At 30.1% G+C, this 71,773-nt stretch overlaps 8 protein-coding genes, 1 long non-coding RNA gene and 1 pseudogene across 16 annotated transcripts in view; 5 read left to right on the forward strand and 5 right to left on the reverse strand.

Moving 5' to 3' along the window:
• Positions 1–308: 308 nt before the first annotated feature.
• Positions 309–7,334, reverse strand: LOC112706348 (uncharacterized). 4 transcript variants are annotated; one of them, XR_011864604.1, is made up of 12 exons: positions 6,834–7,334; positions 5,107–5,281; positions 4,861–4,944; positions 4,369–4,610; positions 3,995–4,238; positions 3,805–3,884; positions 3,523–3,607; positions 2,939–3,070; positions 2,738–2,851; positions 2,131–2,178; positions 1,126–1,408; positions 309–1,031 (listed from the first exon to the last, which is right to left on the reverse strand). XR_011864604.1 is itself a non-coding variant. In XM_025757613.3 (12 exons), the coding sequence occupies exons 1-12, from the start codon at positions 6,974–6,976 to the stop codon at positions 940–942; spliced, it is 1,527 nt and encodes a 508-aa protein (XP_025613398.1). In that variant the 5' UTR covers positions 6,977–7,334; the 3' UTR covers positions 309–939. The 4 variants fall into 4 exon arrangements, 2 of the variants coding, with proteins under 2 accessions (XP_025613398.1, XP_025613397.1); XR_003811374.2 differs by having other exon boundaries at positions 1,108–1,408; XM_025757613.3 differs by having other exon boundaries at positions 1,321–1,408.
• A 1,133-nt stretch (positions 7,335–8,467) lies between these two features.
• LOC112705075 (3-ketoacyl-CoA synthase 11-like) lies at positions 8,468–8,806 on the reverse strand. Its single transcript, XM_025755935.3, has one exon. The coding sequence runs from the start codon at positions 8,804–8,806 to the stop codon at positions 8,468–8,470; it is 339 nt and encodes a 112-aa protein (XP_025611720.3).
• Positions 8,807–8,944: 138 nt separating this feature from the next.
• LOC140174671 (isoflavone reductase homolog) lies at positions 8,945–17,496 on the reverse strand (annotated as a pseudogene).
• A 3,701-nt stretch (positions 17,497–21,197) lies between these two features.
• LOC112706350 (protein WHI3) lies at positions 21,198–23,532 on the forward strand. Of its 2 annotated transcripts, none has more exons than XM_025757614.2 (6): positions 21,198–21,407; positions 21,480–21,598; positions 21,662–21,935; positions 22,142–22,203; positions 22,609–22,690; positions 22,989–23,532. In XM_025757614.2, the coding sequence occupies exons 1-6, from the start codon at positions 21,371–21,373 to the stop codon at positions 23,081–23,083; spliced, it is 669 nt and encodes a 222-aa protein (XP_025613399.1). In that variant the 5' UTR covers positions 21,198–21,370; the 3' UTR covers positions 23,084–23,532. The 2 variants fall into 2 exon arrangements, with proteins under 2 accessions (XP_025613399.1, XP_025613400.1); XM_025757615.2 differs by having other exon boundaries at positions 21,208–21,407; positions 23,059–23,532.
• A 3,551-nt stretch (positions 23,533–27,083) lies between these two features.
• On the reverse strand, positions 27,084–28,786 carry LOC112706351 (protein ALP1-like). The gene has a single exon (XM_025757616.3). The coding sequence runs from the start codon at positions 28,610–28,612 to the stop codon at positions 27,395–27,397; it is 1,218 nt and encodes a 405-aa protein (XP_025613401.1). The 5' UTR covers positions 28,613–28,786; the 3' UTR covers positions 27,084–27,394.
• A 6,150-nt stretch (positions 28,787–34,936) lies between these two features.
• Positions 34,937–39,819, forward strand: LOC112706352 (U-box domain-containing protein 52-like). Of its 3 annotated transcripts, XR_011864606.1 has the most exons (10): positions 34,937–35,247; positions 35,339–35,430; positions 35,791–35,915; positions 36,010–36,279; positions 36,604–36,796; positions 36,884–36,985; positions 37,066–37,494; positions 37,592–38,285; positions 38,443–38,690; positions 38,943–39,819. XR_011864606.1 is itself a non-coding variant. In XM_025757618.3 (9 exons), the coding sequence occupies exons 1-8, from the start codon at positions 35,079–35,081 to the stop codon at positions 38,276–38,278; spliced, it is 2,067 nt and encodes a 688-aa protein (XP_025613403.1). In that variant the 5' UTR covers positions 34,937–35,078; the 3' UTR covers positions 38,279–38,285; positions 38,443–38,762. The 3 variants fall into 3 exon arrangements, 2 of the variants coding, with proteins under 2 accessions (XP_025613403.1, XP_025613404.1); XM_025757618.3 differs by lacking the exon at positions 38,943–39,819 and having other exon boundaries at positions 38,443–38,762; XM_025757619.3 differs by lacking the exon at positions 38,943–39,819 and having other exon boundaries at positions 35,075–35,251; positions 38,443–38,762.
• A 2,738-nt stretch (positions 39,820–42,557) lies between these two features.
• Positions 42,558–44,971, reverse strand: LOC140174808 (uncharacterized). Its single transcript, XR_011864607.1, has 2 exons — positions 44,605–44,971; positions 42,558–44,432 (listed from the first exon to the last, which is right to left on the reverse strand). It is a non-coding gene; the product is annotated as an uncharacterized lncRNA (long non-coding RNA).
• Positions 44,972–61,457: 16,486 nt separating this feature from the next.
• On the forward strand, positions 61,458–64,468 carry LOC112706353 (eukaryotic initiation factor 4A-10). The gene is made up of 5 exons (XM_025757620.3): positions 61,458–61,736; positions 62,174–62,250; positions 62,393–62,499; positions 62,622–63,052; positions 63,522–64,468. Exons 2-5 carry the CDS (start codon positions 62,183–62,185, stop codon positions 64,155–64,157), a joined length of 1,242 nt encoding a protein of 413 aa, XP_025613405.1. The 5' UTR covers positions 61,458–61,736; positions 62,174–62,182; the 3' UTR covers positions 64,158–64,468.
• A 1,762-nt stretch (positions 64,469–66,230) lies between these two features.
• LOC112706354 (uncharacterized) lies at positions 66,231–66,575 on the forward strand. Its single transcript, XM_025757621.3, has one exon. The coding sequence runs from the start codon at positions 66,231–66,233 to the stop codon at positions 66,573–66,575; it is 345 nt and encodes a 114-aa protein (XP_025613406.1).
• Positions 66,576–71,666: 5,091 nt separating this feature from the next.
• LOC112706355 (probable magnesium transporter NIPA9) overlaps positions 71,667–71,773 on the forward strand; it is a 3,889-nt gene continuing 3,782 nt past the window's right edge. For both annotated transcript variants that reach the window (XR_011864610.1, XM_025757622.3), the window contains exon 1: positions 71,667–71,773. This exon is cut by the window's right edge and continues 97 nt beyond it. Coding sequence is in view for 1 of the 2 variants with exons in the window: in XM_025757622.3 (XP_025613407.1) it covers positions 71,760–71,773 (14 nt within the window). In the remaining variant the exon portion in view is untranslated.

Consider the following 71,773-nt stretch of genomic DNA (forward strand, 5'->3'; position numbering starts at 1 on the left):
AATTTAATAGAATATTATCATCATATTCTCTATTTTAACAAAATATTTTCAGTATATTTTGAGAATATTCTGTTAAATCAACATTTTTTGACCGGCGGAGACTAAATTACAAAATTTAATTCTCTTTAGAAACCCAATTACAAACTTTTAAAGTGTAAGAACCAATTTGCAATTTCACTGAAAATGTAAAGACCAACCGTGTAATTTAACTTTTTAAATATATATAGGAAAAAATAACAGTGGATAAATAAACCGCAAAATGAATGGCTATCTAAAAGTCGATGTAAGGGGAGAATAAACAAAAAAGATGCTTGTAAATTGTAATTGTATTCATATAAGCATTAGTCACTCACCAAGGCACAATCATGTTAACATCACTAAAATAGCACATTTGCAACATAAAATAGATACTAGTACAACAATGTGAAGGGTATTAGGGCAAGATAGCTGAACAGCTAAAAGACAACGTTCATAATCCCATACCACAAGCATAGTGTTCCATTTTTGTAGTTAAAAATGCCTGCTATCTTCCAATAAATGTACACATCACATGGAATAATTTTTTTTATCAGGATGCTTTCTTCTTGGTCATGGTTCCTTAGTAATATGTCCATAACTAAAGATTTTAACCAGCAACTGCCACTAGAGAAGGCAATAATTCTTCCACAGCCAACCTGGGCAGCCAGGATAGGGAGCACTCAGTTGCACAACTCTTCCTAATTTTCAGAATTCAAATTCACACACACAAAGAGGATGTTGCCCTACAAGCTTTGACAAAGCTGTTCAACTACTTGCTGTACAGTGTACACAACATTCCTGCTAATGGCATGGGAATCCAGTACTAAGAAAGGGATGCTCTTGGCCAAATATTTAGAGCCAAAGCAGGTGCACAAAAACTCAGTAAGATTGGCTTCAACTTGAATGTTGTGAAATTCTGAGTTAAGGTAGCATAGGATCTCCTGTTGTTGCCAGCATTTGCAAACCTGTTTCCTCGGCTGCCCGTTTAGAAGCATAATCTTGCATGGAATCACCTGCAAAATGTTAGATCATTAATATATAATTCAACTTTGATAACTGTTGCCTTTGTCTGTCTCTTCTTTAACTTACATTCAGATTGATACATGCCTGTAATTATAATCCAGCAGTAGAATTTTGACCCCAATGTCAGTTTATTATTCGTGAACAATAAAACCAGTTTGAAGAACCAAGGTCAAGACTAACTTGAGTCTAATACAAAAGTGATATGCCTATGTTCTTTGAAAGAATACAAGCAAGTCATCTTGCAAGAAAACACCTTAGGAGTTGAGTTAGATTACATACTAAGAGACTGCCTAAGCCCTTCTTTTACAGCATCAAAGTTCTTGTAAGTATACCCAACAAAGTTTAGATCTTTGGGAGTCAAAAGCATCTGCAGGATAAAAGTTGGAATATCAAACTATGCCATTTTTCTGGGTAATATATAAAAAAATAATAAATTGAACGATTAATAGTATAAATACATGTCAACCAAAAAGATGTGCAGATAAAAAGCTAATGAATGAGAATCAATAATTTGCTATTTATTTTTCCCACCTTAATTCAAAATACAAATTAGACAGTTTACTGCAAATGAGGCCTTAATATAAACAACATAATTAGCCTTTTCAAAATCCAAAATACAATTTGTTTGGTGCCACCATACAAGCAACAAAGTTTGTTGGAAAGGACCTAAGAAAATTTTGCTATGTAACAACCAAATTATTCATTTAACCATCATACACACAAATCAAAGTAAATGTATCTCAAGAAAGCCAAGGTGGAAGCTTGGTAAACAGCATATCCCATTTTTTTCCTGTTGATATATATATAATAAACAAATTTTAAATTTTTTTTCAGTTATGAGAAACTATGTGCTGAAATTTATCTTGAAAAAATCAAATTAACCATAAACTATCAAATACGGTGCCTTTCATCTCATATTACTGACTCTTAAAAAAAGTGTTGCAACCTAGGAACAAGCATCATTGATACTAGAGTTATAAATTTTCAGCTTTTTACTTTGTTTCCTACTTAATTTGATAATTATATCACACTTTCTGATACAAATGAAGAAAATGATAATGACAAGCAAACCAATATAAGGAAGTGTACCTTCCGGGAGGATCCAGATCCAGTTCTTGCTCCTGTTGGTGGATCTACCTAATAATCCAATAAAGAAAACAATTAGAAAGTCTTGTCGGTTAGGTTGAACGGCCCATCAATGTGAAATCGTAGATTTTGTACTAAATAAAGAATATATAATGTCATTAAAGAAGTAGAAAGATTAATGTGTTTTCACCCAATAAAGCAAAGATACAAGTTTTTAACACCTATATTTACACCTGATATTACAAAAGCATAAAATCGATAGTAAAAGGTTTCTCACAAGCTATGCTACATACCATAAAACATAACTTTTACCATTATCAAAACAAAACCCTAGGGTAAAATCACTTTTCATCATTCAAAATTCCAGTGCCCAATAAAAAGCATTGAAAGTTGAAAATACTATAACCCAGCCAAGCCTAAATTTGATAATAGTAAATTGATGTCAAGTGTTATCATAATCCAGCGGACATTAAAGATACTCTTGTCAAATGATTATGGGCAAAATCAGATATTTACAGCTCCAAGAGTTGGTAGCAGTTCCACAATAAGATTTTATAAAAGTAGGGAGGAAGAGTAGGGATAGCAAAAAAAAGATGATCTTCATGCTAACCTCATCAAACTTCATGAAGTTTTGGGTATCCAGCTCCCCATTGACTTGAGGTTTGAATGCTGCCTCCATTTGGTATAGTTTATCCCACTCCACGTTCTTGAACCAAGGATGAACCTGGTATACATAGAAATATATGATCAATGGCAACAAGGAGGGTAAAAAAAGTTGAACAGACATACTCTAAGAAAACAAACACATTACCTTGATTTCCTGTGCCCCTTGAGTACCTAACCTATGATCAACATCACACAGCAGCCTGCAGATTAAGTCTTTGGCTTCAAGTGTCAAGCGTGCATCTTCTGGAAATCGTAAATGATTTCTCCAATGAACAATCTATCAGCAATTGATGAATGTTACAACAATTAATGAATGCAGCCTCAATGAAAAAGACTATACAAACACAGACTCGGGGAGTCGGGGTAACATAAATAAAAGGGCTTTTAAATATTACAGTCATGAATAAAAGTATTAGCAGTAGAGAGTAGTCATAACTCAGTTATACCAAAAGAGTTTTGACTTTTGAACGATGCTATGGTAATGAATATCATTTTAAGTATCCAAAAGAACCTATACAGCAACGATAGGAAATGTAGTCAAGTCAGCAGCAGCTTAAACTACCATCTCTCTCTCACTCACTAGGAGATAGCAAAAGAACTTGGAATTTTAGAATCTCCAAAATAAGCAGAAAATAGTGCTAACTCATGCATCAGCTTAAACTGCAAATGGGATGCAGGAATAGTTAATGAATTATTCTTGATAATTAAATTTTGCCAATTAGGATGTACCTTTCTGCATGTAGTTATTGGGTCATCAGCATAAAATGGAGGATAACCAACTAGCATTTCATACATTATTGCTCCTAATGACCACCTGATAAACATGAAAATTGAAAACCAATTAATAAAGAAAGATAGTAGACTTTTACAACTTATAATGCTAATTGAAAATTATACAAATTTATTTACAGATAAAATACAATTTCAAGATATTATCCAAAAAAGAAACTAACGGAATCACAGCTCTTAAAAATTAGATAAAAAGATATAAAGCATAAGGTAAAACCTAACCAGTCACATTCCATTCCATATCCTTTCTTCAAAAGTACTTCAGGAGCAATGTAATCAGGTGTCCCCACTGTTGAAAATGCCTAGTAGGAAGAAACAGGATGACTATGAGAAACACAATGCAAGATATTTCTGATACATATTACATATTACATATTGACAGCAATACATCAGTTAAAATTTTAGAGCTTACCAACTTCCTCCTGTTCATCTGCCAATGCTGAAGCTGTTCACGTGGGCTTCTCCAGCTGCTCCGATTGTCCGCATCAGGAAAACATCCATCAATATCCATGGGCTCTGCCACATTTTCATCATCCATAGTTTGATTTTCATGCAGTGTAGACAGGGTAGTACAATCAAGAGGCTTACAGAGGCCAAAATCTGAGAGCTTCATGTGTCCATTTTTATCCAGGAGAAGGTTATCTGGTTTAATATCCCTGATAAAATGAATTAGGAAACTGATAAGACAGTTTAGCATGTAAAAATGTTCCATTCACCACCCAATAAACCATCATCACTGACTTAACAAATTAAGCCAACAACTTTATCAGCACATCCAAATCGAACCTGTGAATGTAATTGTGTTTATGAATAGACTCTATGGCTAGAACACTCTGTGCAATGTAAAATCTGGCAACATCTTCACTTAACGTGTCTTCCCTCATCAATAGTGTCATCACATCACCCCCGGGAAGGTACTCCATAATTAAATACAAGTAATCGGCATCCTGAAATGAGTAGTAAAGTTTCACAATGCAATGACTAGCAACTTCAGCTAGTAAGTTCCTCTCAGCTCTAACATGTTCCACCTGTAGAAAAAAAGATCTCTTGTAAGTAAAGTAACAGCTAAGCATACATCCAATGACTTGGTGATCCTTCTAACGGGAGATAGTATGACCTATTAATGGGTTTATAATCTCTAGACTAAAACATCTAAGCAACAATCATGAAATGCAAATGTAGAGTAATAAATCAAATGTCAAGTCTGTTATTTTCATCCAGATTATGCACCTCTTTTTCAAAAATCTCGTTCCACTCAATTTGTTACATATATCTTACCTGGCCTCTCTTCAGCATTTCAGATTTCTTCAGCTTTTTCATGGCATAAATGTTTCCAGATTTCTTCTCCCGACACAGTCTAACCTGTAATTGGACAATTTAGGAGAAAATAGTAACAGAAATAAAGGTAAAAACTGAAAGCACTGGAAAAATTTTCTATTTCTAAACAGAACTGATTAATGATCTATTGCATATCCTACAAGAATTCTTTCATGCACAAATAAGTATGCCAAGGACAAATCTGACCTCTCCAAAGGCCCCCCTTCCAATGATGGTCAAATGCTCAAAATCGTCAACACAAATCTTGTGCCTTTTCAATCGCATATATTCAGTCTCCTTCCTCTCTAAATCTTTGATTAAGTTAACACGTTCCTCATTTGGCACATCTGAAGAAGCTAATTGTCTTTCTAAAACCCAACGCCTAGAATTAAAAAAAAAATGTGTCAGGATCATTCAAAACAGAAGCTGAACAAAGGAACTTCATCAGAATTGAGACTTTGAGACTATTTTACGTAACACTTAAGCATGATTACTAATAGAGATGCCAATATAAATCTTAACGTCTTTAACTTCCTTTATTTTTCCCTTTTTTTCCAAGATGAAGCTCAGACATGAAAGAATGTGTGTTATGTTGTTTCACCCCAATCAGTTTAGACCAAAGCTTAATGTATATAACAAGAAGCTGAGACCTCTTACAAAGTTACAATCAAGTCAATAAATATTATGATCTCATTTATTAATGGCCAGAAAAGTATCCGTCTTATGATACTATCCAATGCAAAAACATTAAAAGAACGTCACTTTTCTCCTTCACTTCATTGTGCACAGATATTTCCAAAGCAATAAATTCAAGAATTAAGTGTTCAATCCATAGCATAAGCACATCTTGTCTCTACTCAGGACCCTTAATGGCCTGCTTCAGATCCTCAGTGGACTTAGACAAATGTTAGTCCCTATTTAGTAGTGATGTTCTCTTATTGCATCAGTGTTCCCATTTAATTTTAGTTCCAACTCATTTTGGTCCTGGATGTCAAATTATCACATCAGGTGCTTGTATAGCTGTTAGCCATGCTTATCAAGCCGCATGGAAATGGGAAGCCAAAGAAAGATATTGAAAGGATTTAAGAAAACATAGGAAAAAGTGTGAAATTTTTGTTAAACTATAGGGGTTATTTAATTATACTTGAACCTTTTTAAGTAAAGCAATTTTAAACTAGCCAAGTTGAATCAATTCTATAAATCTTACTTGGCCTCTATTGATAAATGCAGGTAGATTGGGACCACTTCATGGCAAAAAGTAGGTCTAACCATAAAAAAGAGGAGGTAATTAATTTATTTGCTAATTACACCTTAAGAAAAATTATTCGACCAAAACATGGACGGGGTAAGGACTGTGTGAAACATGATGCTAGAAGACATGCTAAAGCTTCTCCACACTGATCAACTTTACAAAAGAAACAGATTATAGATGCTGCAGCATATTGAAGCATGAATCAAGAAAATAACTGAATGAGAAAAAGGATTATAACTTAAGAAAAACAGGATCAGACACGAGCATTACACTGTAGAACAAGAGATACGAAGGGTCACACTGTAAGAACCAGGTTAATCACTATATCTCAAATCTTCTGCATTTTCAATTCAACATAAGAACCAGAGTCTCCAAACAAAACAAATGGATCATAGACTAGTTGAAAAATCTCATTAATCAACCCTAACAGATTAATTCTAGGATCAGTTTCAAGCTCGAAATTATCACTCAACTAGTGATTTGCAACTAAGATTACTTCAGCTACAAAAGGCATGTCAACTTGGCAAGTTTAGAAAGCTAATTAAATAAATAACAAGATCTATCACATCAATTTGCATTGTGCTCGACTTAGCAAAAGCTTCAACTCTCAACACACCAGAGTTCAAAAATTCCATAGCAAATCACAACAAAGCAGATAAGAAACACTTTCATATACAAGTACCTCTCCTTCCTCTCTTGGATGTTCTTCATCTGAGCCCTATAGTGATTCTCTATGAACTTCTTAGCTGCAGCTACCTTCTCCATCGTCAAGCTCGAACCTAACACCTCCTCTCCTCCCTTCTCTTCTTCCACGAGATCCTCCATCTCTCTCTTCTCTCTCCTCTCTCTCAGAGTGAGGACCGTGAGTGAGAGAAGAGAATAATAATAATAATAATAATAATAATAATAATAATAATAATAATAATAATAATAATAATGTGTTAAATCCAACTCACTGTATTTATTCTTTTTTATTTATTTATGCAAATAGCATAATAATCTCACCTATCTATCTGGATTCTGAAGCTTTTTTTTTTTTTTCCTCTCTCTACTCCAACGCAGACACACACTGTACAACTTTCTCCCTCTAAAAAAAAAACACTCTGGAACGTTTTTATTTATTGCAACAACGAGGAGAGATGATGCATTAAAGAACAGGGGCTGAGGGACTCGAATCCGAGGCAACACCAGTAGCGTTATCCAATGCACTATACAGTCATGCCTCATGCTTGAATGCCATGTCACCGGCGTCCCTTTCGTGAATTCGCTCTCGGCTTACGTGGCGTGATCCGGGTGTGAGTGTTCAGGAGAGGCACGTGGGAAGTGGCGCAGGGAAATGCGCCCGGAAGCAGGAGGGGAGGGGCGTGACGCGCTAGTGGAGGAAGGTGTGGAACACGTTGGGCGATGATAAAGTAGGAGAAAGTGTCGCTGTCACCATCATAAATGAAATGAGCGCATTTTTAGTACATGAAAACAACGAGGAAAGGGTCCCACTCTTGTTTAGCTTTCTGATTGGGTCGTGTCATTCACTCTCCATGCCAGGAACCTTTTTCTTTATTTTTTTTTGTTTGTGAAATTTGATTTATCTGCAACCTCATTGGCCGTATCTGACTCGTGTTATGTTGTGATTATGGGTATGGCTACCGGTGCATCGTGCTTGTTTTTCTCGGTATGTTATCGCCCTTTTATGTATCTGCATCTTCTTCACTGGATCTGAGTTGTACTAGTCTTTTTATTATTATTATTATCTTTTAAAGTTTTAATAGATAAATTTATTAACTAAAGAGTAAAAATTTAATTCGATCTTCTACTTGCCCCCACAAAAGTTTATAAGAGTATTAATAAAGTTATAACTAACTTTTAAATAAGTAAAAAAGTGGAGTTAAACTCTAAAATGATTCTTGAAATTTACAGACTGTATTAATTTAGTCTTTGACCAATTATATTGTTTATATTCCCAACTTTATTAAAAATGCATTATATTAGTCCTTTTCCAAATCTCCGGCCAGTTTACCTGTCGCCGGTAGTGACATGGCGCTAACATGCCATGCTGACATATATAACGGCTAGCTGAGGTGGCAATTAGAACTATTTGACCCATTGTAGTCTTTTTACCTATTTTCAACCTTAATTTCAGCATTTCATCTCTATCGCTCTTCATCTTCTTCTCTTTCATCAAGAACGTTCTTCTCCTACTTTTTTGTTGTTATTCTTTGAAACTGAAAGCAAAATCATGATTAGATGTGCGAATCAAGGTCAAAAAATGATATGTGAAATTGCATTATTTAGAATTAGAATGATGAAACCCTTGAAATCTCAATTGGAATTGAAGCTATATGAGATACTAATGCTAATTGCTTTTTGCCATACTCTATCACCCTTCTTGACCCGTCCGTTAGCTTCTGTGTAAGCCAATTCATACCATGGAGATAGTTGCAAGTTCTTATTCAACTCATCTAAAACAGCCCTGTCTCCTGCGTGAATGCAAAAATGTTCGAATGCAAGCTTGAAATCTAAAATATATGCTTTGACTTTCATCTTTAAAAGTGTCTTGGCAACCAATATTGCAAAGAATAGCAACTGCTCAGATGTTGGAAGTACAAGAGCGCTTAATGTGGTGATGTTGGTTTTCAAAGTATCCCCTGCAATCGTCATAAGGTATTTTCTCTTTCGATAATGTGACACCAACTTTTTCATTGGCATCATCTTCTTGTTTAACGCAGCTAAAGCTCTTGTCTTCACTGACCTTGTTCGTTCGACCAGTGTGAAATAATTGGTATTTCGACCGTCTCCTTACGAGAAAATGTTGCCGAGAGGCCTGAGGTAGAGAGTCTTGTTAAGGGTGTGGGGTCATCGATGGTCTTTATGTGTAGGTGGCGACATCGTCTTCATCGACGAAAACGGTTTTGACTGTGCCATCTCCAAAGGTAGACCTTTTCCTTGGGAGGCACAAAAGATCCCATATGAGACAGGCTACCCGCAAAGTAGCCCACAAATAGGTTGGCGAAGATGTACATGAAAGGAATGTTTACTTCTTCTATCACCTTCCTCACAACCATTTTGTCCTCAAATGTCACCCTTCTTGGCTCTAACGCTTCCCCCATCCTCGGTGGGTCTAGTCCAAACTCCAACGGCAAGAAGCACTACGAACATATAAGACTAGACTATTAATTGATTGATGATGAAATTAGAAACTAAAATGAATTAAATGAAACTTTGAGGTTGTCGGCTTCCTTGATGGCATTAATGAGGTTGAGCTGCTAGCCAATGCTGTGACTTCTGATATGGACACCGGAGATGGCACTGATGACAACATCCACCTTCTTGACGGCATCCACAAGGCTCTGGTGGTCGGAGAAGGATGCCTCTATGAGGTGGGCAATATCCAATCATGATTTTACTTTTTGTTTCAAAGAGTAACAACAAAGAAGCAGGAGAAGAACGTTCGAAGAAGATGAAGAACGATAGAAATGGGATGCTGAAATTAGGGTTGAAAATAGGTAGAAGAACCACAATAGGTCAAATAGTTTCAATTGCCACGTCAGCTAGCCGTTATATACGCCAGCATGGCATGTCATTACCGGTAGCAAGTAAATTGGCCGGAGATATAAAGAAGGATCAACGTGGTGCATTTTTAATAAAGTTGGGGACATAAATAGTGCAATTAATAAGTTAGATACTAAATCGGTGCAATCCATGAATATCAGAGATCACTTTGGAGTTTAACTCTAAAAAGGTGTATCAAAAAATTCAATCCCATTCAAATTCTTTTCGTAAAAACAAAAAAAAAACAAAACTTAATACTTTTTACATTTTTCTTGTGGATTAAATGAAAAATGTTGACTGTAATTGAATTATGGAGGATTAATTATGTTTAGAATATAAATTAATAGTAATACTAGATAGACAAAAATTCATCAGAATTTATTTTATTTAATATTTATTAATTATTATAATAATTAATAAATATTAAATAAGACAAATTTTAGTTGTTTTTAGTTAATTTATTTTAGTTATTAAATATTTTTGAAATTAAATTGGTTTAGTTATTAGTTCATTATTATGCTTAAATAAGCGTCGATAGTTCGTATCTCACATATGCATATAGCTTAGGGATAAATTTTTAAATAAAACTCAAATCCGTAACGAATAATTTTTGGCCTGCTGAACTTGGAGATATAGTAAAAAAAATGATGACCAAAATATGAGAAGGGTGATTGAGACGTGCTTCAAATATTCGTAATATGAAGAGATTAAATATTATTTAAAAGTTATTAGTTTATTTTGATGTACTTTTATTTTTGTTTATTTAGTTATTACTTATTAGACTGGACTTTATGTTTATGGGCATTAGGTTTATCTTTGTTTTAATCTAATAAGATGTTATAAATACCTCCTTAGCTATTGTAGTCGTAGTACTGAGTGATTAGAGATGTCAAAATACCTTTTGGTTTTGCGATGAAATCATAGTGTGGCTAAGTGAGGTTGAGTGAATTCCTCTCTTGTTCACAAAAAATTGAGTAGAAAGTTGAGGAGTCTTTTCGATTCAATTCTTAAACTATGGTGTGAACAAATTAGGTTGAGAAGTCATTTTTTATTGTATTAAGAAATTGAATAAAAAATAGAATAATTCTCTTTATATTTAATTTTAACCTATTTTTTTGTTTTTATTTTAATTTTAATTTATCTTTTTTATTTAAATTCAATTCAATTCGTATCTTGTTTATCTTTATTTTCTTTATTAGTGATTATTGAAATAAATTCTTCAACTACATTGAAATAAACACTTTCAGGGTATATATGAACTAGGGACAGGAGCATTCAGCTTTTACGCACATGTATTTAGGAATGGACATACGGAGAACGAGTGAAGGCTTCGATCCCTCAGTTTTTTTAAAATAAAATTAATAGTAATAATTTATTAAATATGATTTAATTTTTAAAAAATTTATTTAATATTTAGTCTATTATAAATAAAAGTTCAGTTCAATCTAAATATTAATAATTTTTAATATTTAAAAAGTCGGTAATAATATTTAAAAAAACTGAAAAAGATATTATTGCTAATATTTTTTAATTAAATAAAAATTTTCAAAACTCATAAAGTGGATTCTTTTTCTTTTTGTAACCGTCTTTTTTTATTTATTTGGTATTAATTCTCTCTGTAACGGTTACAATTGAAATATCTTTTTCAGTTATAAATATTGTGAAGAATGACTTAGAAATAAAATAAAAAATAAATTTCTTACTAATTATCTTTTAATTATATTAAAAAAATTGCTGAAAAATTTGACATCGATTCTATTATCGATAAATTTTATGATACGAAGAATCGATCACTTTGTTAATAAAAGGTACACACATATTTTTTACGTTTTAAAATATATTCTCTATCGGTATATTTTTATAATACATCTTATATTATATAATTTTTACATAATTTTTTAATATCATATATTATTAATCCACATAATAATATTTCTAGATCCACGCTGCCCTGCATGTATTGAAAAGACTGTAGTTGTAAAAATAGTGTGGCTAAACGAAGAGTATCTACTAAAATTATCTATTTAGTTTATTTTCTATAAGCGTATTGCACAATTGAATATAAAAATAAGAGGAAAAGAAGAATATTTGAACTAAATTGAAATGGCAAATACACAATCAACTAAGAAAAACTCCCAAACATCATCCCATAACAAAACACAAATGTGAACTAAATTTGTCAAGCTGGTTCATTTAATCTCATGCCAAAATAGCAATAACAATATAAATTGAATATATCTTTCTTCCCGAAATACGCTGCAAGTGTACCATAGATCTCAGCCTGCTAATATCTTTTGATTCTTCCGCAAAATAGATGGATCGATTAAATGTTCTAAAACTTAGTAATATATTATACGTAGAAGAAAACAAAATGAGATAGAAAAAGCTGCTAGCATGGTTTTTGATTTATTACTACTGATTTGAAATCTTAACTTTAACTCAATATCGTTATTAGATTAATCGGCCAAATTTTATTGTCGGTATTAATCATAGTAACACAAAAATGACACCAATGGTAGGAGTGAGATAATGACATCAACATTAGAAGGGAGAAACCTTGTTATCTTTGCCTTCTGGTCCCAGATTTTGGTTTCTTTTTACTGTAACCGATATCTCTATTCGCATAATTCTCCATGATCCAGTGAAGTAGTGATGAAAGAAACTTCGACCAGAAAACAAATGGTTCTACTTATAGATGGAATCAAGTAATAATCAACAATAAGCTACTTTGGCACTTTATAAAATAGTTATGTAAATATTTGAGAGTAAAAAAAAATTACATATAACTTTTTGAACGTTTGATTGTGCTTAAATTATCGACTATATGCTAGAAAATCAGTACATTTTTTTACATTTGCAGTATGTAAGATTAAGCGCCGTTAGATTAAAATGCTCTTTTAAGATTTTTTTATTCTGTTAGATTTTTTGTGATAGTCTTAAGTGCCGACGAGTCAACGTCTACTCTTGGTTAGAAATAGAAGAATTCTCCACTACTTTAAGCAATCACGTATCATCTGCATGGCTGATATAAGAAGAGGAGAAATAGAACGAAACAATGAGAGTGACAATGATGATGACAACCTGATCTAATTAGAAGAAGGTAATTTTAGCGATGGCCTCAAGGCATGCTCAATAACTTAGTTGGCCGACTGTATGCAGACAAAACTCTCTCTGTTGGAACATTGGAGGGAGCATTTCAGATAATTTAAGGTAGATCTGACGGTTTCAAAGTAAGTAAGATTGGTCATAATTATTTTCAATTTATCTTTGATAATGAAATAGATACTATGTGAATAGAAAAGCGGTCACCATGGTTGTTCAAGGACTTTGACCTCCATACACATAGATGGACAGCTGATACAACTGTTAACAGTCAGAAAATTCACAAGTACCCAGTTTGAATTCAATTCTGGAGACTCCCAGAGTATCTCAAGACAATGGAGGTGGCAAAGAAGCTGGGCGCAAGAGTTGGCACAGTTTTGGAGGTTGGAATGTTTAATGTCAAACAGAAAAAAACATAGATTGTGAAGGCTAAAGTAGAGCTAGATGCTGAGAAGAGAATCAAAGACCGTATGAAAGTAATCAAGCCAGACAATTCCATGGCAGATGTGGTTCTGCAATATGAGTGTGTTGGGGTGGTATGCATGTATTGCACAAAGATTGAACATGACCACAGAGCTTATAGGATGCTAATGGAGGATACCCGCAACAATAAGGAAGGCTAAAATAAAATTGGAGAATGGATAAAAGTAAATCAAACAGAAAAAAAGTTGGAACAAGAAGAAGAGTTTAAGGGGTCAAGCTGTCAGGAATCACAAACAAGTGATGGTATAAAGAAAAAGAAGCCCATGCCGAAATGCCTTGATGAATGCTTTTCGGGTCTCAGTGTTAAGAAAAACAACATAAACAAGGAGAAAAGCACACTGCAAGATAATTTAATCAACATCCAGAATAGTGAGAAGACTACGGGGCAACAATTTGGAAGAATGAGAAAATTCAATAACCTAACAAAAAACAATGGTGTGAACTGATAGGTGTGATAAGAGAAAAGAGGGGAGCTAGGGTGGATACTGAAATGGAAAGTCTAAAGAGGAGGTGTTTTGACAAAGACGAAGGTTATGCTGAGATGGTGGTGGGTGCTAGCCATTCAATGGCACCCAAGTCACCATGAGAATAATAACGTGGAACTGTCAGAATTTAGGGAGAACCCTAACAGTCCATTCCCTTAAAGGGATGTCAATCCCACTCCCCGAGGTTGTTTTTTATGTGAAATGGTGGTGGATTTCACAATCTACAACTGAATCGGCAAGTGTACCGGGTCGTACCAAGTAATACCTCAGATGAATAAAAGTCGATCCCATGAGAATTGATGGACTGAGCAATAATGGTCGAATGACTCCTTAGTCAGGCAAGAAGAAAGTGGTATTTTGAGAGTCAAAAGCATTAAAGTACTAACGCAGATAGTAAGAAAGCAAACAGTACAATTTGTGTGAAATATATGTGAGAAAACAGTTAAGGTTTAGAGTTATTTATTCTTCCAGATTAATTTGTCTTATCAACTATTTTAATCATGCAAGATTCATTTTATGACAAAATGTAATTGACTAAATCCTAATTCCTTAGTGATTTAGTCTCCTCTAACCTAATCAACCGCCAATGTCTTGGTCACTTAATATGGAGTATAGGGTTAGGTTCAATTCTAGTTTATTAGCCACAAAAACCCTAATTACCCAAATATAAGAGGATTATATGTCACGTATCCTGTTAAGTCCAAGTAATTAGCAATTTGGGATGAATGTACTTTCAAACTAGTGTTCACGTGAGATAACTCTTCCAGGAATCACAAGAACGCATATAGAATAAGGCTTATTCTTCCGATTTACCCAGATTCATAAGATGAAGACCGAAAATAATCCTTAAAACTGAATCAATACATTAATTAAAATAGAACAATAATAGTCTTAATCCATAGAAATAAATAGAGCTTCTAACCTTAACCAAGGAGGTTTATTGGGTCATGACTTCGAGAGAAAACTAGGGTTCCGAAAATGTGAAAGTGCCAAAGTCAAAAGATCCTTCAGGGTTGAATCTTTTCCTTTTTATATCTAACCTAATTTGATTTGAAACTAAAATAAAATAATAAATTCTAAACCTAAAAGATTTTGTTTGTACTTAAAAATAACTAAAATAAAATAAAATATAATAATTAAAAGCTGAATCCAACTAAAGATACTTCATAAATGAGAATATGATCCAGATCATTGGCGTTAAACGCCATATCCAACGTTTAGTGTCCTTGTGGACAGAAAGCTCTCTTTCGTCTCTGGCTTGTTGGTGCTAAACGCCAAGGTTGGCGTTTAGCGCCCTAGTGGGCAGAAAGTTCCCTTCCGCTACTGAATTGCTGGTGCTAAATGCCCAAGTCTGCGTTTAGCGCCAGCTTGGTAGATTTGAATTCTTCTCTTTTCTTGCACACAAACTCTGCCAAACTAATTCGAACTTCACCTGAAATAATTAAAACACCAAAGCAACTCAAAGTATCATCCAAAGAGGTTTCAAACACCAAAATAAGATTAAAACTCATTAAATGCTTACTTAAAATAAATAGAAAATACGAAAAAGATGCTCACGCATCATGAAACAAAGAATCAATCTTGCTTGGTGGAAAAAAAAGCTTAGATCATGTGATTTTAATTATTGGAGACTCATTAATCCGGTTGGTTTATCTGGAGGCATGACTTTAGCATGGAAAGAGAGTGTTGAAGTGCAGATTATCTAGCATCATTTTTTTTCTGACAGCACGAGTGAAGGATGGTACTAAGGGACAAGAATAGGGATTGATTGGAATTCACTTTAGCACAAACGAAACTACTAGAGAGACACAATTTCAATATATTATGAAACTACAACGATTTAGGCAACTTTGTGATATTTGGGGACTTCAATGCAATTAAGTACTAAAGTAAGGAATATGGAGGTAGTGCAAAATTCCCTAGTTCTATGGAAAACTTTAATAGATTTATTGATGATAATGCCTTGATTGATTTAGGAATGATTGGCCAACCTTTCACATGGACCAATAGACAAAAGGAAGATACCCTAATCAAGGAGGGATTGGATAGAGTGATGGCGGGAGCGCAGCGGAAGGAGATATATAATGCAGCGGTGATTAAAGACTTGTTGAAAATAGTTCATATCACATTCTACTACTTCTTGACACCGAACCACCAAGGTAGCCGAGCAAGAGACGCTTCAAATTTCAAGAACATTGGTGCAAAAGAAGTGAGGTTAAGCAAATTATTGAAGACGCTTGGAAGATAGAGGTGGAAGGATCTCCGGTGTATATTTTGGCACAAAAACTTAAAAAATGCAGACACAAATTGTTCCATTAACAAAGACAAAATAAGATCAATTCTAAACAAGAAATTGATGATATTTTGATGAAACTAGAAGAATTGAGAGGCGCAGGAACTCATGGGAGAAGGGATATTAATGAACTAGAAGCCCAACTAGAAGTGGCGTATGAGAGGGAAGAAAGTTATTAAAGAAAGAAGTCGAGGTGCAAATGGCTAAAAGAGGGGGATCGCAACACAAATATTTTTCACCAGAAATTTCATGCTAGAAATTGGAAAAATAAAGTCTGGGGACTAGCAAGGGATGATGGTGCGATTGTTTCCATCCCAGAGGGCATTCCAAAAGTAGTAGAAGAATACTTCAGGGACATCTTCTCTTCTACAAATCAAGCTGGCCTTAATGAGTTTATAGGAGAATTTCAACCTAAGATTACAGCTTCAATAAACTGTAGATTGTTGAGATTTATATCTATAGAGGAAACTAAGAAAGCGACTTTCAATGTTTGTCCTACCAGTGCCCTAGGAGATGATGGTTTCACGACGAAGTTATTTCAATACTATTGGAAAGTGGTTGGTTACAATGTGTACAAGGCTGTCCAAAGTTTTTTTTTTGGAAGCGGTAGAATTCTTAAGAACTTTAACCACATGCAAATTTGCTTAATTCCAAAAGTCTCTGATGCAAAAGACATGATACAGGTGAGACCTATAAATCTATCTTTGGTGTTTTATAAAATTATCTCTAAAATTATGGTTCATAGAATGCAAGTTATGATGAATAATATTGTGAGCTTGAATCAAAGTACTTTTTTAAAAGGTAGATTAATTTCAGATAATATCTTAATTGCCATGAATGTATGCACTATATGAAAAATAAAAAAAGACGTTAGAGTTTGACATGGCGATAAAGTTTGACATGAGTAATGCATTGATAGAGTCAAATGGAATTTTTTATGGTTTATGATGAAAAACATGAGTTTTGATGGGAAATGAATTTCTAGGATTAGGGAATCTATCTCTATTGTTTTTTATTCTATTCTTGTAGAAGGTCAACCGTATGAATTTTTTAGGCCATCTAGGAGAATTCAACAAGATGACCCCTTATCACCGTATCTCTTTCTAATTGTGCAGAAGGTCTTTCCTGTTTGCTACACATGGCAGAACAAAACAGTACAATTCAAGGAATTCAAATACATAAAAATAGTCCATCAGTTAATCACTTACTTTCTGCCGATGACTCTATACTTTTCAACAAGGCTTTCTCAGAGTCGTGCAACAATATCTTAACCCTCCTCTTGCAATATGAAAGTATCAGTGGACGAAAAATCAATCTCAACGAATCAGCAATTTTTTTAGTAATAATACACCACCTCAGTTAAGAGAAGAACTAGCTGCACAATTACAAATTAATCACATAAGAATACAAGATAAATATCTGAGCTTACCCTCCATTGTCCAGCGTTCTAAGAAGGCCAAATTTGGAATTATCAAGAAAAAAAATACAGAAAAGAGTACAAGCATGGAAAAGAAGCTTTCTATCAACTGGGAGAAGGCAAATTTTCATAAAAGCAATAGGAGAAGCAGTTCCGATATACACCTTGTCCTGTTTTAAATTGCCTGATAACCTGCTAGATGATATCCATAGAATTCTCAATCAGTTCTAGTGGAGACAGAAAATGATAGAAAGAAAAATGACCTGGATCAGTTGGGAGAAGATGACTAGACCAAAACCAGAAGGAGGCTTTGGATTTAAATATTTAAGATCCCACAATCTAGCTTTATTGGAGAAGCAATTATGGAGTGTGTTACAAAACTAAATAATTTGTTGGATCAACTGTTGAATGGCAAGTATTTCAGGCTCAATCAATACTTTTAGTGGAGAAAAATTTTTAGTCATCTTAGTGGTGGTAGAGTTTACTCGAGGGCAGAAAGGTGGTAGAAAAAGGATTCAGATGGAGTATTGGTACTGGAGACAATGTGAAGATTTTCAATGATCTATAACTTCTCCCGCCTTACCCTTTTGTTATAAACGCCTCTAATGATACCATCTTAGATCCTACAGAGTTAAAAATTTATTGACAGTAGATCGCAATTGGAATTGGCCACTATTTCAGAATCTATTTTTTGTTGAAATTGTGGAAAGGATTAAGGAAGTTTCTTTGAATAGCTCTGGGATTGACAAATTCGTATGGTCTTGGAACAAAAATAGATAGTATGATGTAGCTTCAGAATATAAGATTGCTTATAGATTCTGACCCCCCAATTGAACATTGCCTCCCAATTATGCGAAATAGGGTGTTATGGAATTCAATATGAAAGTTACAAATTTCTTTCAAGATTCAGATTTTCATTTAGAGATTAGTCCATAAGAGATTGTCGGTCCTCAGCAATATTCACCAACGTTTTTCTTCAACCTCTCCTCTTTCCCAAAATGTCAAATAAATTCAGAAACAGCCTTATACTGTTTGGTTACCTCCCTTTTTGCCATGGAAGCTTGGAGAACTTCATTGTTAGAGGAAGCAGACTCAGAGGTTTATATCGTGGATTTTGCTTCTTGGTGGTTACAAATGTTGAGCCTGCTTCTATAAAAAATAGTGGTACTCAAACAGTCAAACTCTCGTAATAGTTGTAGTTTTACTATGAAATTTATTGAAAGTTTGGAACTTACTTAAATTTGTGAAAAAGGATACAAGAATTTCAAGGGTGGTTGATGCAATGGTGAGGCTTTGCAGAGAACTCAGAAAAAATAAAAACAGTAAATCATGACCTAAGACAATTTTCTTTCTTTCAAGTTTAATTATCTTTTCTTTTCGCTTCATAGTAATTTGGGAGACCCCATCTGCTGTTTTATTTTTGTCTTATTGAACTCATATAATCCATTCATTTTGAGAAATGCAATTTTTTTTGACAAAAAAAAATTAATACATTTTTTTAGTTATAATAATTCTTTTAAGAAAAATATTAAAGAGTTAATAAAATTTATTATTTTTTGTCAACAGTTAATTATTAATCTTTAAAAATATAGGTTAAAAGTATACTGATCGATTATAAGACTAAAAGAATTCGATAAATAACTAAAAATACGGTCAAAAAAAATAAATTTTACTAACTTTTGAGTATGTACTTTCTTTTAATTAAATTTTGGTCAAAATTAGTATGAGCTTCCTCAATATTTTTTAAGAAAAATAAAAATATTCATTACTTTTTTATTCTAAATGTGCAATTTTTTCATTTTTAAATAAAAGTGATTACTAAAATGATAAGTGAAAATTCATATGGCTGAAATGTAAAAGACAAACGAGATTTTGATCAAAAGATTTAAAAATATAATAAAAATAATAAAACACATAATTTTTTTTATAAGTAACGAACGATTTCTATATGTGATAATAACCTACACATTTGATTCCTTCTAGTGCTAATAAATCAATAACTTAAAATTTTTTTTAGTCATATTACAACAATTCATTCACACTACACATTAATACATATAAATCTGAAAAAGATTCACATTAGATGTTTAAAATTTGGTTCAACCTAAAATTCCTCTTAACCTGAGCTCACAACATATTTCGTCAGGTTGGGTTAAGGATGGCTTTGGGCTAGCACATGGCAAGTATTTTAATACCAACCTATCCTGTTATCTGCGAGTATTTTATTTATCATCTCAAAGACTAAAATTCATTTTTGTCGAGACGGGTATAAAACAAGTTAAATTATATGCCTCTTAATATGCTATATTCGGTTTAAACTTTAATAACTGCATTAAGTATTGAATATGAATTTTTAAATGTTGTATGAATAAGTATATAATGTGAATGTATTGTAATATCTAAAATTGAAATTGTCTAATCTACTTAATAAAAAAAAAAGACGAGCACAAAACAGGTATAAGCGAGGTGACTATTATCTATATCCACTCCTACCCAAACAATTATTATTAGGTATTATTCTTAATCTAAAACCAGTTAACGATAGAAAAATTCATCGCATTTAAAATGGACGTATTAAGTCAGGTCAAATAGTCTTAAATTGTCGTTAAGTTGACTTCTTCACTTGACGCAATTTTGGTGATTAGGTTTCGTTAATATTTTGGATAGATCTAACTTAATTAGAATCATATTTTATAACAAAAAATATATATTACTATAAAATTAATAACAAAATGTTATATATTTATATTTTAGTTAACATTTTTTATATTATATAGTGTTGTTTTTAATTTTAAAATATTTTTTTGGATATAAATATTATATAAAATTATATATACTAATTATATATTAAGTCGTTCTAAATTAATTCGATTAATTTAGTACTAATTTTAAATTTTTAAAATAGATTTAATAAAATATTTGAGTTAAATTCAAGATTTTAATTCACATAATATTCTAATTTATATTTTTTTATTTTAAATTTTTGTTTAAACAGACTAATAAACTAATAATTAGTTTTCCTTCATACGTCCACAATTTATTTAACCGGTAGTGTGGTCTTTTGAGTAGGGGTGAGTATGGGTAGCGGGTACCCGATACCCGTCTAAATTCGAACCAAACCAATTAAATTGGTTCTGAAACTAATGAGTAATCGGGTTCAATCCGAACCAAATCGATGACTTTTGTTAATGATTGGTTCAAGTATCAATTTTGGTGTGAAATTCGAACCAACCCGCAAACTCGATCATATATTAATCAAATATATATATATATATATATATATATATATATATATATATATATGTGGTTTTTTCATTAGACAATGATTATTATTAATATATTTGGATTTTAATGAGTTTATATTTTAATGTAGTTGGTGGTTAACATGTTTGGATTATTTCTATTGATGTTACATATTTATTGTACTTGTTGAATTTTGAAGATAAAAATTTGGTTTTTTTTATGAATTTTAAAGTCATCGGGTATCTAATTATTCGGACCGAACTAATCCGTTCTTAATCGGTTTGATTTGATTCGGGTACATATACAAAAAATACAAATTCGAACTAAACCAACTAATTATATTTTAATCGATTCGATTTTAATTTTACCATAAATCCAAACCAAACCGACCCATGTTAACCTTACTTTTAAGAGGCACAAGTGGCCTTAGTACAAGCTTCCAGCTACAACTGCTACATAACCTAACTGGGTTTAATTAACATAAAGTGGGGCGAGCCCTTATGCGGTTAGGCCCGATTCATTGTTGAAACCAACATGGCATTACCCGCACCGATTTGGGCCACATCATCAACACCGTAACCAATATAGACTTTCTTTCTATTCACTGTTAATTCTTTAGCATAGCAGAGTGCAGAGTGCAGAGTGCATCTATGGCGGATCCCTATTACCCTTACATTCCTGACGGAGGTACCAATTATATCAATTCTTTTATGCACCTTCTAAACCCTAATCCGCTACTTAATTTTATTCTCTCCGCAGGAATCTCAAGAACTACCTTTCCTGGTTACATTCCAGCCGAGCCACCCGCTTTGGCTTCCCCTCTTCTCTCCAATTCCACCGCCTTGCGTGCTGCTGCATCTGATTACATGCAGAGCGATGTAAATATCTTAATTTATTTATAATATTCGTTTATCGAGTTAATTAATTTGTTGCCATTTCAGGTAAGTTTTTTGCGTATGAGTGCATACGGTGTTGATGATGCTCTGCTGGCTTCTGCGGTTCGTTCCGAATCTGTTTCAATGGCTCCAACAGGGCTTGACATGAAGGCAGCTTATTCAGCTCTTGAAGACCCTACTGATCTTGGCAAAACTCGTGATGCTTCGTTACCTGTTAATCCGGTTGTAAGTAACGACGCTCTCTCGAATTCGCTGCCTGAATCTAATGTTCTGTTTGTTGGTGGACTCCCAAAAGACTGCACCAGAAGGGAAGTTGGTCGTATCCTTTTCGTTGCTTGCATCAATTCATGTGATTAATCAATGTTAATCTGTAGGAAGAGTGTGTGAAATTATATTATTATTATTCAATGTAACATCGTTTTTAGAGTTTATGGAATTGGAAATCTAATTGAAGTGCATGAAATCGCATTCACTATGTTAAGAACAATGCTCCATTGATGTAAATGCCTTGACATATATCTTAAGATCTTTTCCGTCCCTTTATTGGCTACAAGGATATTAGAGTTGTTCACAAGGAGCCTAGACGGGTAAGTTTCTTAATTTAGAGTGATATGTTGATAGTTTAGGTGTGCATTGCTTTAATTTCGGAAGGAGGAATGCTAGAGGGCCATTAGAATTTATTGTTTTTGTCCATCAGTTAGACATCAATGTTTAAAAGTGGAATAAAGTATGTTGTTGGATTATTAGACTAAAGAAATTGAGTTGATGACTAAATGATGGCCAAAAACATTCTGATGGCCCTCTAACATTTTTCTTTCTGATTTGCAGTAAGGACTAAGGCAAAATGTTACATTTTGACATCTATTTATTTTAAAAATGAGGAAAAGAAAAGTTTAAATCCATTAAACAATAGATAATGTTCTAATGTATTTATTTTTGTCTGTTTTTTTTTTTTATATTTAGTAGTTTTTAAATGATTGAGTATGCTGCAGAGTGGAGACAAGGCTTTGACATTGTGTTTTGTGGAATTTGTTGATTCCAAATGTGCTCTCACTGCAATGGAAGCTCTGCAAGGTATTCATTTTGTTTTGGCTGCATAAATTTGAGTCTAATGTCTATTCATAGTGCAGAGAAAAATAATATGTATGATTGGTGTTGACATTATAGTGATTAGGAAGAAGGGAAAATAAAGACCTTGGAATAATGAATCTGAATATGTATGATATACGTGTGTCAAGATACAGGAAACAAACACAACCCTAAACTCTCTGTAATCTTATCAATTTGGAATTCACTTTCATAGATGCTTTATCATCGTATCATAAATGTGTTGGTAATATATCATACACTCTAAGTCTAGTATTTTATGCAGGCTACAAGTTTGATGATAAAAAACCCGAGTCACCAACCTTAAAAATTCAATTTGCACATTTTCCTTTCAGTCTGCCACATGATCATGGTGAGTAGGCAGCACTCAGCAGCATATTAGTCTAACATTCACTGGAACTGCTTCTTTGACCATGAGAATCTGCTTGATGCCAGTTAAGATGAACTATATGTGGTGGATAAATTTGATATTAGGTTCCATAGTTGAGATCACTTACCTGTTGTGAATATGGGAATAAAGAATCAATTCCCGTCAGCAAGCCCATTTTTCATCTTGGATTTTGTTTAGGATTTTCATTATTATTTTTTGGCCTCTATCAAAAGATCAAAACCTTTCTACTCAAAGGGGATAAGGCTGTGTACATTAGATGTATTATTTGCACCTCGGCTTTTATTTTAGTTTGGTCAAGCAGGGAGTTGTAGTAGTAAGAACCTGGAGCCTTTCAACTTGTACTCTGGCATCACTTTGTGCATGATATCATCGTAATGTATAAACCATGATATTCCATATATATCACTTTGGTTTACTATCTCCTTCGATCCAAGGGGAACCGAGGGATTCTTGTGGTGTTGTTCTGAACTTCCGATTAATTTTCTGAATGAGATTGAAAGGGTTTTCCACCAATTTAATCAAATGTGCCTTCTTATGCCCATGTTAAATCACTTAAATGCATAGAGCAAGATTTTTACTTGATTCATGGTGAGATACCGACATACGTGCTTGTACCTTTTTTTATTTGGGCATTAACATTCACACACTCATTCGCTCACACTTTTTTTTTTTTAGTCATTATACTACTCACACACCCACACTTTGAGGTTTTCTTAAACCTTATCCCAGTCTCAGCTGGCAGCTTGATTAAGAGACAATGTGATTGACACTTGGTCTAGGCCTCCGCTGCATTCGCTCACACACTTTGAATGTGGCTATTATGATTTATGAGGCAAACATGTTTTTTTTTTCTTTTGGTCTGGATCAGGCAAACATGTTGGCTGGTACAATGCCTCTGCCACGTGCTTGTACCTTTTTTCTTTTTTTGTACTAGATGCTTGTACCTTTGCACTCTTCTGGTGGCCCATATAACTGTGGAGACAGGCCTAATGGATGGTTATAGTTAGATTTATCCTCGGCCAATGAGAATGAGACTGAATTTTCTCAATTTTTTTTCTTTCAAATGTTTTATCAAGTGTGAGAGGATTCATTCTCGATCCGTAATTATCTACGGGGACTACTATATTTGTTTGTATGTTTGTTTGGGTCAAATTGTGAAATTTTCTTTTGGACTTGAAATTGTGATTCTTATCTTACCAAATCTCCTTGCAACCAATTGAAAGTTCATGAGCCCGTTTTTGGTAACGGGTAAATTACCCTTTCATCCACTAAATTGATTTGGACTGAATCCTTGAGCCTACCGGGTCTCTATACAATTGGATATGTGTGTACTTTTGAAATTGTCAAGTGTAGTCCGAGTTGGTCCCAAAAATCTGAAAGTGGTGGCCAAGTGAAAAAAAAGAATTTGTCTAGCGAAACTAGTGTTGCAGCTGAGGTTTGGCACGAGTGAAAGATTTACAGGCTTCTCATAAAGTTGTACCAGAATTCAAATTTCAGGAGTGGAAAATAAAACTCTTTTTAGTGTGTGTATGTGCGGTGGGTGTGTGTAATATAAGACCAAAAAAAAAAAAACCCAAAACTGGTTAAAAAGATTAAAAAAATTAATCCTTTAGACTTCATAAGATAATTAATAACAAAAAAAAAAAGAAAATTAGAAGATTATTACATTTTTTCCAAGTTACTATTTTATTAGCAAAAGCTAAAACTATGGTTTAGTCATAGCAAAAAAGTCTCATCTAGATATTAATAGGGGACAATGATGGTTAGAAAAGCAAAGGTGCTATTTTTAGTTAAATCAATGTATTTTGTGATTTTGTAGTCTCTCTTCATTTACTATATATAGTGTAAATATAGAAAAAGGTTGGCGCATAAATTTTTTCGTAAAATGTTTTTTTATTATATATATATCTATTATATATAATAAAAATATGAGAAGGAATTGGTATACAATTCTTTTTCTAAGTTGTCCATCATATATAATTTACAAATAAATATTTTATTAACTTCAAGAGTTGAATATATATATATATATATATATATATATATATATATATATATATATATATATATATATATATATATATATATATGTTTGAATTTAATTTTGATGACTATCGTATAAAACAATTTTACACATGCATTCAATTACGTAATGCTACATCATCAAAAATAATTTTTATTTTCATTGATCACGTAAAAAATTATTTAAAAAAATTGATATGATTGAACGATTGTATAAACTATTTTAGACTGTTAGTGCTAAACTCTATTTTTTTAATTTTAGCTATATTTACACAAAAACTAATTTTGTTATCCATATCTAATTTATAACAAAAATATTAGTAGATAATAGAAAATTAATCTAAAACTATTTATTTTATATTTTTTAATTATTTTTTATCTTATTTTATATTCTTTAATTAATAAGATTAAATATAATAAGTATATCATTATAAACGTTAAACAAAATAAAGTAACTTTGATTTATAAAAAGGTAGATTAAGAGATACATTAGTGTCTATATATCAATATTACGATAATTATTATATGCCAAAATGATCCTTCCCTTTGAAAGCGCCGCTTTTTGGAAGCACTCATTTTTTCTGAAAGTTGGGATGTTTTGCAAAATGGATTTTCTTGTAAAATAGTAGCTGAGTAGAACCTGTAGCAATGTGATGTGAGAATGCAAGTGACTTTTTGGTTTATGTACACAACGATCCAAAACCCATCATTTCACCTTTCCATTTAAATATACAAACCATGAAACCAAACGTGTATTCCATGCGCTTATTTTACCCCAATTCTAGGGCTACACACGGATTGGATTGAATTGGATATAATCTAAAATTTTATTTAATTCATACTGCATTCATCAGATCGATACAATATCTGCACTTTTTGGATCGGATCGGTTATCAGGTATATCCGTATAATTAAAAAAATTATTTTAAAATTTTGTTGGGCTGTTTTTACAAAAAAAAATATTTAGAAAGTTTATTTTTTATCTGTTTAAGTCTATTTACTCCTAGAATATTATCAATAATAGTTCTTTTGAATAACAAAAACAAAATAATAACACAAGATTTAAGTTTAATTATTCTAAGTTAAAGTACAACATAAAAAATTAAAAACAAAATATCATAAAATTCATAAAATAACACACTAAAATTTATATCACATTAGAGTTTACTGTCTTAAACTATACTATTTATATGTGATGAGCGGATATGCGGATTTGCAGATCAGATCCGCGGATATCACTGCCGAATCCGCAATCCGATCCGACCATAGTGCGGATCGGATCCGATCCGATGGCTCTGCAGATCGAATAATATCCACAAAATTTGGATCAGATGCGGATAATTACTGCGAATATGCAGATATTATCCGATCCATGTGCAACCCTATCCAATTCATCCATACAAGTTTGTTTTGTTTTGATTTTTTTTTTCATTCACGGCTTCCCGTCGTGAAATGTGCTTGTTCAAGTTGTACTAATGAACTTCACTCTTAACTTAAAAAGGTTTAAGGTAAGTGGTGATAACATGAACACGTTTTTCTCATTGTCTGGTACCACCTAGATAGTGATTTTAGTTTCGGCTTAGTAGCATTAACAACGTGTATCGCTTGCTATGGGAGAAATAAAATAGATCTTGCTCTTCCAAAAATTGCATTTCATACTAGTTTAATCAAGGGATTCTAAAAATACACAAAAGAATATTCCGATTCTGATTTGATTAACTAGTGTTCGATATGGCAATGAAATTAAGATACTGACACTTACAAAAGAATGATATGATATGATCTTATTAAGTAATCTATCTTACACAACTAAAATAAGCTACTAAATTACAACTTGCAAGTCTAGAATATATTATGACAACTACTTTCATAAAGATGCCAAAAACATCTTCTGATGATGATCTTTGTTTAAAAAATATAACTTATTTATTTAGTAACACTTTAAATAAAGGTAACACTTTTACTTCAAATAAAAATTAAGTCCTATAAACTATCATCCAATAATCAAAATGAAATATCTTTACATGATGATAATTCATTGAAATAGTCACCTATATATATGTATATAAATAAAAAAGCCTTAGACCTATGAAGACTACAACAATATATCTATTTGTTGGAGGGGGCAACTATATCTTTTACAAAGCCTTTATCATGAAACAATGATGGAGAATTCTATCATCATCACCATAAATAGAAAGACACAAGAAAAAGAACTAGTTGAATACTACTTTCCCAAATATTCAGTTTTTCACTGTTCAATTGAAGAAAGAAGTCCCTGCTAGTCCATGGTGCAAAAGATTATGAGCAATTGCATCCCTTGCCTTCATGGAAGTCATGGATCTAAGAGCTACCTGAGGCACCATTTCATCATCCACAAGATCAAACTTGAGATCAGGATCCATCTCCTCATCCCTCAGCTCACAAATATTATGCAAAACACAAGAAGCCCCAAGAACAACAGGCAAATCCTGAAGCTTGACCTCAGTCCTCTTCTGCAAGCAGCACCACCTACTCTTCAACCTCTCAAAAGCATCCTTAGCAATCTTCTGAACCTCTCCAATCTTGTCATTGAAAGCATGCTGTGTCCAAGTCAAATTGTGCTGACTATAAGGCACCAAAACCCAATCCATCAAAGGGTACCCTGAACCTCCAACAATCCAAACACCCTTAGGTAAACCCCCATTATTAGCTCTCTGAAAAAGTGCAGACTTTTCCAAAACCTGATCATCATTCATTGAACCAGGCCAACCAATGCAAACATCAGTGAAAACCCCTTTGGGATCAACAACACCCTGAACAGTGATAGAGTAACTAGTCTTCTGGTTCCTCTCAGTGTGCTTCTTGTTGAAATAAGCAGCAACACTGATCTTTGGGGCAATAATGGGAACATGTGATGTGTACATAGATCCCACAACATTGGGAATCCCTGAAACAGATTCAAACTCATTCTTCAGCTTACTCAAAGAATCCTCATTGGGCCACTGCAAATACTTTGGCATAAGAACCGTTTTGATGGCGCTGCAAACCTCAAGAACAAGCTTATGGCAAGTTGAGATTCCCAAACCGAACCTTTTCGAAACGATTCTCAGAGGGTCACCGGTGGCCAGCCTCCACAGGCAAACCGCCACACGCTGCCGTACCGGAATCGCGTTCCTCAAGGTGGTGTCTTCTTTGGCGATCACCGAATTGAGCTCGTCGCAGATCGAATCGAACGTTGCTCTTCCCATTCTGAACGCTTTTCTGAACTCTTGTTCGGGGAATTCGGGGCTGTTGCATTCGTCCCACCACGCTCCGGAACGGTCCTTCACCCACAGCCGCCCTGGCGTGGCACGTGGCTTTTTTCTCCTGGTTGGGTGGGATTGTTCTTCGATGTCGGAGTAGTAATTGTGGCGGTTCTTGGTCTTCTTCTTATTCTTATTCTTGTTCTTCATTTGAAGGAGTGTGGAATGGAGGAAGGTTGTTTGGATTTTCATAGAATGCAATAAAACACAAGTGTCAAAAGTGATGGAACAGAAATATAGCTTAGAGATTATGACTCTTATTATTCGTGTCAAAAGTCAAAACTCAAGAGTATCATTGTGTGAACGCTATCATTCATATCACTAATACAGTAAGAGGAATGTACAATCATAAAAGTGTGGATAATAGAATGGAAAAGTACAAGACGAATGAAATATTTGTATAATATGTATAATAAAAGTTTAGGGAGTATTAGAGATATAATTATTAGTGTTATCTTTTTCTATCAGCTGAAGTTTATGGAATAAGTGGTATTATGACATGGTATCAGAGTGCTAGATCCAAAAGGTCAAGAATTCGATCTTTGGTGAATCTCAAAATCAATTTAAACTTTTGGAAATATGTTTATTATCCCTAGTACTTGAATGGTTATTCTAGATAATATGAAAGATGTTCATTTTGTAATTCAATAGCCCATTGTACTATAAATAGTCCATTGTCTCTCTAGCGAAATCCTAGTAGAATTTATAGTTTTTAGTCGCTAATTTTATATCGATATTTAAAAGGTGTGGATTAAAAATATATTATTAAATTATTAAATTAAAAAAATTAAATTTATTGTTAAAAATAATAATAAAAAATAATTAATTTCAATAGTCTTAAATATTTCTCTTATGATACCCATTGTGATTATAATAAAGCGGGTACTCCTAACTAAAATTTTCAGCCTTTTTTAAAAAAAAAAAAATATATTTGTGTTTAGAAATGACATTATTATTTAAATCTGTGAGTAAAGATAATAATATGTCAAATTAAATCGGGTTTTGTTTTTAACGAATTTACTTTATATTATAAATAAATGGTCTAAATTTAACCATATTGTTTTTTATAGGATTTTTTTTTCAGGTTTGAGTCAAATCTGTTTAAAATTGGACAAGTTAGGAGCTTATTTAAAAAACTTATTTTTTGAATTATAACTCAAAACAATAAATTTAAAATATTTAAATTGATATTAAATACATTCTACAATTTATAATTCATAATTTATAAAGCATAATTCGTTTATACATTCATCATGAGTCACATATCAAAATTATATTTACAATTTATACATTTTTTTAAATAAAAAATTTACAATCTTAACTAGTCTTAATTATTGATTTTTTTTATTTTGTATTTACCATAAGTGAATAGTTAAAAGTCTAAACTAAAAATAATTTATTTTTACAAAAAAAAATATTTTGATGAATCGGCCGAACGAATTTTTAAGACTTTTTAAAGTCTATGTCCTGACCTTTTTAACTAATAGGTTTTTCAAAAAAACCCAAGTCAGACCTAATTAATAAAACGAGACAAACTGAGCTTAAAACGAGCCGAACCACAGTTTATCGTCGAGTAGCCCGATCCACTTTCATCCCTACCTGTTCGGGATAGGTTTTTAGCAGGTCCTTCAGCGGGACGGGACGAAGTCGGATTTAGGTAATATCCGATTCTACCCATCTTAGTATATATATATATATATAAAATAATTAGTAAATTGATTAATAATATTGTATTATTTTTAAGTGTTTACTTTAATTTATGTTATGTATGTGTGATGGTTATATAAATTTTAAAATTTAATTTTATTTATTAAATTTTAATAATTATAAGAGCGTGGTGGATACCTGCGAAAATGAGTGGTTAGGATTCAACTTTTACTATTTATGAGTAAGAGCGAAACAGATTCTATACGAATTATTATAAGATAGGACATAATTAAAGTTAGATATAAGATATAAATTCGTCCATATCCGTCTTATTATCACTCCTATTTGTATGTATGAATTTTAAATAATTTAGTTAAATTTTATGATATAATAATATATAATTAATTATTGATTTTATGCTTGGTTTATAATATCATTCTAAAAATATTATTAAAAAAAACTCTTATCTGTACCAATTTGGAGAAAAGAAAATGGTAGGTAATTTGCATTGATAATGATAACAAAGCTGGGTTAGGGGAGGGAGCAAGTGTGAACAGGATTTAGGGATGAGCATTATTTTCTTCAGAATGGAGTGCCATTGCCATTTGGATTCGGCGCTGTTAGGTACAGGATGATTGGAGATTTAGATATTTTTTTCCAACCTTTTATAAAATTTTTATTTATTTATTTCAAAATTCCCATAAACAGGGGCAGAGGTTAGTGTTAGAAAAGTGGGGTAATAATCCTCCAAATTAAAATTTTTAATATATAAAAATTACTAATTTTTATATTAATCTCCATTTAATTTTAATTTTTTTTTTTTAGAATTATATTTTTATATGAACCCTCTTAAGAATGATTCTAATTCCGTCAAAGAATTGTTCTAATTCCCTCCATGTCTGAATAAACTATATTAGTAGAACTCACCAAATAGTCACTCGATTATTGATAATTATTTTAAAAGAATTACGAAATTTAAAAAAAAATATTTAACCTAATGTTTTATTTTTTTATTGATTAACTTTTGTGCCAAAAAAAATACTCAAAGACTAATTAATTTCATAAAAATAAAATTTATAGACTAAATTAAATATTTTTTTTATAAAAAATTTCGATATATTTCGAAATAATTGTGAAAATTATTTAGAGTTTTTTCTTTTTTTTAGCTAAGTAATGGCACAGGAGACAATACGAGGTGGGGCCTCATGGGTCCTACATTATTGATACCCTAAAGTCAACAATATAAACTACTTTTGACCATTTGTCTTTCCAAACATATAGAGTGGCTAACAAGCAATAACCTACACTTAATTATGGTTGGATTAATGATGCCATGCCATGCCATGCATGCATTGGCTTCAAGAAAAAACCAAAACAAATAAAGAGAATAACCAAGGAAGGGAACTACATACAATATGCATTTAATTTCCTCTACACATTATTCATTGAACTGTTTTACGGATCTGATGAATTGCTTGTCACTCAAACTTGGGTCTTTATACAATTAATTAGGGATGGAGTAAAAACAATATAATAATCATAGAGTATACAGTTGACACATTCAAGCGTTGACATTAACATTATTATTGTATAGTATTATTGTTCACCACTTGAGTCAATAAAATTAAATATCAGGTTTGTTATAATTTTCCTGAGCTTTGTGTTAGATTCACAATTTCACACTTGTACCGGTTTGTTCAATTAGACATCCAGTTCAGCTAATTTTCTTTTTATAGATCCCAGATATGATTACCTACTTGTTAATTACGTAGGGAACTTGGCATATTTAATTGAAAAAGACAAGGGTTTGAAAACAGAAATGAAGGACCCAGCAATCAACACACACGCAAAACAACAAATCATCACAAGTTCACACGCATTTGGCTTTCTTCGATTAGAGAAAATTCAGTTACAGTCAATTTTACGTGAAATTAATAATTGAAAATTATTATATAATTTAAATAATTTAACTAAATTTTTATTTAATAAATTTTAATTATTAATTTCACATAAAATTAACTACACTTAAATTTCTACCTCTACATAAGTTGATAAAATAATTTTGTTCCCGTGGAATAATAAAAGCCAAATAATTTCTTGATACTTAATGCTTATATTATTGATACTAAGTCAACAATTTTATGGATTTCTGTGTGAATGTTGATCCTAATAAAGTGTTAATTATGTATTTATTTTGATATGCTGACTAATTTATACGTATGGGCATGATAAAAAAAAAATAATTTTTTTATATGAATTATACCTTTTTAGTCATCATTCATTATTTATTTTTTTAAAAAAATATTATATCAACATAAATACCAAAATATCTTTATAAATAATTTTAAATAAATATATATTTTTATGATTATTTTGTTAAAAGACTAAATAATTTTTTTCTATTGTTATGACTAAAATATTTTTCTGTAATAAAAAAATTTAAAATTAAATCTTAATTTAATAATCTCAAAAAATAAAACTAAATTTTCAGAAAACAAATTGAAAATCCAGCATCACCATTATCATCATTCATAATAATGAAATTAACCCTATTTTAATCGTTTTTTATGGCAATCCAACAACAAAGCAAAAGTCAAAGTCAAACCCCACCCCCCAATTACAGCACCCCAAATAACCCCACCTTCAAAAAATCCAATTTTTCATACATGTGAAAGAGTAATAATGGTTACAATGGTGTTTGGGATTATGTTAAGAGGGAGATAAGTGACTAAGTGAAAAAGAATTTGGTGCATTTTACTATGTTTCATACATGTGAAAGATATGCGAAGAGAAGATGAACAAGTTTATAATTTATTTTTGAAAAATTGGTTTTATTTTTCATTTTTATCTTTTAAAATTATTAGATTAAGATCTGATTTTAATTTTTTAATTTTAAAAGAATATTCTGATCATATCAATAAAAAGAGTTATTTGGTCTTTAATAAAAATAACCATAACAATATATATGATTATTTAAAATTATTTATAAAGATATTTTGGTATATATATTAATATAATAATTTTAAAAAATAAATAATAACTAAAAAAAATATAATTCATCTGACAATTTTTTACTCGTTTATTTTTCTTATTATATCATTGTACCGAAACAAACATTTTTTTTTGTTTAGATAATGTGACCATAAAAATTATCAATAAATTTTTATAAAAAATATATAATTTTTTTTGTCAGGATTGATATGCTTGACCGGTTTTTTAAGGACTTTAACTAGTCTTTACTATTTTTTTTTTCTATATCTCTCTTATATATCTTGTTTAAAAATATTATTTATACACTAAAATCAGCTATTAAAATTAACCACAAATATATTTGTGTATAAATATATATGTAGTTTAATTTATTTTCAATATGAAAAAATATATAAAACCAAGAGTTACCAGTTAAAAACTAAACAAAACCATATTAATTTATATTAACAATTAATTAATTTTAAATTTTTTAAATTTAAAATTTAAAATTGATTAAGTAAACCTAATTAAAATCTATAAAAATCTTTTTCTTCTCTCTCACATTAACCTACCAACTTTCAATAATCACAGATACAGATACAGACCCTTCTTTTTCATTGTCAGGTCCTTTCCTGAACCAGATGTGACGATGAACATCTCTTGCATCGAGAAGCAGAGGCGTAGAACTGAATCGAATCAGTGCTGATTTCATCCTTTCTTGTAAAGATTCGGATTAATTTAATAAAAAAGTCTGGATTCGGATAGCCTTCTTCTTCAAAGGAGATTGATCGATGCAGGAAAAAGCATAGGCACCGTTAAATAACACACTGATACTGGGGGAGCTTTTTCTTTTATGAATTTATAATTTTATATTTTAACCTGTAATTTATATTGATCAGTGGAGATTGATTTTGATTTCACGTAACATTATTCTTTAAAAGTTAGATTTTTATTGAGAGAGTGTATGTATGTTACTGTGTGTGCGTGTGTGGAAGTTTTATTAATTTGGTTCGTTGGATGATAATTTTGATTTTTTGGAAAAAGATGTTGACAGTTGATTGGTGAAATGATGAATAGTCGCATAGTTTTTTGTGTTTTGGGATATTGGGTACCGTTTTGATAATTAAAGAGGATACAAACTACACACTTGATCTTAGTCAAGAGGATTTCTTGAATAATTACAAAAATATAAAAAAATATTCTAATATTTAATAAAAAAATATTCAGTTATGTCTTAGAAAAAATAATTAAATATCTATAAAATTTAAAAAAAATTATGAAATTTTTTAAAAAATAGAAACATTCATATTTGTAATACAAAAAAATTCGAAAAATATATAAAAGAGCATTCATTTAGTATAAAAAAGAAACATTCTATTATTTAGAAGAAGAAATATACATATATATTAACTTGTAGAGATTTTGCATTCACCTAGAGGTATTAGACTAATTTTTTGCTAATACTTTTTTGGTTTCCTAGCATTGTTCTTTTAATATATATTTATATTCTATAATATATTTTATACTGGCTGATTTTAGTATATACTTAATATAATCCTATCTTGTTTTATAGTATAAAATGTATAATGTCACCTGATAAGAGTATAATGTCACCTGATAAGGTTACTCATTCACCAACCGCTTACAGCAGTTGGCAGTTAGGCTTAACTACCTTAGGCCAGCTAATACAGGTGTACATATGTAATTAAATAAACGGTTTGTAATCTAGTTGGCAGTATAAAATTCATGAAATATAACATAACTTAAAACATCCATATTTTGGAACAAACAAGAAAATATTAGTAAAATTTAGAGCAAAATCTAGTTGCTTATATTCTATTCATTACATGTAAACCCTAAAATTAGACAAAAACAAAGGGTGAAGGATAGATCAAACATTGAAGACATTGTAATGCATTTGATTGAAGTTCCTCTAACCTAATCCTCTCCTTCTTCTCTTCTCTGTTGTCGTCGTCACAGGTGCCACCGGTGGCGGTAGCGGCAAGAGGAGTTGTCCCTAGACATCATCGTTAATAAAAGAATGTCTTCCACGTTCTATGATGGTAAAACACCCTTAGCACCAAACACGACGTTGGTGGCCGTGGACAAAGATAAGAACAGTTCCTACGCATTTCGTTGGGCGGTTAATCATCTCGACAACCCTCTCGTCCTTGCCGTCCATGTCAAACACAAAGACAACATTTGTAGCCGTAGGTACCCTCTTATATTTCTCATCATTATTATTACTTAATACCATAATCATAAACCATTAACGTTCTTCCATTTAATTTCATCATGCAGTTCGTAACGATCTCGTTACTGTTTATGAACCCGATGAAGACGATGTAGCCAATGTGTTCGGCAACTTACGTGGACTTTGTAATCGAAAAGCTGTATGTAATTAATGCAGACACAACATTTTTGTTGCTTTTATTTGTTTTGATAGAACAAAATTTATATTAAACTACTCTTTTACCTTAATTTATGATAATAATAAAGAAGTCTTACGGTTATAAATTCAATTATAATTTTAATCTTTATTATTATTTTATTTTTATTTACTATTTTTATTTTTCATAAGTCAATGTTTTATATATATTTAATTTTACTTTTATAGTTTACAATTTCAATTAATCAACAATCAATAAAATTTTTTCATTTTTTTTATTATTCTTTCACAGTTTTATTATCCTTGTATACTCTTTATGTATTCTTTCGTTTTATTAACTTGGGATTCTTGTTGTAATTATTAGGTGCAAGTAAAAGAAGCCGTAATCCATGAAAGCGATGTTGTGAGAGGAATTGTGGAATTTGCAAGCAAGAATTTCATACACACTATTGTGGTTGGTGCACCAGCCAACAAGGGTGCTTTGTCAAGGTTTATTTATTTGTTTATTTAATTTTCGTGTTCTTTTTTAAATGTTTCTTAGATTTAGGTAATTACTAGTACTTTAATTTGATTTGACGCACAGAATATTGAGAGGGCACCAAACTGATGTGCCAACAGCATTGCTTAAATCAGCTCCAGATTTCAGTTATGTATACGTGATTTCCAAATGGAAAATTGTGTCGGTTCGATCTGCAACACGTGCCATCCAACATACCCTTGCCCCACCCAGAACTCCACCGCGGCTATGGCAATCACCACCCTCTACTCCTACTCCTTCCAGACAACCGCAATCAAAATCACAACCTGTTATGCACCACTATCCACATAGTGAACCAGACATGGGAGGAACAAGGTAATTCTAAGAATAAATGACCATTTCTACCTATAAAAGACGAAAACACTGACATATGTACCCATACTAAATCGAAATTAAACTTGTATGCATGTAAGATCCGCTCCGTATGACAAAAAGTATCTTATTTTTAGAGGGTTGAAGTGCAACGTAAAGTACTTTTGTCACACAGAAACATCTTGCATGGATACAGTTTATGTTGGATCTAGTGTGAGTACATATGTCAGTGTTTTCATCTTAGACATGATTATCAAATTTTTGCATGCTAACTTGGTTTTTGTTATTTATGGATTGGGTAAAAAAAAACTACAAACAATGAAACAGAGGAATCTCGTTCCGTGATAAGCCAATGAGTGCAGGAAATTCTCCATTAATGGGTAATATCTTTGAAGACACACCTCCTCATCTAAGACATTTCTCAATGGATGACTGTAGAGAAATATCAATGGATCACAACCAAACTACTAACTTCAGCTTCTCATCAGAATTCTCATCAACCTCAATCTCTTCTTCTACTGTTAAGTCTCAAAACAACAACATTATTGTTATATCACCAGATTACTCTGTTTTATTTGTTTATCTAACACTTGAGTCTTCAATACAGAGAGATATTGATGCAGAAATTAGAAGATTGAAGCAGGAACTGCAGCAAACTATAGACTTGTACAGCACAGCTTGCAAACAAGCCATCTCAGCCAAGAAAGAGGTTATGCTACTTTTGCAATATCAAGAAAACGATGACATAAATTTCAAACTGTTGCTAACTTGGACATGATTGTAAAACAGGCTGAAATGATGCGGCATTTGAAAATGGAAGGGGAGAGAAGAGTTGAGGCGATTAGGATGTCTCAAGAGGCAGCTCTTGCCATTGCAGAAAGGGAGAAGGCAAGGGCCACGGCAGCCTGGGAGATGGCGGAGGATGCGAAGAAGAGGGCTGAACTGGAAGCACAGAGAAGAAGGGATGCAGAGTTGAAGGCGGCAAAAGAGGCAGAGGAGAAGGAGATGGCACTAACTGCTTTGGCTCACACCGATATGCGATGCAGGAGATACACCATGGAGGAGATTGAAGCAGCTACAGAGAAGTTCAACCCTTCAAGAAAAATTGGAGAAGGTGGATATGGTTCTGTCTATAAAGGTGATCTTGAAAATACCCCTGTTGCAATTAAGGTCTTAAATCCTGAAGCTGCTCAAGGAAGGAAACAGTTCCAACAAGAGGTAATGGATTTATTTCAATAATCTTAGTGATCTATTCTTTTTTTTTTTTTTTCTATAGTTTGTAACATGTTTTGTTTATGCTGTGAAAATTGAAAAGGTTGAGGTACTAAGCTGCATTAGACATCCTAATATGGTTCTGCTCCTTGGTGCTTGTCCTGAATCTGGTTGCTTGGTGTATGAATACATGGACAATGGTACCTTAGAAGATAGATTGTTCCGGAAAGATAATTCACCACCTATGCCATGGAGGCTGCGGTTTAATATAGCTGCTGACATTGCAACTGCTCTCCTTTTCTTACACCAGGCGAAGCCAGAGCCGATTGTTCATCGTGATCTCAAACCAGCTAACATTCTTTTGGACAGGAATTATGTCACCAAAATTGCAGACATCGGTCTGGCAAGATTGGTTCCTCAATCTGTAGTGGACAATGTCACACAATATTACATGACCTCGGCTGCTGGAACATTCTGTTACATTGATCCTGAGTACCAACAAACTGGAATTTTGACCCCAAAATCAGATGTATATTCTTTGGGAGTAGTACTATTGCAAATAATCACAGCCAAACCTGCTATGGGACTTTCTCACCATGTTAGTAGGGCAATTGCAAAGGAAAAATTTGAAGATATGCTTGATCCTATGGTGTTTGATTGGCCAGTTGAGAAGGCTCTAGAATTTGCCAACTTAGCATTGGCCTGTTGTGAGCTCAGAAAGAAGGACAGGCCGAATCTCGCAACCGTTGTGTTGCCGGAACTTAATCGGTTAAGAGAATTTGGAAGATAGGAGCTAGGTTAGTACATTATGATCTAAATTCCTTTTAGAAAAGAAAAGAATACATGCAGATATTTGTGTATTTGTATCTGTTAGGACTTAGGAGCTAGACATTGTGTTTGTATCATAAGCTTTTTTTTTTTTTTATAATAAACTTAAATCTGATATTCTTGCAGCACAGTGATGGTTTGCTTAGCTTCACATTTATACTTTGGTGTATATTACACTCAAGTGAAAAAGGAGGCACAGAATTTCCACTTGCAAAGAAAAGCATAATTAAATAAGCATAAAGTGCATAATACCATGAGGAAAGACTTCACAAACACAAAGATGAATTATATGTTTGGAGATAGATATGAGAAAAGAAAAGGGGAATTGCTAAAGCAGTGTTCCTTTGGATTTTCTTCTCAAGAAATTGCAAAAGGTGCAAAATTTACAATGTCTGAACTCCATTGATATAATGAAAGTTGTAAATAGTAATGGCTTCTTTTCTTTCTTTCTTTCTTTCTTTTCTATTTATTTATCTAGGGATGCCTTAATTTTCTCAATATATTCATCATGATGTAAATATAACAAGATCCAATAAAGGACAAATTATGAATTCACATACTAATAGTTTAATATATAGAAGATTACTATTGATTATGAATACTAATATATAAGTTGTTACTTTCAGAAGGGCACTAGACCCCTGATGAAGCAAAGAAGCATCTAAGATTCTGAACTAAAGCTTTTCCAAAAGGACAGAATTAAAAACCAGAATAGTCCTGATAAAAAATTGAACTAAATTCACAAAATTCACTAGGACCAAAAAACTATACGCATGCCTTCAAGGTATATCTTAGCTCCACCAACTTCAACTCAAATGGATCACAGCAAGAAAATCCAGTTCCCTTATTGGATCTCAAAGGTGTTGCTGATGATTCTGACTTTGTTTGTTAGAGTGGAAGAAGCTGCTTCTACAAATGATCGTTTCTGCATCAGTGACTGTGACACATGTCCATTGATATGTTCACCTCCTCCTCCTACTCCTCTGATATCAATTTCTGCATCATATCCTCCACCATCATCGCCACATTCGCCGCCATCGCCATTGCCGCCTTTGAAGCCTAATTACAAGCCGCCTCTTTCAGGTTCAACAACTGAAGCACAGCCAACAGTAATATCAGGGCCACATGACTATTACTATCCCTATTACTACTTTTACTCATCATGTTCTTCTTCTCTTTCAAATCATCATGCACCCTTTTTCATTTTGTTATTGTTCCTAGTAGGATACTTTTCTTTAGTTGGTAAATGATAATAGGTAAAATTTAATGTTTGTGTTACCATAGTTTTATTCAAAGCTGAAGTAATATGTAATAATTAGCATTAGGATATATATATTTGTTTGTATGTCATATATACTCTTTTTTGTCTCCTCTGGTTTTTGAAATAATCAGTGTGTTTATTTCCAGTAACTATGAAATAAACGGGGTTTTATATATATACTGAGTATGCTCACCGTGATGTAATTTTATTTGGATTATTGGTAAAAGAAATTGCATGTTTAACATATTGACTACTTCTTGAATCTTGCTGAGGAAGTGTTCTTGAACCATAATGTTCCTTCAACCGTGGAGCGCTACATAAATATGGCTAAACTACTTCTATGCTTTATTATCAATCAAAAACTAAAATAGTCAATGTAAATAGATTTTAAGGAATTAAAGTAACATTAGACGAGCCTTCTCTTTTTTTTTTTTTTTTTGATTTCTTGCTTCGTTTCATTTTTTTCCCTTGTTTTGTTTCATAAATATGTTTTTTTTCTTGCTTTGTTTCGTAAATCTAATTGTTTGAAAAGTACTTCTAGATTTTGAAAACAACACAGATGTCTTTTTTTACTTTATATTTCAAAAGATGAAACTGAGCAATTATATGCTGCATTTATCCACTGAAAACTTAGTAGAATTTTCAGGTGAATGTGTAATAATTTTAAGATCTGTGTAGTTATAAAACACATTGAATAAGAATCTTTTAACCAAGATTTTAGATATCTAATATTTTGTTGATTGTTTCAGTTCTTATAACTTAATATTTGACTGATCTTTTTTGAATAAGTTTGATGCTATAATATCTAAAATTCATCTGTGTGTTAAGTTTTATGTATAAGACGACTTTATATGAGAATCGTGAAACTCGGCAATATGAGAACGTCTGCTTTTAATCGAGCTATAGGTGTGCAGATCAATATTATTCACAATTTGGTTAATCTTTTATCATTAGCCAAGTTGGATCCACAAACCGAACTCCAAGACCAACCTACCCAATGAAAAAATTGCAAAAGATTTTTTTGACTAATGATCCAAACAAGTTCACCTATGTGGGTACAGCTCTACATGAACACGAAAAAGATAAATTCGGACAATTCCTTCAACAAAATGTCAATCTATTTGCATGGACTCCCAAAGATATGCTAGGCATCGACCTTTTTGCAATCTCTCACGAGTTGGCACTCAATCCGTCTATAGCCCAAAAAAAATATAACCTTGGCATAGATAAGTGACAAGCTTTCTTAGAGGAAACTAGAAGATTCATTTATGCAAGTTTCATATGTGAAATAAGGTTTACAACTTGACTAGCTAATATTGTCATAGTAAAAAAAATAATAATGGTAAAAGACGCATGTGTTGATTTTACTTATTTGAACAAAACTTGTTTTAATAATGTATATTTTTTGCCTTCAATCGATACTTTGGTTGATAATATCTCTTAATTTAAAATTTTAAACTTTATGGATGCATATTCTGGTTATAATCAGATTCTAATACATTCCTTAGATCAAGATAAACTCATCCATTATTTCTGTTTTTACTTAAATCAACTCAAATGACATTAAAAAATAAAATAGTAACTGTTTTTTATTCATTGAATACACCCTTTGTCTTTTTTAAAATATTTTTGGTAATTTTAATAAAGTATGTTGAATTGGAGTGACGTAAAAATATCTATTAGATCATTAAAAATACTAATTGAAATAGTAAACCTTAGTTATGTTATTATAAATTAATGCCTTTATTTCTGTTAAACGACGGTTAATACTTGTCTCGAATATAAAAAAAATCAAATAAAAAACTAATTTAGATATTACAGAATGAATAATTAATTATTCATATACTAATTTGAGTCTTAAAATATCTTTTACAGGTGTCTATCCTCTATGTTTTTTTGGCACCGAAATCTAACTCATTCCGACCAGAGACGAGGAAATAATCATTAGAGAACGAATTATTACCACAGTGAACCTTCACATAAGTATTTCCCAAAACGATGAAAAATAATTAAACATCTCTAATCCGACGTCAAAAAATAATGCGATGATTAATTCAATTCGTGCATGATTGCATGCTGCGAAAGTGAACAATATATATATTCTCATTCATCACTCTTCTACACCTGTAAGATTAGGCAGGCATATACTCTTCATCAGTGAGATTTTTATTCTTTTACGGACATTAGGGTATGATTTTTTTAGTGTAAAATAAAATCCATACCCAGGTTTCCATTTCTGTGCATTTTTTAATATAATTATTTTTTGGATTAAATCAAATCATGATGCCCTTTCTACAATTTGACACATAAATTATTTGATAGTACGGTACCAAATTTGTTGAACATTATTATTAGGTTTAATTACCAATTAGTCGTTATAATTTTATTAAATTTTTACATTATTCTTATTTTTAAAATTTTTTTTTGCCAAAATTATAAAATTAACGAAATATTCTTTTAAAAAATATGTGATTAAATATTTAATTAAATTTATAAAAAATATTCTATTAATTTTAATATTTTTTATACTGATAAAAATTTTATTACAAAATTAAAAATCATGTAAAATTCTAATTTAAAAAAATTATAAATATTTAATTATAATTTTATAATATTATAAAAACGAACTGAATAATTAAATTTTATTATTACTCGTTGAATATTCATATACTAGTAAGGGCTACTCTTGTAGCTTAATTAGCTTAGCAGTCCACGCTTAATATTATGGGGATATGAGCATATATACCTTTTACTGAGGCTTATAATTATTTTAAGCAGGTGCCCTATATATTGACCTTATACTATATTAAACATTGGCAAAGCTAGGCAGGTGCAAAAAGAGCATTTCAGTTTTTTAATTATTTATCTTTTATTATTATTGGAGCCTAATGTTTCTGAACTTGATGGAGGTGTTACACTGTATTTATCCATTATACTACGTGCACACCAAAATTAATTATCATTATAAAATATATGACGAAATATAAATATATATTAAAAATAAATTAAATTACACGTATATTTTTACATAAATATATTAATATATAATTTATTTTAGTGATTGATTTTGATATACAAATAATATTTTTTTATATATATTTGAGCTGAAAATTGCAAACAAATTATTTATGCTCCTAAATGATTCACTTCCTCAATGATCTCAAATGTCTCAAACATGGACCACCATAGCAATAGACATTTGAAACCAATTTTTGAAATCTTAATAACCTTGCCAAAAGGAGAACCTAGAAAAAAGCCCTAACCTATTTTCTATGAGCAATTCAGCTCATATTATATCTGCATGCCACACACTTTTCCATTCAATTCAATATGTGCAACCACTGCACTCCATCACTTGACTATTTAATTAGTTAATCCTTTCACATCAAAATCTTTATGTATGTGATCTTGTTATAATTTACTTTACTTAGGACTCATCAAAATCCTAAATTACAGCATATAATCACATCATTCATTGCTTAAATCAATGGGGGGAATTGAAATTGAGCAATTTTTGTACAGCAATTTCTGGTTATTACTACTTTCCTTCATATCAAACTAGACACAACTCTAATACATTGTAAATATGGCGTTTCAAAAATTCTTCATATCAATCGTACATCTATGATACACAACCAATAAACATAAACCTTACAACAGTTTGTATCAATATAATGACAATTTAAGTTAGCTATAAGATCGATCTTGTTTTTCACAACCTGAAAGTGTTGAAAAACCAGTGTATATTATTATAGAAAACTATGTAGAATAATATTTCTGTGTAAATAAAGGACTAGTTAGCATTTGGGTACTTTAATTTACACATACCAAATTTAAAGAGCACTAGAAAAATATATAAAGCATCAAGACATACAGCTAATAATATATTATATGAAGCTGAAACATAAAACTAATAAGTTCCTCAATATAACGTCTGATTAATTAGGCGTATGTGTTGACTAATAAAAATATCAATAATAATATAAAATTATTTTATTAAACTCAACTTTTGTAGTTTCATTATTATTACATCTAATATAATGCATTTATTTCAGAGATAATTAATGAAAAAAATATAGATAAATAACTCATAAAAGAGTCAACTTTAAGCAATTAAAATTAATAATCATTAATTTTATATTTTTTAAAATAAAATTTAAAATAATTACTAATTAATGATAATTAATTAGTATGAAATGTAATTTAAAATATATATATATATATATATTTTGCCAAAAATAACGAAATTCGAATTCGTTACCACTAAATGAGTAGAGAAAGATTAAATTATTTGAGATATAGCTCATTAATACTTTAAAAATACTTGTTGTTGGTTATTTATTGGGACTATTAATGAAAATAAAATAAGATAACTTTAGATCGATTTAAACTAATTTAATTATCTTTCAAATATTTTCATAAAAATAATATGTGCACCCAAAATTGATGAGAGATTAAAACTCGGTTCTAATTTACTGATCAATAGTCTTTTGTTTAAGCTGTAAAAAACTCAGCAAAACCCTAAGAATAAGATATATAACTGATGTTTATTCACAGTCAGAATCAAAAGAAAGCTAGGATCTGCCAAAATTATTTATTTAACCTGCAATTCAACGGATTACAGATAGTTGACTAAGTATTAACAGCATTCAAACTTGATCCATCAATTAGAATTACAGATTATTGTAACTCTTTGAAGAAGGATATGCATCTAATTAATCCATATGAGATAACTAAATAGAAATTAAGCACCCATCAACACATACATACATACCTACTGTGATGAAAATGTTATAGGATGATTCCAACCTGCAAGCTAGGGTTATTAATTACTCTTCTTTAGCATTTATAAAGGCTAAAATAACAAAAAGAAATAAACATTATTAGTAAAATTTAAAAAATAAAACACTATAACAAGAGAGATAGCTTGGGGTGACAGGTAGAGAGTGAGCACACATAGTTTCGAGTATTAAACACCATACAAGAAAATACTATGTGTGCTCACTCTCTTCTGTCACCTCCCTTACCCTTTCTGAACTCGATATACATATTATATGTATGGTGGATCGAAATTTATTGAATATTTTGGATGTAACCTTTCATGTTGAACCTGTAGAAGCACTTGGACTAGAAAAACAAACCAATTAGCCCTAAAACTATATATATATGCATGTTCCTTTGTTTTGGAACTTGAGATTTTGTGTGAAGAAATATAAGGGGATGGAAGGGTTTATATAGAGGTGGGAATGGAAGATATCAGAGAAAATTTGATTGCATCACTCAGTATTATTGAAGGAATAAATGTGAGTTATCTTCCACTCACCGTTCTCTAATATTTTAAACATTTTAGAGATAGAAGGAAAAAAGAGAAAGCAGGAACAAATAAAAGAAACTTTATCTTTATACAACTAGGTCTAGTCCAACTTCAAATTAAACTCATTTATTTTCATTGTTGTTACCGAAGCATCTTGTAATTCTAAATCTATTTATTGACCCTCCAATCCTCGCTAGTTGATATTCTCAACTTCTTTCAATACAGTATTATCCTAAAAAGATAAATTCTCTGTTAACTGTTTAAGTGCTTTTGGAGGCTTGGAGACCTAAGCAATGCAAATATCTTATGGGTTTATTTATTATATTAATTTTTTTATTGAAAATACAAAATATTTTCAAATATTTAAGTTTTGAATGTATTTATTTTGTATTTATTAAATAAAAAATTTTAAAATTTTTTATTAATAGTAAATTTATTATGTATTTTTACCGCACATGCATGTTAGCTAAATTTATATCTTATTAATAACACTGAATATGTACTCTATATTTTAATAATGATGATTAAAAATCTTAATTTTAATTGAAAATTTAAATATATATGTTATTTTCCAAAACATTGAAAAGATAAAAAAAATAAAATTTTTTATTTAAAAATTAGGAAGATTAAAATTTTTAATTTTTTTTATATTTTAATGTTATCAGTTATTAATTTTTTATTAATAGTAATCTTAATATACGTCGTATTTAGAATACATAATAGCTAAATTTTTTAATGTTTTATATTTTATATGGATTTACTAACTTTTTTTCAATTGTATTGTTAATAATGTGATCTCCAGAACAAGAGATTTCTCTAACATTGATAGAGTATATATTTATTTTATCATTTTATGGTTATTAAAAGAATATAGGATCTGATTTTTCGTCTAAAATTCCCACCTGTATTTAATGTATGTATGTCTCAGTCCTTCAAAGATTGTCAATAATTATTCCTTGTATTAATTAAAACGGTAAACACAATAAAAAATTAGTTAAAATAGTTAAAATTTATTTTATTTAATTTGAACACTTAAATGATAGGATCATAAGTTTAGGAAGCTAAGGTTTCCATATTTAACATGGTGATGATACATATATAGATAGAGTTTCATATATACATACAAGTAATAATTATATTCCACTGTTTAGATATATATGAATGATTTTGTATTTTGTAGTGATTCTTATTATAGAAGGAGTCCAATGAGAAAGCAGGTTCTTGGTGTGAATTATCATGTCAAAGAAAAACACTAATCGAGTGCAACATTATTGATATGTCTGTCGGAGTTGAAGGGAATATCCTATGGTGGTGGCAGTAATAATTAATAATTAATATTATGCAAATCAAATTGAAGAGCAACACATGGAAATATATATAACTTTTTTTAACAAAATAAAAATAAATTATTATTTGTACCGTAAAAGATACAGATGTTGACAAATGTATCTATATAAGAATAAAACGACAATTATAATCACAGAAAAAAATAATTTTTGTGTGTCAAAAGTACCCAAACGTTAGTTACACAATTAATCCGTTAAGATATTATTAACACACAAAAATTATTATCTTTTGTGAATACAATTATCGTTTTATTCTTCTATAAATATATTTATCAGTATTTATATTTTTTATGGATACAAATAATAATTTATTCAACAAAATAAAGATTAAGAGATAAACGAACGGGGAAAACTAAAGGAATTGGAATTGCATTGGGTGGCCAATTAGTGCTCAATACAGACTAATGAATTGAACCACAAAAAGTCACACCAAGATCTAATGCGCCGCCTAAAGTTGTTTAAACTTTAAAGTCTACATGCTTTATGCTTTATTATTTTACTTCCTAATAACATTATTTTTGCAAACTTAATCATTAACAACGTTAATGCTTCAATTAGCAACCGCGGCACCAGCCAGCAAGTGCATCATTTGGATGAGGGTTTAATTTGGTTACAAAAGTAGTTGTATGGGTGAATTGTTTATAATAATAATTAATATATATTAAAAATTGAAAAACATTATGACTAATAAATTTTATAATTTGTAGTTATTAATTAATTGTTATTAATATTTTTAATAATATAAAATTATTTATTTTTTTATTGATTAAATATTGACCACATTTTAATAAAAATGTTATCTTCTAAACTTTTTTCTTAAAAATTAGTCGTTAAATTAATTATCATATATTTGTGTATTGAATTATATATATTATTTTATATTTTAATATATATTTTATATTAAAAAATATATTTTTGTATATCAAAAAAAATATAATGATTTTTTAAATTAATTTTTTTTATAAATTGTATTTTTTTTTATAAATTATATATAAATTTTAGTTTAATTTTTTATTTATTTTAATGTTTTTTATTATAAAATTATATTTTGACCGTCCCCCTGTAGTAACAATTGTTTTTTAATTTTTATCATCAGTTACTTTGTGCCTTTTGTTGGACGGTAATATTAAAAAAACAAAAAAAATTGATCGTAATTAATATAATAATTAATAAATATTAAATAAAATAAATTCTGATTGACTTTGATTAAATTTAATTTTTTGGTTACTAATAAATATATATTTTCGTTTGTCGAATATGTAATAAACATGCATTAAGCATTAAGAGGCAATATATACTTAAGACCCCTTAATAGGTGTTTCACTGACTCATGATTGTGGGCATGAAGTCCAATTAGCTACTAATAACTAGAAAAGTATTATAATCTTGAGGCCACTGTGGTTAATGATGATATATTTATATATTGGGATCATGGGATGGGCATTGATATGATGTGTGTAACAGTTTCCCAATAAGGAAAGTGCATGTGCAAGCTAAGAGATTTTTTAATCAATAATATTTAAAAAATAATAAAAATTAATCTAAATAATTTTATTTAATATTATTAATTATTATTAAAATAATTGTATAATTTTAAATATGATAAATATATAATTATAAATACTATGTTCAAATAGATAACTTTAAAAATGATCAATCCTAACATTACCGCTTTCTAAATTTACCCTATTTGGATAATGTTGATGATGAGTTAATTGCTGATTGCAACTTGCAAGTGTAAGTTTTAAGAAATTGATCTTTTTCATGTTTTTTAATATTCAAGAGAATAAAATGTGATTTCTTATCTTTAATTTTATAAATAAGATTAAAATTAAATAAAAAAATAAACATAAAAAGTAAAATCTTACATTAAACATTATCCAATTTTTTTTTAACTAGAAAGAATCTATTTCCATATGTTTCATGATTTATATAACAAAAATGTGTATTTGTGGATGCAGAAAGACCACCTGTAAGTATCATGATTCATCAACTGGCATGTTGCATTGGGCAACACATGCATATATGCATATACCTTTCTCCTTAATTATTTCTAGTCGTAACATATAATAATAAGGTAGGAAAGTTGTCATGTGTATTCGAAAATAATCAATGTTTCAGTTATTTTAACCGTTGATTTTAATTAATATATATTATATATTTTTTTTATAATTTAGATCAACAATTAAAATAATTAAAATATTAGTATTCTCGGTATATCTAAAACTCTTCTAATAAGGTAATGTAAGAAAAAAAACTCAAATCTTTAATTTGGTACCACCACCACGTTCTGCAATCTGCATATATATTGATCCTTTCAGATATTTATGAATACTACTTTCGGCCACAACTACAGTGGATCCCGCTACTGATCAAATAAATTAGTCCATTGAAACATGTACTGAGAGAGTGGGAGTCTTATTAACATTATTCAAAATTCTCTTTAACTTGAATTATTGATAAATCTGTTTCAAAAATAATATTTTTAAGTAAAAATTTATGTATAATTATTTTTATGTAAAATTATTAATTAAAGATGATTAGATAATTTAATATGATTTATTAAATTATTATCAGATGACATAATTTTCAATTATTAATTTTAACTGTATATGAATTTTTATCCTATTTTTATTTTTTTATATAATTTTTCTTATAATATAAGATGACAAATTTTTAACTATCCTCCACTTTTTATTAATTATTTTTAATACAAAAAATAAAAGATATATAACAAAAATATAAAAAAAAACAGTAGTGTAGAGCTGTTTATTTTGTCCCAGCAATTTCATGCTACCTCAAACTTGAACTACTGTTGGTTTAATTCTGAGAAACGTTTGAAAGTTAACGCTTTTTATTTATATTAAATCAATATTTTTATTAATATCTTATTTTTATATTATTAAAATTATATTTAAAATTTAAAATTTAGTACCTAAAATTTAGAGTATTTTTAAATATTAGTTAAAAATAATAATATTTTTTTATTATGTAGTATTATGTTTAAAATTTTTGAACAATAACTTGGTGATGGTGAGAATTCACTGTGATAGTGTATAACTTGATAGAAGAGTTTAATTAAACGAAAAAAATATAAACAATTATTTTTTAGTTAACCAGCTTAATTTAGTGTTTAGATTTATAATTTAGAATTTAAAATAAAATTCAAAATAAAAAATAATTTAAAAAAATAAATTATTGTTGGCTAAAAAAAATGAATTACTTAGTATTATTATAATGTTTGAGGTTATAATTTAAAAATCATAAAGAACTATAACTTGTTTTTTTTTAATGCATTTATTTTTTAATTTTATATTCTTTAATTATTATTAAAATAAATAAATAATATTAAATAAAATAAATATATAACTATAAATATTATATATATTAAGTTAAACAGAATAATTTTTTATTTTTTCTGTCATTTTTGAATATATATATATATATATATATATATATATATATATATATATATATATATATATATTCTTGTAATAAGATAGTAGTTATAGCAATGAGAATATCCGGAGCGTGATGGAATAAGAAGAAATTGTGGTTGGGGTTGCATTGCGGGCGGTGAAGTGGGGTTGCGTTGTTCCATTAAGAAGGTGCGTGGGGTTATTACCTGACATTGATTGACTCTCAAGTCTCAACCGATAAACCCTAACGACCCATTCAAAAAGGGCCTATCGCTAACGATTTTTAATTATTAATTTTATGTAAAGTTAATTGTATCTAAATTTTTATTCGAATACTAATATATGATACATGTGAATAAAAAATAAATACTTTTAATTTTTTAATAATTAAAAAATAAAATATAATTTTTAATATTTTAATTTTTAATATTTATTTTATTCTATTTATAAAATCAATAATAAAAAATTAAATTTTACAAGAAAAAAAAATTGAGAGAATCATGTGAATGTGATCACAACAAATTGGAGGCATGTGCCCATTTTGCCATCTTTTTCTTTCTGTCAACCCTGCACGCCAACATTGGTCCACTGTGGCGGTGACTCTATGTATAGTGTTATTAGTGTATATGCATACATTTACACAGTACCCTCTATCTATACTTTCTTACTTTAATGAATTCAATTCCCTTATTTTAGTCTTTATCAAAAGAACAACAACTTTATTCCTTCTCATTCCCTTTCTTTAATTATTATTTGTAGTAAGAGATAACGTGGTTCTAATGTTCTTGTACCAACATGCTTGATTGCTTGATAATATTTTTTAATTAAAAAATATTACTTTAATTTATAATAATATTTTTTAAATTATTATAATTACCGTAATATAATTATACTAAAACTCAACATAATAATAATTATTATCATAATAACTAATTTTATAAATTAGATGTTTCTTGATATATATATTGTTTTTCTATTGATTTGTTTGCAATACACATTTAAAAATTTTAATATGGAAAGAATGAATTTTGTACAAATTCTTTATTTATTTGTATTATATTTTTTTCTATATAAAAACAATTTACACATGATTATGTAGCTATTGACTCTAAAAAAAAATTATTATCAACATATAACCAAACCTTTGAAATTCTTTTCAACGGTTTCAGTTACATAAAAAACACAATAATATTAATAGTAATCTATAAAATTATAACATATTAGTATTTTTATAGTGCATTTAATCTTGTTACTCAATATGGTTTTAGGTTTATTGATTCATTGGTATTCAAAATAAGAGATATCATGCGTTGGAATTAGCGTGTTGACTTTCGTTTGATTATGAGAGATGCAAATACGGTGGTAGATACTATGACAAAGATAGTGATGAAGTTACAACTTTCACATGTGAAATTTCTTTCACCTTAGGAAGAGTTTAAAAATAGTCTTAAACTGGATTGTCCCTCTATTTAAACAGTTTCTTATTTTGTTTGTTTTGTTTTTCTTTGTTTAATTTATTTCAATCAAAAAAAAAATAATAATAATCTTAGTCATTTGAGCAAGTGTCCCATATTCCGTTCAAGCTACTTGACGACCAAGCTAGTCCTTTGGGGCGACCGCATCGGCCAATCTAACTGATTATTATTTATTAATCATGATGAAAAATTAGGTGATAAATAAATGATAAAAATATAAGATAAAATCATTATATCAATCTTTAAATTAAATAAATGCTTGGTTTACATCATTAATTTCAAACACAATAATTCATTTCCATTTCAATTCTCTTCAAATAATCAAATCAAATCCATTCAAAAATTATTTTGTTTCATACAAACCGTACTCTTATTATAACTTGGTTGGAATTAAATTGATTTGGTATGTTAAAAAAAAAAGAAAATGAAAATCAATTTTACCATTTAGGTATTAATATATAAAAGAAAATAGTTTGAAGTAAAGAAAAAGTAATAAATGTTCCGCATGATACATACATACATACATACATTATATATATATATATATATATATATATATATATATATATATATATATATATATTTATATGTTATATAAAAAAATGTGTTAAGGGTGAGTATTGAATCAACTACCTTTTATTCATATAAAAACTCATTAAGTACTAAGTAAAAATTTTCAGTTGAAAATTCAACACTTGTTTATATAGAGGCCAAATCTGTTTAGTGATATATAAATGACAAATTATAACTCTTAGATCTTATTAGATTATTAAATATTACATTTTTTTAATGATTTGCAGGTAGAATTAGATACCGGAAATTGAAGACGGTGAATAGGATTAGAGTTGACATATTATAAACATGCAAGTAGGGTAGGATTGAGTTTTATTTAAAAAATCAACTCGCGAAAAAAAAATTAGGATTGAGTCTAAATCTTACTCTACCCTACCTGTTACTATCCCTAATATCAGCCTAGGCCAATCACCTTAGCACAGCCTACACGACTACACTTGAACACACCTTGGCCAATTATACAGGCCAATCATGGCCGACTACAATTATTGACGGTAACAAAAAATTGTTTGGTGAATAAAGGATGCAAATGTTAAATAAAATCATTATACACTACAATAAATACGTCGAATAATGGCAAAAAATTAGCGATTGTTTTCGAAATCGCCGCAAAAATGGTTGAATTGCGACGATTTAGATTGTGGTCTAACTTCTACTACAAAATTATTATAATAGCGGCGGTTTAGATGTAAGCCGCTACAAATCAATTTGTTTGATATATATATATATATATATAACACAAATGGGAGCAGAGACATGAATCACGCCTTTGCGGTTCTGCGAATTCTTGCCGCCGTGTAGCTCCTCCTGTCAATTTTAGTTGCTACGTCCTTCCCTTTGTTGGTGGGTCCCCTCCTCTCTCTAATACTGGTTCTCCATTCTTAGCTTTGCTCAAGCTTTTTGGTTCAGGTTAATGTTATAAAAAAATTTATCTTTTAATTTAGTTCAGTTTTTTTCTCTATTAAGGATTCTAATTTCATCTCATTTTCTTCTTGAATTAGTTTCAATTTACTACTTTGTTTTGTTTTTGTTCTTGCCAAGAACACAGGACAAAAAGGGTGAAACAAAATCCAGTCCATCATAAAGACGCACCAGTACTGCTGTGTATACTTGCTGTTGCAGTGTGATGCACATGAAGTTGTGGGTCGCTCTTATCTGTTATGTGTATTCTTCGTTCCTTATGTCTTTACTTTTTTAATTTGGGGCATAATCAACTTTTTTTCAATTTTGATTCATTTTAAAGTGTTATTTACTTGTGTCTTCTTCTTCTTCTTCTTGTCTTACATCTGGTTAGTGATCTTGATTATTGTTTTTGAATTTACTTTGATTCTGTCACTATAAGAAAAATGCTGAAAATCGTTGGATTTACTGTCGCTAAGTAGCGGTGGATTTACCGAATGTAACTAAGTCGAATTCGTAAGGTTAAATAATTATTGATGGATTCTATTTTTTGATGGTAGATCCGCCAGTAATGTTTAGAGGAAAAATAAATTAGATTAGTGCGTCATTTATTGTCGGAAAAATTTGACGATAACTCAATTTAGTGAAACAATATGTCCTAATGACCCGCAATAGTTTATCGTCGAAATGCTCTCAAAAAATACAGATAAATTGTCCTAGGGTACTGAACTTTTAAAATCAACGTAAATCTTTCCAGTGTCAATGTGTGATAATTTACACGTTTACACTTAAACGATTTTTATTTTTGTTTTATTGCTCGGTCAATCTATTAGGCTGCATTTTGAAAAGAGTCAGAGACTAAATTAAATCTCTTGTAATATATTTGGCGTAAAGAGTATAAAATTGAGTTATGTCTTAATATCCAATTTATTAAGATAAATATAAAAATAAAATAAAAATATTTATTAAAATATCCTTAAAGCCTTATATTAAAAATATATTATTAAAATTTCAGTCTCTATTTCAAAAAAAATTTTAGTTCCTTGTATTTTTATTTTTTAAAATATTAAAAAATTAAAATTTTATATTTTAAAATTAAAATTTTAGTTCTAATATCTAACTACTATTCTCCGTTTTCAATTTCAATCTCTGCAAAAGACCACTACTTTTTTCTCCTAGATTAAATTATTGGTTGAAAATCGGGTGGTTCTCTAATATTATTGTATAAAAAATACATTTCTACTTCAAATTAAATATTATTGAAAAATAAATAAATAAATTTAATAATATTTATAAATAATTAAATTATAAATAATATTTATAAATCTTTATCTTAATTTTGTTATATGTAATAACAACATAATAAATTTTTTAATATCTCATTTAATTTAAATTTATAAGTTTTATACATTTTGAAAGTTAAATAACCTATAAAATTTTTATATTTATTTTTAAATTTTTATATTCTTAACCTTTTAATTATTTAACAATTTATAAATAAAAAATAAAATTATAAAAATAAATCTCTTCAAAACAATAGAAAGTCTGTTGAACTGCTAGTAAAATATAAAACAATTAACTTTATTATAATTACTATTATTAGTATTATGAGTGTATTGTCTATTTTAAAATTTTTTATTTGTTGATTATTTATTTTAATTATTTATTATAAAATTCATAATCTTATTTGTTATTAGGCATTTTATATATAGTAGTGTGTAATAACATATTTTTAAATGTATTCATTACAAAAAATTCTTTGAATAAATATTATATATTATATGATGAAGATAAAATATTTAAAAAATTATTGTTACTATTTTATCTATTAATTTATTTTGTGAAATGAATTGTTTGAAAGCAGATAATTTCTTCAAAAGTTGGACATCAAATTATAGTATTATTTTTATATATTGTTTGAAGCTGGTTGACCGGTCCATATAAGAAACTTATTGAGATATCGAGCAGTAGTGCTCAATCTATAGTTATACAAAAAAATACAAACTTTAGATGTAAAAATCGAATAAGATAAATAGTACATGTCTTTTGAATTTTCTTTTAAAAATTAATAATGAATACTCAAAAATAAAATAAATCGTGAATATAAAATACCAACTACTTATATTATCATAACGGCTATTATTTGGACCAATTTTATTATCTTGTGGTTCTATTCTGTATTTTTCAAAAGGCAAAATATAGACATCTGTGTTTGGTCATAGAGTTGGCATAGGAGTTGTATCAACTCCCTTGTCAAATCATCTCACGATGATATGCACGTCTTGTAGCGAGGTGATATTACATTTGTTCTTCTGTGATAATGTGATTATTGATTCGTTGAATTCTTCCTTTCTTAATAAATAAATGCACGTCTGAACCAAAAGATAGCAACATGCAAAAAGATGACAACGGTGATGAATATTTGTGAGTGGAATCGTTATTTAATTTCTTCACGCTTGCAATAGTTATTTAACTCTTTGGTGGGTTAGTGACTTTTTTTTAATTGAAAAACAAAAATGTATTATTACTATTTTGTCCATAATTTTAGTTTATAAAATGAATTATTTGAGGACAAATGGTGTCTACAAAAATTGGACACTAAATTCTGGTATTGACTTTATATATTGGTATAGATAATCGAGTCCGCTCACAAGCTAATGAGTTGAGCATATTCAAATTCAAACTTGGCTCATTTGATTTATAAGCGCAATTCTAAGATTGAGCTCAATTACAAGCTCAAACTCACCTCACTAGCTCGCGAGTTCAGCTTATCAAGCTATTAATGAGTTAAACTCAAACTTGCTTATGAGCTGACTTAACTCACTTCTAACCCTAGTTTTAGGTATAAAACATGTACATCATCACACTCTCGAACGATTTACGTTGATTTTAAAAGTTCAATATCTTAAGATGATTTATATGTATTTCTTGAGAACATTTCAAAATATAAATCATCCTAGATTGTAATAATTAACATATAATTTAAAATATACAATTTTGAGATAATTTATATATTATTAAAAATAAAAAATTTATAATTTTAAAATTAATTAAAAGAATCATATAATATTAATAACTTTTTATTTTATTTAAATAAAAAAATCTACTTTTATCATCAATCTGACAAACTCGTTTTTCAATATAATCACAATCTCTTAGTATACATAATACATGAATGAAGTTAAGTTCAAAATGTTTGATGAGACTCTCAGGCATGAAATATACAAAATGGGCTCCGTTCAGAGAATTTGTATGAATCATATTCCCTTTGTTTTGTTGTTATAACTTCAGTTTCTGGGTTTTATAATATTATTATAAACGGTTAATGTTAGAGAAATAAGTTATTGTTAATTAGGTATCTTAAATAAAATAAGAAACAAATAAGTGTTTTGCTTTTAATTTTTTTTCTTTCCTTGTATGCATTATTCTTTTTCTCCTTCACGTTTTTTCTCTTCCTTCTTTTTTTTTATGTTTTTTTTTTCTCTTTTTTTTAAATATTCTTTTTCTTTTTCTATTTTTCTTATTTCATTTTTTTTGTTTCTCTTTACAAGTAACAATAAGTAGAATAAGGTAAGATTTGGAGACAATCTTAACCCTACTTACAAATTGAAATTTTTATATAAATTCAATCATATTCTATCTGTGGATTGAGAATATCTCAACCCTAACCCTACCGTTCTTAACTCGCAGGTAGCCTACCCGCAAGTTATAAAAAAATATAATATTATTATATAACTTGATGATAATTTAAAATAGAACTGATTTTTATGTAAAAAAAATTATTAAATTATCAATTTATGATCTTCTTTTAGTAACTAAGATTTTTTGCAGTTAGTGAGAGATTTTTGGTTTAACATCCACTTGAAACATATATATATAAGGTGCGAGTTGGTCGGATAGGATTGAGTTTCAATCCGCACCCTGCCCTATCCGCTTCGGATCAGATTGACAACCCTATCCGATCGGGTGAGATCAGGTTAGGTACCGTGCGGATAGGGTGCATGTTGCCACCCCTATTTCTCATATTCTTTTTTCTTTATTTCTTCATTTTATTCTCTCTCAACACATTTGTTCCTTCTTTTTCGTGTTCTGTTATTTATAAAAAATTTGTGATTTTATATGAAATTTATATATTTTTCTTTTAAATACTTTTGTATTTTTTAAATTATTTATTAATTATAAAATTTTATATATCTCTGTTAGAGTTTAATTTTGATATACTGATAATATAAAACGTTTATAAAATTGTCAAATTACATTTGTTTTTGAATAGTTATTCATGTAATTAATATAACAGTAGTTATTTTTATTAATATGATGTTATAAAATTAGATATATGTATAAAGTGTAAATTGTCTAGTGCATCAAAGTTATTTTTTTTATTATTTAAAAATTAATAATTAATAACTTTTTGCATACTAAATTAGGACTTTTTCTTGTCAGAAATTAGGACTTAATTCCTGGGCTTGAAAAAAATTACATATTTGTGCTTATAAATGCAGGCTTGATAGGGATACATAAGGGATCACCTTGGTTCACGTGGCCTAAACAAATAATAGATATGTTGAAAATCGAATTTCCATTGTGCTAAGGCCTCCACCACTACAAATCCATTGTCTAAGAATACAGTTGGATAGAAATTAGGTACATTCTGAAAAGCCCAAGGCCCCCCTCCGAGGAATAAAAAAGAAAAGAAAATTGTTGTGAGGTTGTGACACTGTGAAGAGGGACGATTTAGAAATTTTATCGTATTTTTTATTATATTTTTTTATTTCATAAAAAATAATTTAAACATAAAATATAGTTATTAAGTTGGTTTTTTAAAAAATTTATTAATATATATTAAAAAAATTAATTTTTTTTATAATTTTATTTTTAGTATGGCAGCAGTATAAAAAATATAACAATATCAATTATATATTATAAAATTATAAAATATCAATAATTTATGTGTTTAATTAAAAAATTATTATATATCTTTTTTGAAAAAAATAAAAGAGTTCAACATATTAAAGTGGAATAAACAGAATCAAATAACCAAAACAGACAGTAACACCAAGAAAGTAACACAAAAACAAAAGTAAATCCCTATGTCATCTTCGACATAGCCATCAACACACGAGAATCATACAGCTCTCCACTCGTCATAGCTAAGCATGGTCATGTTGATGATTTCTTCTACACTTTTGTTTTTATTGTGAAATATCCTCCTATTTCTTTTCAACCAAATGTTCCAGACGATTACACAGAAGCACTTTAACCACTGCTTTCGATCTTCTTTTCTACGCGGCTCTTCTGTCCAACTTAAAAAATGGTCCTTCATCGACCCAAAAAAGACCATAGTTGGTCATACACAGATATTCACGCACTCCACACCTGCGAAGCAAAATTACAGCCAAAAAACAAGTGATGGACCTACTCAACATCCTTGTTACATAAAACACAACTCTTATCATCCTGACTAATAATTCCGAACCGACTTATCCTTTCCTTAGTATTCACTCTGCCTATCAATACAAACCAAGCAAACAACTCCACTCTTGGTAGAACTAAACCTTTCCATAAGGCCTTAGTGAGTGTAACTGGTTACATCGTTCGGTAGCATCCCTTCCTGTAGCACCTGCACAAAGGAGTTAGTCGAAAAAATGTCAAGTCTATCATATTTTCACACCCACTGACTCTGTCTTATCTATTATTTACTAGTCTCGCAGGTCTCAGAACCTCATGTAACTGACTCAGAAGATCCAACTCCCACTGAAAAAGCTCTCGCCAAAATCCACACTCCCAAATAACCGAACCACATTAGTTTGAAACAGAAAAGAGTCTGGAGAACCGATCTTTCAAGGATCCACACCGTAACCATACATCCTTCCAAAATCGAGTCCGTCGACCATCACCAATCTGCATGGACAAGCCCATAATCATCTTGTCCCTTATATGTTGCTACTTAATTTGAAACTGACATATATCCTTCCATAGACCTCCTCTAATAGGTAGCACTTATATAGACAGTAACTCATTCAGATTCAGATTATTACAGGAACAGACCACCTTCTTCCACAACGGGTACTCTTAAGATCCTTCTGGTCAAAGATATTGCTAAATTCAATCAATTATTTCTAATTTAAATTATAAAATAACCATATTAATCACATTTTTATAAAATATAGTTTTAATTCAATATTAATTATTCAAATTAAAGGATATAACTTTTCATTATTTTTCTATCTCCAAAACTTTAATTTCAATTTATTAAATAACTAATTATAATAAAATTGTACACAAATATTAATTGACTTAAACTTAAAGTATTTATAAATATCAATCTAATCATTTTTAATAAAATAATTTCTAGGAGTCTTTTGCAAAACGCCACCACCACTTAAATAAAAGTGTAGTGTTGCGAACCATAGCATCGCCAACTTCCAACCCACCTAACTTCTTAGGGGCATGCACCAATTCCCATCTCACCAAAATCATACCGTTCCTCCCATCCTCCTTGCTCCATAGAAATCTTTTCTGTAGGGAGATCAATTTCTCAAGAACAGCCTTCAGTACCTTATATAAGCTCAAATAAATAAATAATACACCGGCAAGCTATTTAAGACTAATTTTATAAGCACCAACTTTTCAGCTTTGTTTAGCACCTTAACTTTCCAGATGCTTAGTTTCTCTTCCACCTTGTCGATTATAGGATTCAAGGTCTTTACCAACTTTGGATTAGCTCCTAAGAAGATTCCAAGGTATTTAACTGGGAAGGTACCCTCGTTACAAACAACCCCACAAGCTACACATACGCTGTACCCACTGCTCTTCACAATTGATTGGAATCAAACTTGACTTATCAAAATTAATACTAAGCCCTAACATCAACTCAAACCAGCACAACAGCCGCTTGTAATTCTTCATAGTCTCCTCTTCTGCTGGGCAAAACAGGATAATGTCATCTGCAAACTGAATATGTAACAGCTCCACACTGTCTCGACCAACCACCAGAGGAGAAATAAGACCGTCCGTTCCTGATTGCCTCACCAATCATTCTATGCAGAACACCCACAATCAGCACAAACAAGAAAGGAGAAAGTGAGTCACTTTGTCTAAATCTCCTTTCCATTTTGAACGGTTTAGATGACGAACCATTAATCAAGACCGACATAGAAGCTGTGGACACACACTCCATAACCTACGCCCTCCACCTGCGCCCAAATCCCATCTTTTGCAGTACAATATCCATAAACTCCACTTAACTCTGTCATATGCTTTTTGGAAATCTAGCTTGATTATGACTGCCTCCTTTTTTCTCATTTTAAGCCAATGTACTGTTTCACACGCTATGAAGACCCCATCATGAATTTTTCTACGCTTCACAAAATCACTCTGCATCTCTCCTACTAATCCTGACATCACTGTTCTCATTCTCCTAACTAACACCTTCGAAATAACCTTGTACACACATCCAACCATACTAATAGGTCTCAAGTCTTTAATCTCCTTCGCACTAATGAACTTCGGTGCCAGTGTCACCCAAGTTATATTGGAATTTGCTGATAACCTGGATGTCTGAAAGAATCCCATTACAACTGCTGTGAATTCAGACCCAATCTCATCCCAACATCTCTTAATGAAATTTATGTTGTATTCATCACAACTTGGTGCCTTAGATGACTCACAATTCCACACTGCCTCTCTAATATCCTCAATCGATAGCATCGCCTCCAAAGTCACAGAGTCTTCCTCATCTATCCTGTCCACTAGATCATCTTTGAACTCCAACATAGGAAAAACTTCTTGATGATATAATTCTTTATAAGACCTTTGAATAGTAATTTTTATTCTAACTCGGTTTCTTATCAGTCTACCATTAACTACCAGAATATCAATTCAATTATTCCTCCTTCTTGTTGATACTATATTGTAGAAGTATCGTGTGTTTTTGTCACATATCTTATTAATTAAAATTAATTCTTTTAAATATTTAAAAAAATTTATAAACAAATTATAAATTATTAATTATACAAAAGACAGAATATTTTTATAGAATATTTTTTATAAATTTTTTTAATAACGTAAATTAAAAAAAATGTGTATTTTCACGACTCTCATACAATTTTTCTTCTTGTAGTAGCGTTTCAGATTTTACCAGGGAAGGAGTGGAATATTACACTCAATTACGTATTTAGAAAAAGAAATGATTATATAAACAAATCAATTAAACTTAGACATACTTAGATTTCTTAGTTAATTGTTTATGTTTCATTTTTCTGGTATGATTTCTCTTCAATTTCTGTTGATATTAAAAAATATCTTATTTTAAAATAATATGTAGTTTTGCATCTTGGATTTTAGTTGATTATAATAAAAAAAAAAGAAAAAACTAAATGTATTATTTAATGTTATATAAATAATTTTTTGTTAGAAGATTTTTTTTAAACAATTATATACGTTAAAAATCAATTACTTAATTAACTATTGTACAAAATAATATTTTACACACAAATGTATAATAATTTACTGTTTTTAATATATATTTAATATTTTTAGTTTTTTTTAAGACAATTCTGACTCAGATATTTAATTTTATTACTAAAAAATATTATTTATATGTTAAAATTAATCACAAAATTCAGATACTATATATTTTTATACAATAAATATATAATTTAATTTATTTTTAATATATATTTTATATTTTAATATATATTATATATTTATGATTGATTTTAGTGAGTAATTTTAATATATAATTGGCATAGTTGTTTTTTATATCTCACACTTCACTAAAAAAAAAGGGAAAAAAAAGAAAAATCATTATTCAATTTTGTTTTTTTCAATTTCTTGCCATCCAAGCAACACAAAAAGAGAAAGAGAAATTCAACTTTTACTCTGGCTTTCTTTCTCTCCCTTCCCTCCTCTCTATTTCCTTCCCTCCAAACAACCAAACGCCTCAACTTATTCTGATTTTCTCTCACCGCTCAGCAGCAGCTGCGTTTCTGTGTTCTACGCCGTCGTTTCGTTGCCAATACCACCATCCTTCAAGATAACATCCAACCATTTCTTCAAATCCCAACACACACTCTTTTTCTTCACTAGTTGCTATTTCACTATCCGAACCTCCATCTTCACCCTCAAAAGGTTTCAACTTTGAACTTAATTATGATTTATTGCAATTTAAAAGCTGCATCTCACTGCTGCTACACTTCACATCTCATCAATTTCTAGTTTCTGTTACAGATTTCCATCTCTCTTTGCTCAGATCAATTTATGTTGTGGCAGTTCTCACTATGCGATAATTTTTTTTTCTAGATTTTTACATTTTATAACTTAATATTAACCTCGATTAAAGTAACACTCAGCTAATATAGCTTTTTTGAGTTGTTTCTTCCAGCTTTAGATCCATGTTGCTCGCCTTAGTGTGAATCAGATTATTCATTTTCTCTATAGTTTCAAGATTTAGTGTAGTTATGTTGTGCACTGTGGTTGGCATATTAGAATTCATGAAGTATTGTTGATATCTTAATTTCCAAAGAATGCAAAATGAGCTAATGTATTATGTATATTTTTCTTTCTAGTTTGCAATCATGGCGGAGTTGGCACCAGAAGGATCACAATTTGATGCTCGTCAATTTGATGCTAAGATGAATGAGTTGTATGTTGTTCGTTTCTTTTGCCAGATATGAGATATATTATTTTAGTTTCTTCATAGTCTCGTTATTGTTGTTATAAGTAATGCATTATTGCGATGGCCATATTTATGTGCTCATTCTCGGTTTGGTATGTTGATGGGACAGACTAGGAGATGATGGACAGGAATTCTTTACATCTTATGACGAAGTCTATGACAGCTTCGATGCTATGGGATTGCAGGAGAACCTTCTAAGGGGTATTTATGCATATGGTATGTAGATTATTGCATTAGTGTAATTTAATTCTAAACTCTGCTTGGGAATGCTAGTTTGTATTGCTTTCTATTTATGTGGATCTGTGCATTCTTGATGATGTTGTGCAACTTCTGGAAAGGTTTTGAGAAGCCCTCTGCAATTCAGCAAAGGGGGATTGTGCCTTTCATCAGGGGACTTGATGTAATTCAGCAAGCACAATCTGGAACTGGAAAAACTGCTACGTTTTGCTCTGGTATCTTGCAGCAGCTTGATTACAGCTTAGTTGAATGCCAGGCTCTGGTTCTTGCTCCCACTCGTGAACTTGCACAACAAATTGAGAAGGTCATGCGAGCATTAGGTGACTATCTTGGGGTTAAGGTTCATACTTGTGTGGGTGGGACCCTCGTTCGTGAAGATAAACGTATCCTTGAAAGTGGTGTCCATGTTGTAGTTGGTACCCCTGGTCGTGTATTTGACATGCTGCGAAGACAATATTTGCGCCCTGATAGCATTAGAATGTTTGTGTTAGATGAGGCAGATGAGATGCTCTCTAAAGGTTTCAAGGATCAGGTTCACTTACTTTCATATGATGCTCTCTTTAATTGCTTTGTTCTATTGATATGATGTTGCAGAGGAAGATTTTGTCATAAGAATACTATTCAGTGATTTTATTTGTATTATTGCCACATTTTTAGCTGTAATGAGGTGGCTGCTGAAACATTGTTACTGCCTTTCAGTGTCTTTGCTTCCCTTTCCTTTCATGTATCATCCTTTTATCTGTCAAATGATGAAAACTTTCAGCCAGTATTGTTATTTGAAACTAATTTTCCTATTTGTTTCATGTTTTCATGGGTGAGAAGATCTATTGCTTGCCAAATTCCATTTTAAGAATTATATGTTTTGGTTGGCATTGGTATAATCTGCATATCCAATAGGAAACATATTAAGTACTTTTAAGTTGTATTTAACTTCTTTTTTTTTTTTTCCTCAAAGTTTTTTTCTGAACATTGCCTTTCTTTTCCCTTTTCCTCCCATCCAGATCTATGATATTTTTCAGCTCCTGCCACCTAAGATACAGGTCGGGCTTTTCTCTGCCACAATGCCTCCGGAAGCCTTGGAGATCACAAGAAAATTTATGAATAAGCCTGTGAAGATTCTTGTGAAACGTGATGAGCTCACCTTGGAGGGTATCAAGCAATTTTTTGTCAATGTTGAGAAGGAGGAATGGAAGCTTGAGACACTTTGTGATCTTTACGAAACTCTGGCCATTACCCAGAGTGTTATCTTTGTCAACACCAGACGCAAGGTAGATTGGTTGACAGACAAGATGCGCAGCCGTGATCACACTGTTTCGGCCACCCATGGAGATATGGACCAGAATACAAGAGATATCATCATGAGAGAATTCCGTTCCGGGTCCTCTCGTGTTCTCATTACCACAGATCTTTTGGCCCGTGGTATTGATGTTCAGCAAGTCTCACTTGTGATTAATTACGACCTTCCTACTCAGCCAGAGAACTATCTCCATAGGATTGGTCGAAGCGGTCGGTTTGGAAGAAAGGGTGTTGCCATCAATTTTGTGACAAGGGAGGTTGAAAAGATGCTGCTTGACATACAAAAGTTTTACAATGTGGTGGTTGAGGAGCTTCCAGCCAATGTTGCTGATCTCCTGTGATTTGATTAATGCTTCATCAGTTTTGCTTTCAGTATGGATGCTGCAGTCTTTACTTAGTTTTTCATGATCTAGGGCCCTTCTTTTGTAGCAAGATTTGAAGAGAAATGAGCATTCTTCCTAGTTTTTGCTTGTATTGCAAAATTTTTGTTGGGGTTTTATTTGTATATCTGGTGTTAGCCTTATTGGATTTGAATATTCTGTAATTCTGTTCATATAAGTTTTGTTTAAACATATGAGGGATGGTTGTGTAAAGTTGAAATTTTATAATTTTATATTGGAAATGTCCTGCTTTTATAGCCTTTTATCATTTATACCTGCTATTTGGACTTTCTCATTAGTGTGAAAATCAGTAATCTATACGTTAATCACTTACAGTGTGTCAACTCTTAGAAGTTAGAACCATTCTGTGGTCTAAAGACCACAGCCTGGACGTGATTAATCAATGGCGTAACGATCATTATGATTATGAACTTATGATAATAATTGTCAAGTGTCAACTATATAATAAGGTAAGCACATTTAAGCCTCGTTTGGTGAATGCAAACCGCCTTGTCCTAGCATCCTGAATTAAACCATTAACAAAAAGATTTGAATGTGTAGTATTAAAGTTTGAAATTTTGTCCTTTCATTATGATAATAATTTACTCTTATTTAATAAAATTAGAATAATTTAAATATTTTTTATTTCTATAATTTTCTTTTTTGATCCAGTTAAATTTAAAATATTTTTATTATAATATTTTTCGTTAGTTTATTTTGTTAAATGTTGATGTAATGGATTGAATACTAACACAACAATACAGTACATTAAATTTACTGCAGTTAATAAAGTAAATTTTTATATTTTATTGTACCAAAACCATTTTTTTTATAAGATTTAAAAGAAAAAATGAATATTTAAAAGAAACTATAAGTTTATTTAAGTCAATTAGGTTGTATTTGTTTTTGTAGACTAGGAATAAGACGGAATAGAATGGAAGATTGATTACTGTATTTGGTTATCAAAGACTAAAATTTTAGTCTCAGATATAAAATTTCAATCTTTTTAATACTTTTAAAAAGTTGAAATTTTTAGAAATAAAAACTAAAATTTTAGTAATATTTTTTTATCGAAAATATTCTCAGTTAACTTTTTAAATTTTAAATTTATTTTTCAGTCTCGATTAAACTAAATATAATACTAAAAAATAACTCAATTCAATATATTTTACACTAAATACAATATAAAAATTTAATTTAATCTTTATCTGATCTTTGTTTTTTAATCTCTATGTCTCAATCTTCTTCCCAAAAACACCATGGGAGTCGAACTCAAGTTGGTTTGATGGGTGCTTACTTTTTTGGATTTGAATCTTCTAAGGTTTGAATTTTACTTTAGAGAGTAAAGTGTGATTTCTCACCATTGATTTCATAGGTAGGATCAAGAATAAATATGAAAGAGAAACTATTTAAAGGTAGAAGATCAAACTTTACTCTCTAAAGTGAAATTCAAACTTTAGAAGATCCGAATTCTACTTTCTTAGTTGTTTCACTAAAAAAAAGTAAAAAACTATGATCAATGAAAACCGGACCCGTTAAAAATGAATTTTAGGGTTGTTTATTGTCTTGAGCCTGTGAAAAAGGTTGTCCTATATTCGGAATCCTTGTCCATAGTCTCAAAAATACACCTTTTGTCTAAGTCAAAAAAGAAAAATCAATCAAGAATTTTAAAAGCTTCCCCATTCAACAATAATGGTTCCCCACTATACACGCCAAGAATTGTTTATTATTCAATTTGATTGAATTATTTATCTTTAATTATCTGTCACATTTTTTTCTTTCTAAGCTTATTTCAATAACAATGTATGGAATTAGCAGCACATAAAAATCTAGAATAAAATTCAAAGTTAAAACTTTGCTTGCAGCCATCGACATAGAAGACCAGCTCCTCTAGTCTTCATTGGACCCCACATAACCACTGTTCCTCAAAATTATCATAACATTTTTTGGGTTCCATAAAGTCTTGGTCTTTCAAGATATAAAAAAACAAACCTTTCTTCAATCCTCGCTTCTTTTTTTATCTGCAGAATTTTAATGGGGGACTTTCAGAGATCAAGATCCTATGCAAATGGGGAAAGGATGCAGATAGATAGCTACTATGGTGCACCTAGACCTCTTCCTCATGATTTCAGGAGCTATAGTGTTTCATATGTTCAAACTCAAGCTGGTGTTAATAATAGGGACTTGAAGCTGAAGAAAGGGAAAAGCATTTCAGGTTCTATTTCCAAGTCTTGGAGCTTTGGTGATCCTGAACTTCAGAGGAAGAAGAGGGTTGCTAGCTATAAGATGTATTCTGTGGAAGGAAAGGTCAAACGTTCCCTCAGAAACAGTTTTAGGTGGCTTAAGAACAAGTACTCCAAGGTTGTTTATGGTTGGTAGGTACTGTTAAATGTTATTGTTTGTGTTGCTTAAAGTTCTGTATACAAATTTTAAGAACTTTCAGATTAATCATCATTCATCACTAATTAATGGGTTATGATCGGTTTTGTTGATATGTTAGATAGCCTGTTAAATCATGTTGGATCCTGAGGGATCAGAATATATCTTTCCGTTTATCGAAGTGTTCTGTAATCTGTAACCTTCTTAATTCTGTTTCTACTTTCCGATTATGCCTTTTGACTCTTGTTAGTTTTTACAATTGGTTCAACGTGGTTTCCAGAAGGTGCTTCACCTTATGAAATTGACCTATTGAATGCATATTTAGGCAGGTTTTGCTTTCAGCTAAATAGATTGTAGCTGAAAACTCAAATACAGTCAATTTTACGTGAAGTTGATAGCCGAATATTGTTAGATGAAAATTTAGTCAAACCAGTTAAATTATCTAACGGTTCTCAATTATCAACTTCACGTAAAGTCGACTGCACCTAAATTTGAGAGACAACTTTCAAAAGACATCTTGTGGTGTTTATAAAATACTTGTTATACAATAAAATCAAAATAGTAATAATTTTCTATTTATAAGTGTTTCTAGTTCATGAAACAGAGTTGAACTCAAAAGACTATTCTTTTCTATTGTGCCAATACTGTGATTCTGATTCCTCTTAATTATTAATCATTTGTATTGTTGTTAAGGGCATCTAGACTTCTATCTCATTTTAAAAATATGAGAAAATGATAAATAGGTTTCTTGATTTTTTGTCCCACAAATATTTTTGTTTTTAACCGTTTGAAAATATTTTTAAATTTCTAAACTTCATAAAATTTGGACGGATGAGTCTCTCCGTGCAAATGTCTTCATCAAATCCAACAACAAAGTCTGATATAACTCCCATTTTGATGATCTGACATCACGGGCGCACAAATGAATTGATGAATGGAATAGTAGTTTAAAAAACTAGACAAATAAGTGTCTCTCCCTCAATCTCAAAGTATTCTACTTGGTCCACAACTATCTCAAGTCATCCAAGGATCAAGTAGCAGTTACCAAGGAGACATTGACAGTAGCAAGCACAGCTATAACTAGATTGTTTAAATTTATCCCTAATTCACCCTCCATTAATCCAAAGAAGTGAAGAACTATATTATCTTGGATATCCCACTATACTTTGTAATAGTTTTTAGGAAACTTGACTGTGGCAAATTTGTTATGTGTTTGAGGTTCACTTTTGTGAGGTTAAGCTTCATAAAACTATACACTTTGAGAGACTTGTTCTTTTTGGACAGCTTTTAAGAAATTTGACTGTGGCAAACTTATTTATATAACTTTTGATCTATGTTATGTGTTTATGTATGCAACTTTTAAGCCTATTTTCTTCAAACGTTTCAATGTTTTTTTAGATATTGAAAACATAACTTTAACCGCATACTAATATCATAACTTGAATTGAATTTAGATTACAAGATACATAAATTACCTAAATGGCATGTTTCAATACACAACAAAAATCTAGAACAAAATTCATTTTTCTATTCTGATATCTAGAATTCATTTCTCAAGCACTGCATACATAAAAAGCAATACAAACAACACATACAATTATACCAATACAATAAGTTAATGGATTTTTTCTTCTCTAAAGCAGTAACCTCCTCCAGAACAGCCATTCTATGATCCAATTTCTCTTCCTCTTCAATAACTTCAACATCTTTTTCACCCAAATGTCTTTTATCAGAGATGCAACTGTTGCTTCTAATTCTAGCAAGATGCTCATCACCCAAAAAAAAACTTGCAATGCGGTTGTTTTTCCCCGCCAAAATCTCCAAAATTATGTACTATCTAAAACCATTTTAAATCAAGATTCCCAAATTTTTTATCTTACCTTATAGAATGGGCAAATCAAGAAGATTCTGTTCGCGTTGCTAATCGTCCTTGACATATAAATTATTGCATAAACTCCACAGAAATATCTCGGGGCGACACCGTCGTTTAGGTCTCCAGCGTGCACAACACACGGAATTGAGCTTGAAGCTGAATTTTCTTGTTTTACTCCACTAGCGCTTCTTCTTAAGGTTGATGATATTTCATTGGTAGCCATTGTTGATGCAGGTAGAATTTTTCACCACCAGCCTATACGAAAAAACACAATTAATTTAATACTTAAAATTGAACGCGAAACGATATAGTTTTGAGGGAGACAGACTTATTTGTCTAGTTTTTGAAACTATCCTTTCACTCATCAATTCAAAAAAAATCAGGACAAAAAGTCAAAAACTTATTTATTTTTTTTTCTAAAAATATAGAAGTAACTAGTAAACAATAGATTGAGACAGAATACAACATAAATAGGCAAGATAAATGATAATGTAAATAAGACCATTTCTTTATTTTTTTACCAAAAAAAAAAATATTCAAGAAAATAGCGTGACACTTACAAATCCCACCATTTCTGTAATCCTTACCAAACAAGCAAAAATGTCATGGCCACTTTGGGGCTAAAGTTTGTGACCTTGTGTGCCTCGTCACTCAAAATTAAGAAATAAGAGTACGTCTATTTTTAGAGATAGGACATTTAAACAGAAATATAAGACATAAAATTATGTTTAATAGAAAAAATATAAATAAAGATCATGTATTTTAAAATATTAAATTAATATATTTTATATTTATTTTAATAAAAAAATATGATAACACTAATATAAAATAAAATTTATTTTTTATTTTTTATTATTTTTATTAATTTTTTATAATTAAATTTTTTATTTTAAATTTTTTAAATAAAAAAATAAAAAAATTAAATTTTTATAATTTATTTTAATTTATTATTAAATAAAATATAATAATATAAAATTTTATATTTTTATTATTTATGTCTTATTTTTAATGTCTTATCTTATTATATCCTAAAAACAAAAGATGCCTAATTATTTGTAGAGTTTGAAGAGCAAATAATAGGGTGATAGTGCTTTTCCATGCATGCTAACCATTAGCAGTTTCCAGTATTTTCTACCAATTGAAATTCCACTTGTCGTAGCCAGTTAGCGATTTCGTTCCTAATATGTTACATGAAACATAATATCCAATATATCATTCATGTCATGCATAATAAAATCGAACTAAATCAAATGAAAATCTCGCATTTGATTAGATGTCGGTGTAATTTTTTTTTTATACTGATAGTATATGGAAATTGAATTTAATAAACTATACTAAGTTTGTTATCTTTTTAATGACATTTTGATTAAAATATTTTATTTTAAAAATAATATAATATATAAGTAAATTTTTATTTCAAAATAAATTGAAAATTTTAGATTTAACAAATAATAACCATAATATAATTTAATCTCATTTTTAGGATAGTGCAATAAAAATTCTCATAAGAATTTGTATAGTAGTTAGAGTTTTATATTTTTTAAATAGATATATTTATCTTTTAAAACGTATACAGGATGAATTTATAATTCTAATCTTTATTTTCTTTTCAAAGCAAAAAAGGTAAAATAATAATTTAGGGTGTGTTTGATTTGTGTTTTTTTTTATTTTTTTTTTATTTTTTAATTTTTTAAATTTTGTAAAAGAAAAACAAAAAATAGTGAAAACAATAAAATTTTATTTTTATTTTTATTTTTTGTTTTTTGTTTTTTTCTATAAAATTTTAAAAACAAAAGATACTAAAAATAAAAAATAAAAAATAAAAACACAAATCAAACACATTCCTATTGACAAAAAAAATTTACATTCTTATTTTCTCTTCTATTTTCTTAGAATAAACAAATGAATAAAAAATATTTTATTTTTTAAAAAAAAAACTTTTTTATTTTGTCCTCAATTTAACGGATTTTTTTGGAATAAAATAAAAAAAATTATTTCCACTGAAAAATAATTATGGTATTATATCCTAAAATCCAATTTTATTTTTTGACAAAAAACGTACAATGAATTTCAAGGCTTCTGTGCTTCTAATTTGAGAAGAAGATATATTATGACTAAAACTCTTAATTCTAACAAAATCTAGTTTGATTTAGGTGACAAAAGAAGTTGAAGAGTTGATGAATATTGGATAGATAATAAATATAGCTTCTTCAATACCGCCAGTGATAACCGCAATGACACTATGGTCATCTCTATTTAAAGAGTACACAAAAACAAATCGTATAAAAGAATGATATTATATTTTTATACTTTTACAGTGTTTTACATTAGTTTTGTTAGAATATCTACTCTTAAAAACTCAGAAAAAATGAGTTGTTCAATTGTGTGTGACACTTCCATGCAGAGGAATGGTGCTTGTGCGTGCTTCCTAATAGCTGAAGAATTTAAAATTTGCAATACGGCGAGGTTGTCCTCGCTCAAAAAAAATTTGAATTTCGGGATATAATCTTAAAATTATTTTTCTGGAAACATAAAAAAATATTTTATTTTAGAAAAAATCTTACATTTATGATTTAACATTTTAACTCAATGTCTATGTAAAATTTTTAAAATTAAATTCTATTAGATCAATATCTTATTTTATACTATCAGAATTTCGAATTTAATATTAGTTAAATATTAAAAAAATAATAAATTTGACTAGTAATGTAACAATATTCTATATATATATATATATTAAATGTGAACGATAAATGTAATTCAACTAGTTTATTTTTTCTTTAACAAACAATTTTTTTTAAAAAGGGAAAATCAAATGAAAATACCAAATTATGATTATTCGAATAGGAAATTAATCCTTTTAATTTTTTATTTCAATTAATATTGTTAAATATGATTTTATAATATTAAATTGTTTTCTCACTTATTTTTTTAAAAATATATAATAAAAAATATATTTTACAACAATAATTAAAAAGAAAAAAATTGAAAACATCTATTTTGGTACTAATAGGAATAGGGACTAAAAACATAATTAAATGTATATCTATATTCATAATTTTATATTCACATCTATGTCTATATTTTATTAAAAAAACGTAATTAATTGAAAGTGAAAATTTAGTTCTAATCCACATTAAGAGCCATTAAATAAAAATTTAATCAAATCACAGTACACCTAAGTTTTCATCTTAAATTAAATCCATAAATTAATAAGGCAAGTCAATGAAAGAAAGCGAAGCAGAGAGAGGTTTGCACTTTGCAGAGAGCAGAGAAAGGAAAAGGGGCAAAAGGGCTGAAGAAGAAGAGAGATGTGGGAATCTAT

Source organism: Arachis hypogaea, chromosome 8 (assembly GCF_003086295.3).
Source record: "Arachis hypogaea cultivar Tifrunner chromosome 8, arahy.Tifrunner.gnm2.J5K5, whole genome shotgun sequence".
NCBI lineage: Eukaryota > Viridiplantae > Streptophyta > Magnoliopsida > Fabales > Fabaceae > Arachis > Arachis hypogaea.

Bases quoted from the DNA above. Each gene is read 5' to 3' on its own strand.
- LOC112706348 (XM_025757612.3), bottom strand. From the start codon at position 6,976: ATGGAGGATCTCGTGGAAGAAGAGAAGGGAGGAGAGGAGGTGTTAGGT. The intron at 4,945-5,106 runs GTCAGATTTGTC...GTCCAATTACAG, and splicing joins GAAGGGGGGCCTTTGGAGAG to GTTAGACTGTGTCGGGAGAA. The intron at 2,179-2,737 runs GTTAGCATGAAG...TTGGATTATTAG, and splicing joins ACTTCATGAAGTTTGATGAG to GTAGATCCACCAACAGGAGC.
- LOC112705075 (XM_025755935.3), bottom strand. From the start codon at position 8,806: ATGACGATTGCAGGGGATACTTTGAAAACCAACATCACCACATTAAGC.
- LOC112706350 (XM_025757614.2), top strand. From the start codon at position 21,371: ATGGCGGATCCCTATTACCCTTACATTCCTGACGGAG. The intron at 21,936-22,141 runs GTATCCTTTTCG...ATATATCTTAAG, and splicing joins CACCAGAAGGGAAGTTGGTC to ATCTTTTCCGTCCCTTTATT. The intron at 22,204-22,608 runs GTAAGTTTCTTA...AGTATGCTGCAG, and splicing joins TTCACAAGGAGCCTAGACGG to AGTGGAGACAAGGCTTTGAC.
- LOC112706351 (XM_025757616.3), bottom strand. From the start codon at position 28,612: ATGAAAATCCAAACAACCTTCCTCCATTCCACACTCCTTCAAATGAAG.
- LOC112706352 (XM_025757618.3), top strand. From the start codon at position 35,079: ATGTCTTCCACGTTCTATGATGGTAAAACACCCTTAGCACCAAACACG. The intron at 36,280-36,603 runs GTAATTCTAAGA...ACAATGAAACAG, and splicing joins CCAGACATGGGAGGAACAAG to AGGAATCTCGTTCCGTGATA. The intron at 36,986-37,065 runs GTTATGCTACTT...ATTGTAAAACAG, and splicing joins CCATCTCAGCCAAGAAAGAG to GCTGAAATGATGCGGCATTT.
- LOC112706353 (XM_025757620.3), top strand. From the start codon at position 62,183: ATGGCGGAGTTGGCACCAGAAGGATCACAATTTGATGCTCGTCAATTT. The intron at 62,500-62,621 runs GTATGTAGATTA...ACTTCTGGAAAG, and splicing joins AAGGGGTATTTATGCATATG to GTTTTGAGAAGCCCTCTGCA. The intron at 63,053-63,521 runs GTTCACTTACTT...CCTCCCATCCAG, and splicing joins CTAAAGGTTTCAAGGATCAG to ATCTATGATATTTTTCAGCT.
- LOC112706354 (XM_025757621.3), top strand. From the start codon at position 66,231: ATGGGGGACTTTCAGAGATCAAGATCCTATGCAAATGGGGAAAGGATG.